Raw genomic sequence first — 58,374 nt, 5'->3', positions numbered from 1 at the left:
ACGTGTGTAATAGAGGGTAACAACATTTCAGCATCATCATTTTCTAGCGTGTGCAACAAATACCTATTGGGTGTGTGTGTGTGTGTGTGTGTTGTTACAGTTATTATTATAGGATATTACTGTAATCTAAGTAAATTAAAATTAAGTAGCTGAGTACCTAAGTAAACTACTATCACTGTGAACAGCTATAACTAAGTGTAAAAATATGCAATAAAAAATGCTGGGAAAACTAAGCTTTCACTATAATTTCTGGTTTCCAAGCTAACTGAAATAACAAATAAAATAAAATAAAATGCTGTTTGGTTGTATATCAAATTTAGACTATATGAACTTAAGACGTTAATCAGCCTAATTCCTAACATCCACTGATATATTCTGTAAATCCTGATCATTTTCTAACACAAACACTGTCGGCCAAGCAGGCACTGCTGAAGGAAAACTGTCAACATGCTATTTTTTTCAAAACAAACAAACAAACAACAAAAAATAGTGAATAATAGTGAAGTGAAATTGAATACAGCAGAAATCAAAATTTAAACAATCAAATGACAAAATTACTATAACTTGGCAATGGGGATGGGAAGGCATGCTTGTAAGTCTGTGTGCGTGTGTGTGTGTGTGTGTGTGTGTGTGTGTGTGTGTGTACAGCACCTGGAGCAACAATGGCTTTGAGCAGCTGTGTGTTTGTGAAGCAGAACGGAGCAGCAGCAGGACACCGGGGTGTGTTATTAAGGTCACAGTCAGCTCCAGCTAATTCCACAGGAATTACACCCGGCCACGTTACCGCTCCACTTTTAATGAGCAGTTGTGGCAAAAGATCAGTGGACATATAATTGCAAATGTCATGGATGTTCTAACAAGACAGAACCTCAAAATGCTATTTCAAGACGAGTGGCACAGAGAGTGACCCAGCCAACACTCGACGTGATCACTTTTCATTGTTGTCTTGTAAAAAAAAAAAAGTGCAACAAAGAGAAAATGTGTCGGGCAGCGAGACTCGAGACAAAGCCGCCTTGATGCTTTCAGAAAAAAAGAGAAACCCAGCACATGGATATAATTAAAGGGCCAATTATGCCAAAAGTGAATGACTTATTCACTCTGATGAAGTGCAACAACAGGACAAATTTCTGGTTACTCATGCCGTCGTATAAACCCGGCACGTGGATCGCATTCGTTTTAAAACAACACCTGCTTGACACCGAGCTGCAAAGGGCATCAGTCACCTCCTTTCTCTTGTGTAACATTCATATCTTGATAGATTTATGGATTTGAATGCACCGTTTTTCTGTGTATGATTCTCTCATAAAGAAGCAGTGTGCTGTGTGCTGTGGGACGGGCCTCGCTCGGTGGCAGGAGGTGTCAGCACTTTGTCTCAGTCCTGTAAAGAGCCTGAGGGCTCAGGAGGAAGCAGCTGCTGAGAAATGAACATTGGTAAGAAGGACAAGCCTGCTTGAGTCTGTCCTCCTTCTGGGATCCTCTCATTAACACCATGATAGATTTATGAGTCACTTGACATTCATACCCCTTTGTTTGGTCATTACAGGGAAAGTAAAACAGGTGGAAGTACTGGCAGTGCGAGAAACCAGTTTTAATGATCTTGTCTCCTCCAGCAGAAGTTGTGTTTGGTTTTGGTAATGATTCTGTTTTCTTGGAAGAAACAAAATGGACCTGCACTTTTTAACATCCCCATTACTCGCTCTGCCAAGATAACACAGTGCATATTGCACCGCAGCATCATTAAAGATCAAGGCTTGGCAGTGGATCTGTCTGAATGATTTTGAGAGGTGCGTTAAGGAGGTTCAATTACATTGATCATGTTTCACTTTGCTTTGTTGATCTGCCTTTGGAGAGCCCTTTCCTCACAAGCCCTCTGTACGTTGGCTCATGAGGGGAACATTCCTGCGCTCTCCAGAGGAGCCCGGGGGTAACATGACCACCCCTGGAACAAGATAGCACAGATCACTGTCACCTTGTTGCAGCCTCAGCCTCCACCACTCCACTGCCTAGCATGCAGCTTATGTAAGGCATTTGACGTTGATCTTCTTGAGCCACGGCTGTGTGTCAGTGGGTTCAGTGTTTGCATGTGCATGTGTACAGTATGTGTGTTTAATTTTCCATGTAGTCAGTGCCCTTACGTCTGGGACTTACCAACGGGTCTGGACCTGCTCTCTTCATTCCCAATGCAGCCTCGTGGGCTGCCAGTAATCCCATGAGTGCTGAAGAAGAGGGGTGGGGCTGGGTGGATGAGGGGTGGGGGGGGGTATTGAGATAGTAAAAACAAAAAGCAAGTGCATCCCAACAGGGAGAGGCAGTGCCAGGAACCGGGCCGCGCGTCCAGGAATTCTGGTGTTGGCTCGCCCGTCTGTGAGGGCCAGCTTGGCTTGTGGCCCTTCTGCAGTCGGTCCAGAGGTGTCCAGAGTAAACAGGTGTCCAGTGTTTGCCCGGCTCGAGACCACACACACCTGGGTCTCACCACACTTTCCACTGCGAAATTTCTCGCCTGATACTGGACAGCCATCACTAACTCCACAGCCAGAGTGCACAACACTTTGCAAAGCGAACGCAGTCTTTTGAAAACATCATGCTCCGTGCGTGAAAAGTAAGAGAAATTGATAGAAAGAAGTATTAGTTTGTGGAAAATAACTAAGAACATTACTACAGTTTTTAAATACAAGTTTGGGATGCTGGCAGTTTACTGGAGTATCTCCATTTGGGGAGACTTACTGAACTACATTTTCAAGGGAAATATTGTACTTTTAATTGTACTATGTGTATCTGGTGGCTGTAGTTAATAGTTACTTCACAGAATAAGTTTTTATTGCAAAACATCAAATGTGATGCATTGTTACATGCACTGTTGTTGTTCACAATGATCATTTTGATGCTTTAGTACATTTTACTGCTAACATTTCTGTTCTTTTTCTCAGTCATTTTTTCAGAGCAGGATTTTTACAGGAGTATTTCCACGTTATGGTGCTGCTACGTTCACTGAAATGCTTTTGCCAACACTGGTAGACAGTGACACAGCGTGGAGGTCATGGTGTTTCACTGTCGTGGATCTTCAGCTGCCTTTACCTCTGGTGGCCTGAACGAAACCTTACCCATGAAACGTTTTGTCTAACCTTTAAAATATATATATATACATATTTTCTAACCTGTTAACTAACATTTTTTTGTATGATCACATTCAAATGCCATATCCAATCTGTAATATCAGCACATAATTCTTTCCTGGTGGGTGAATTTAATCTCCATATTATTTGTGCCCACAACATGCAATGTGTTTCAGTTTGTGCTCGCTGCATAAAATGTAATGAGACTGTGCTGACTCAATCAAAACACACGAGCATGCACCAACAAGTGTACACACACACACACACACACACACACACACACACACACACACAGCTCTCCGACGAGTGGAAACACCCCGTTTGGTTGCACTGTACTCACAATAAGTCTTCCATAATTTAACATCAATGTTTATTTCAAGTTCTGAAAATATTTACAAAGAAATGAGATTTGAAAAAAAAAAAAAAAAATAAGTGCAATATAAAACACAGTAAACTTAAAAAATAAAACATTTGTGTTGTTTTATTGCTAAATTTACGCTCAGAGAAGCTGAAGTAACTCTTTCAAAAGAACTGGCTTGTGCAAAGAGCATCACACTACGGATGAGACTAAAACTCTGTCCTTAAACAAAAGGCACTAAATCATCCCTATTTCACTACGGCAATAAAACACAGCTAATGTGTGCATAGATTCTGAATGGTGGTCCCCTAAAACCAACACCACAACCACATCCCCTAACCCTGGACCTCTTAAGACAACAAGCTGGCTGTAAAAAGGGGGAGATAAACACCAGTGGGGTGACCACTCTTAAAACCGCTGATATTAGTCATGGCTTTGACAGCATATGGGAGGCTTCATAAGGACAAGCTGACATTCAAAAACAAACACATCAATAAAAGGACATTTAAAAAAATCACATGGAGTAAAAACAAACCAAAAAAAAGTAAGTAAGTAAAAGTGATGGACGGTTGCGGTGAAATATATAGCTATGGTAGCTCCGCTGGCAGCAACAGCCGCCTCTCAGACGGTGGGAGTTTCCCCAGGCTGGACTGTCCCCGTGGGCCGTCCTTTACGGCGGAGCTCCCTCCAGAAACACCTGGTCTACCCGGAAAACCCCACCTAACACCGTTTCCCAGACCTGGGAGTTCTCAAATACCTCTGAGGACAGCCTCTTCGCGGAAGGTGATGTGGCAAGCAGAAGTGTCTGTGAAAGAGCTATCCTTCAGTCAGAGTCTGTTTGGTCCTCTTGTCGTTTGGCATCTTTTTTTTTTTTTTTTTATCCACCTTTCTTTTGTCTTTCTGCAAGAAATAATTTTCATCCTTTCATACTTTATCCACGTCTAAGCCACACAAACGTTTACAGGTCTGCCCCTCTAACAAATAAATTAATTCATTTCAAGACAGATACTTCTGGCTATTACTAGAAAAAATAGTATATGTACACGTAGAAATTAACAGCTATATATCTGTAAAAAAAAAAAAAAAAAAAAAAAAAAAAAAAGGAGTCCATTTTTTTGCGGGCTTCAAACATGGGAAGCCAGATAATTGCAGGGGGTTGCAGAAGGACGGGATGTCAAGGCTGGAGCATGAAGATAATAATGTTTTTTTTTTTTTTTTTGCTTTTTTTTTTTTTTTTTTTTTTTTAATTTGTACTCCTTTCAACTCCTACATTCCTGTCTTTCTGTCTCTCTGCAGTCTCAAGCATGACTTCTTCCATGTCTGAGTATGTCCAGAATATGTATGTTTTTGGTCCAGGAGGAGGAGGGTGATCAATAGTGGGGAGTTGGGGTAGGTGGGGGGGGGTCATAGAGCCAGAGAGCTGAGAATACCGTGCTGTAGTTTTAGCTACACTTGCAGGACTTCACGATCATATTGGACAGCTGCTCCACCTGAAAGTGAAAGTCAACAACAAACATGATCCACTGCTCGTAAATCTTGTTTTCACATACAATGTTGTGCAAACACTTTGCCTCGGAGTGAACATTGCTTGGCCGCGCTGTAGCTACCTTGTGTTGCCTGCCCACATAGTAGAGGATTGGCAGCGGCTCCAGGGCCTGGGGAACACAGCAGGGCTGGGCCGAGGCTCCCGGGTTGTGGTGCTTGTACAGGGCCAAGATCTGTAAATGATTAGAACGGAGGGAGAGAGTGAGGGAGAGAGGCAAATACAGAGATCTCAGCTCAGGATTTCATCACCAGCTCGACTTCTGCCAACACAATTGTAGCAGGCGAGGGCTAAACCTCAGAGGACTAACATGTCTGTTGTCGATGGGAAAGAGGGAGAAAGGGGGAATCCAGGACTTCAGTCTTGTTGACTCACACTGTGCTGTAACAGTGCTACCTCGCTGATCCGATAAATCAATCTGCTGATACACAGGGATGATACTGGCCTTTAATAACATGTTAGAAATCACCCAGAGAGTGTTATAATGCTGTTTTTTTTAAAGGCAGCTATATTAAAGACAGCATTTCACCAAAAAAAAAAAAAAATACCAGAACTATATATTTTAATTATACACTCATGGTACAATCTATCCATCCAGACAGTTCTTGTGTGATCTGGCGGAGAGATATAGTTTGTTGGTGTTCTTTGGCAAGGAATAGTTCCCATTGAAATTCTTCAGGCCCGAGGGCTGTGGATCATGCCGGGTATGTGTGTCATCTTTTTTGGAAAGAGCCGTTGCTGTTGAGTTTTTCACATGTAAATTTTGGATAGTTTTGGCTCCACAAACAAATACCCATCCGTTCTCACCGCACTGGGGTGAAAGGAGACAGACAGGAAACCATGCTAAACCAGCATTTTTTTGTAAATTAATTCTTCATTCAGAGGCCAAGTGTATCACAGAATTTCGTCACTGAAGAGTTGCAGTGAAGTGCGTTGGTGTCACGTGGTCTAAATACTGACTGAGAGGCTGCTCCACTTTGTGAAAAATAAAAATATGAGGAAAAACATGGAATTGTTGCAAACTGTGGCAAGAAAATGATCCAATATGAACAGAATATTGGCCCAAATAATTTGCTACCTGCAACATCAGTCTAAAAATACTGGTATCATACCAGCTGACTGGCTGAACTTGACTATCTAGCTCTGACTCTCATGCAACAGAGAGGCTGCTCCTTGGTAACATGTGCAACAAACAAGTGCAGAGCGGGTTAAAATAGCCCTTTTGTAAATAGAGCAAGAGAAAAACAAATTCTGAAGCAGCTTCTCATCAAACTGCAGCCTAACCCGGCCAAGCCATCACATCTAATTCAACTATGTGACAAGATGTGGACTGTGAACCACAGAGGGGTTTTGCACTTTACCTGAGAATACTTGTTTTCAGCACTCCAGATGTAGGTGCAGGACCCCATGCAGTAGTTGGCATGGTAACCCTTCGGTCTGTGTATCCACTTCCAGCCCAGATCTTTTCTGAAGTCAATGTACAACTTTCGCACACAGCAGCTCTCTGTGCTACTGTACAGGGAGAAAAGGGAGAAAGGTCTTTTAAGTTAAAGTTTTCTGTTTGGTGAAGTGCAGTTGAAACCTTTGAGAACAGAAACTAGTGAACACGATGAAAAAAAAAAAGCCATTGCATTATATTTGATCTCTGAGATGGTTCTACATGCTTGAATCTGGGTTTTAAAGCTGCACTATACAAGATTTTTATGTAAAAAATTACATCTTATCAGTCAAATTCACCAAGAGCAGCTGCAGCCGAGAGGAGCTTCTCAACCCCTCCAGCTGAGACGCTGTAGATTCACCATATTGGTCCAAATGAAATTTTGATGTTGAGTGGCTACACTTCTCCACCCACAAAAAGTGACAAATTAAAACTTAACATCGAAGTACAAAGCATGGCTTGAGCAGCAGTGAGTAGCACACCATCCAGCTATACTCACCATGATTAGATCTTTTATTTCTCATGCTGTTTTATGTTGTATATTTTGGCATAAAGCAAGTGGAAAGTATTCTAGTGCAACTTTAAAAACTGTCAACCAGAAGAACAAATACCAAATACTGTGAGATATCCGTGAGTCCTTACTCTGTGCAGACTTCCTCTGTTCCTGTGGAGCGTTTCTTGCGCGAGGTGAGCTGGTTGCTGTTGTTCTGAGGGATAGACATGGTCAGGATGTATGGTACCTGCATCACCGCCGACAGGGCCTGTTTGTCTCCTCTCACTAAATCAATCCCAGAGATGGTGAAGCTGAAGCTGCTGTCGTCTGTCGACTGGCCGCATTCACAGAACAGCTTGAGCTGAAAGCCCTGCTCGTCCTCTGCTCAAAACAGACACACACATTCACAACAGTGAGCAATTTAAAACTGGTGACTTATCATTGGTTGGCACTGAAACTGATATGACTGACCTGTCTGCCTTTGTAATTGTGACTAAATTGTTTCAAAATAAAAGTTTTTATTTGTGTGTTTTCATTATTTTGTTCACCCATTAAAATAATTAAGTATATAATTGAACTATCCTATAATGTACTACAGAACACTATGTTATACAATGCAATGGTACACTGTGTCATTCTATACTTTTCTACACCATACTATAGACAGATAGCTGGATAGCTAGATGATTCCCACTCTATGTCAAATGTAAGATTCCCTGACTTTTCATGAGAAAAAATGTTGGATTTCCATGATCCATAAATATAAAACCAAACAGAACCAACTTTTCAATACACTCAGATTCAAAAGTCTTATTAAAGCTTATCATTCTGTTTTATTCTACAGGGGAGGTGAATTGAACACACTGGAAAATAAATGTTAGGTTTGGTGAACAGCTAGTTATTGATTGTTGGTTTTTTGATTTTTTTTTTTTTTTTTTTTTTTTTTTAAATGAGGCTGGCATGATATTTCACGGCTAGTCCCAAGAATGTATGAATTCCCTGGCTTTCCCTGTCTGGAACTAACTTTTCAAAATTCCATGACTTTCTAGAAATTCCATGACTCCTGGAAACCATAAGGACAGCTATAATACTGTAAAATAATAATACTACAGAGGCTGTATCCATCCAGATCCTGTCTTATGTAAGATGACCCCAGCAGTCACAGGTATTGCTGGTAAAAGGATGGGTGTAACTCACCCGTCTGTTGGAGCCACTTCTGCAGGGTTTCAGTCACGTCGAAGGAGAGCCACTTGTCATTCCACTTGTTGGTGATGAAGCGGGAGGCGAGGTAGCGGGCCTCGGGCCCCAAGCCCTCATACAGCTCCACCCGCTGCTCTGACATCATTGTGGGTTTTTTGATCCGCATGCGCAGTTCAGCGCTGGTAAGCAGGTGGTAGCTCCCCACACTCTGCCGGATATTGGCGATGTCGAATGCCATTCGGTGCATCTGTTTGGTGCTGTCATTTCCTGCGTGATGCACATATGAGCAATTATTTTTGTGAAATCTTTTAGTTTTTCAAGTATTTCGGACAACTGTATTTTTGACTTCATTGTCAACTTTGCTTTTCAGGTCAGTGTCAGGTTTCAGAATAATCAAATTCTTCATCTTCATCATTTTGCTCATTCCTATGGAATAGCAAAGTGCTAAAGTGTTTCATAAACATTTTAACATTTATATTTTCCTCTCTTCTCCCCCCTCACTGCCACTCATCTCCTACCAGAATTAAAAGGGAAAGAGATGTTAATGGTACCTTTTATACATCTTAAATTACACGCAAATCTTAAACATTCTCATTCCTAGAAATGCATTTTTAAAGCTAGAATCTGAAAATGACCATCCCTGCATGTTGCAAGGTCAGCTGTCTATCTGTATGCCTCCAAGACAAAGCCCGTTGGTAACTAACTAATACATTTATTCTGATTGTGAAACAAAAGTGGAAGTCAGGGAGAGGAAAGTAGGAGCAACAATCCAATTTTAGGGGCACTCCTTTAAAACGGTTTCAGACAAATCAGTTCTGTTGTAATGGAGGGGTGGGAGAGGTAGTGCAAGAAAGGAAATGTATTTTTTAATGGAAAGTGGGCTGTCCACTCACCTTTATTATTTTTGCACATGTGGACAGTTGAAAACCACTGGGGGAAACAAAACACCCAGAGCCATGCTGGCACTGGCCTCACGGCTAGCTCCAGACATGGCAACCTATCCACTTTACTACAGTTATCTCTGAGCCGAAAAATTATAAAATTATTAAACTTATATATATATTATTAAACTTATATAAACATGTGCTGGCCATCTAGAAAATAAAATTGAATTTATAATTTTTTTTTTTTTTTTTTTACTTTTTTCTTCTATTATTACCTTGTTATTGCATTGTCTGTTGTCCTTTATACAACATGTTCAGAATAAAATAAAAAAATTAAATAAAAAAAAATAAAAAACCCAATGGACACTGCTGATTCTGATTGTGTTAGTGACTATGTGTTTTTATTGCTGTAACTTTATTTAATAACCCAGCCTCAGCATAAAAACCCAATTTGAATAAAAGATAAAATACTTTTAAAAGCACAAAAGTTATCTCTGGACTAAAAAAAAGAGCTGGCAGTTATATAGTTTTCTATACATCTATACCATATTGTACAATGCTGAAATAGAATAGAGAAAAAAAAACCCTCCTTAGTCCTGAATAGCACTTAGGAGGTAAGGTTTGTACAGTAACAGGCATCACTGCACACTATCATCATTCCAGTGTATTAACCAGTGGAAAAGTACTGTTAGGTGCTAAAATAAAACACAACACAGGCACAATGTGCACAAAGATAGTATAGAAATTATTATTATTATTATTATTATTATTACCATTACTATGTAGTATTAATCCCTATTTAGCTTGAGCACTGTGACATACTCATGCTGTTACACTTTGTTTTGGGTCGCAGCCAAGTGGGTTTTCAAAAATATACATTGTGTTCTAGCCCTCTGGAATGCACATCATGTATTAGAGAAATGTTCGTTGCTACTTGCAGCACATTATTGTGCACTCACAATATATCTGTTGGTGCGCAGTGCTTATATAGGACTGAGTGCACAGGTCAACAGAATGGAAAAAGCCCTTTGTGAAGTGTTACTCAATTATCTTGACCGAAGCCAAACAGGCAGCCGTTCCAACCGTTGTAAAGTTGACCACAGAGAGTGTCTTGTTGTCGCGCAGTATTAGCGTCCATATTTGCGGCATTTATTCCTGACCCTAACCCATAATAAGACAGGAAGCACATTCTCCCTGCAGAGACGGACTGAAAACAGAGCCAAGCCATCGGCGGGTTTAACACTATACATCTACCAGCATTCCATTACGAGGGATTAAGTCTGACAGGGACATGTGGAGATATGTGCAGAGAGGCAGATTAGAGTAAAACAACTTATAGAAACAGAGAGTGAGAGACGGTATGAGAGCAGTTGCAACACTGCAAGAAGAATGGACATATATGAGTATAACACATATGAATAGTATTAAAAGTATGGGAGGGAGGTGGGGCGGAGGTGTGTGTGAGTGTGTGTTTTGGAGGAGGTGGAGGGGGGTTGGCAGAGAAACTGGAGATGTGTATGTGTATCAATGGAGCCTGGGGTCTGGCCTGGGCCCAAACCTCCTACTCTGCCCCAGCCTGCCAAATCCAGGATTCTCAGCTCTCAGCTCCAGTAATTACTCTCTGACAGCAGCTCTGACTGCAGGGCCAGAGACGGGCCTTGCATGCTTGTGCTGTTCACGTCCAGGCTGTACCAGGATCCTCCATATCGTGACTGCCTGAAAATCAGTTTATATTTAATACCGGCATCCTCGTCCTTGCCTAGGCTGTGTTTTTCTCCTTGCAATAACCAAAGTGAAACTGAAAAGAGCTGGCGTGGAGTGTAAGGGGAAATGAGATGACATTTTGCTGGACCCACCCACAGCATACTGAAATGTTTTGTTGCGAGTGCATGAATGGAAACACGGGGTGCCAAAGTACAGTAGTGTATGTGGACAGCACTGGCCTGGCAGCGGTGGGCCAAGCATCACCAAGCCTGGAAAGTCACCCGCCTCGAGTAGTTAGAGCAAACAGAGGTAAATGTGTTAGGGGTTAGAGAAGTGTTTACGAAACAGGAAATGAAGTCACTTCCCCGAGAGCCGTATTGGTTGCAGTGCCATAATTACGCTGCAGCTTTATCATCGCTTCTACTTTTGCAATTAACACAGCTTGCATTGTCTCTGGAGGCAGTGCTTGTTGCTTTAGTGGCGCCTGTCGCTGAGCAAAACCGACTTACAGCTCCTTTCTCCGTGTCAGGCTGGGGGGTGGTTGAAAACAGGGCCCCACTCTTCCAGACTGGGGGAAAGATAGCACCCTAGCGCTGTGTAGTAAAATGGGTGTGGGGGGATTTGTGTGTTGAATCAGGGCCTATCCCCAGGTAAGCCGGGGACAGCTGTTGTGACAGGTAGGGAGGCAGCTCTGTAATTACCAGTGGGAGGAACCAGATTCCAGCAACAGGCTAAATACCTGCCTCCTTCATACGCTCAGCTCCACCCTCCTGCTCATCCCTGCTGATCTCGCGTTTCCCCCACCTCCCCCCTGCATCTCCTGGTCCGTATCGCTGCTCTGCCACATTGTAGAAAGGCAGCAATCACAACTTAATCTTCAAAAAAAAAAAACATAAAATCATTACCAATCCAGCACCAAAGCTCTGACATTTCCTCAGTGGCTTGTACTGGCTAGTTTCGCGAAAAGAAAACATTCCCTCTGTGCAAAAGCTGAATTAATTTTGGACCAACACCACGCAAAAATGGGAGAGGTGAATTTGTCTTCCAGAGAGGGACGTGACTGCTAATTGGCTGGAGGAATCTGGCCGAATCCACCATGCAATTGCCATAATGGAGGCTAAAACTATTAAGCGATGAAATGCTGTGCATGCAAGTATTCATCCCTGCAGGCTGTTCAGGGTTTCAGGAAAGTGTGAGTCGTCCAATAAAAAAAACCCCGCAAATTGAAATGACGAATGGGAATGGTAATAAAAGTAAAAGCCTTGTTCTGCCATTAGATTCTGTTTTAATTACTTTGCTCAGACATGGCTCTTCAAGTCACCTGTATTCTGCTCACACAAGAATACAAGTCTGGTTGCCTCCCACACCCCCTTGTCTTCTTTTTTTTTTTTTTTTTTAATAATCACAGAACAGTTTTCTTTTCTGCCCTATCCATGTATAGGCCTACACACATACGCATTCGTACACAACTTCACCGTTTCCATGTGTGTGGAGGATGATTGTGTTTTAAAGAAGCAGGCATGCGGTTAGGACAGTGGATTGGGTGTCCTCTGGCTTTCCACAGAGGTAGGAAACGCAGGCTCCCCATGGGCACTGCCTGCACCGGACCTGAGTCACTCCCGATCTCAGTGGCTATCAGCCTGCCTTCCTTCCTGCCAAGCTGCCCTGTCACAAACACCCTGCAAACACGCTGATAATAACCTCAGGAAACTCCACAGAGAGAGACAGGGAGAGAGAGTGAGAGAGAGAGAGAGAGAGAGAAGCAGAAAGAGAGAGAGAAAAGTGTTGGACAAAGAGCCCCAGAGACAGAGAGAAACAGAAAGTGGTCAACAAAAAGGAGGAAGAGACAGAGTGGAGGGGAACAAGTGACAGGGTAAGGAAGGGAGAACCCAATGATCAAGTTACAGGAAACCCCCCCATCCCCAAGAGACAGGACAAAAAGAAAGAGAGGGAATGAGACAGGTTGGGGTGAAAGAGTGTGCTGTATGTCTTATCCCATATTCTCTGTTCTTTGGTTGTCATCGGAGCAGAACAACATCATGCCCTTCATTTTGAAGGTTCTTTTGTTCCCTCTCTGGTCTGTAGCTTTGAGCATGGCCCATCCACACAAGCCTCTCTTTTGAAGTGGCAGCTTAAACAGGGATAATGTGGATACCTGCTTGGAATAGTGAGTAGAACAGGCCTGCACAGAACAATGGAGCAAAGAAATAAAACCAAAAACCAAAAAACAAAAACATGCTCATGATAATTGTTAGGGAGTAGTTTCAACATTAGACCAAAGACCATTTGGTCAAGCAAACAACAAATGTGTACTGGCTAAACAAACAACAAAGCAGTAAAAATACCATGGATACCGCGGTATTTGCATCACACCAGATGCAACGCAGAGTACTGCTAACTTATTACACCTGTGATCTCTGAACCTGACAAGCTGCCTGAAGACGTGCACTGCAAAAACACAAAATCTTACCAAGATTATTTGTCTTATTTCAAGTCAAAAATGTCTTATTTCTAGTCAAAATATCTCATTACACTTAAAATAAGACATGATCACCTCAGAAGTAACTTGTTTTTAGACAACTGTCTCTTGTTTCAAGTGAAAATTTGCTTGAAACAACTGAAAATTTGCTTGTTTCATTGGCAAAATTTGCCAGTGGAAAAAGTGAAAATTCACTTGTAATAAGTGAAAATTAGCTAGAAATAAGAAACAAATTTTGCCAATGAAACAAGCAAATTTTCACATATTTTGACTAGTAATAAGACATTTTTGACTTGAAATAAGACAAATAATCTTGGTAAGATTTTGAGTTTTTGCAGTGTGGGGTGGAGATCAGAGGGGAGATATACATGTTCAGTAAAATTATGGATATGGATTTGAATTTGAGTTCCCACACGTTCACGGACTTCCAAACACCTTTAAAGGTCTTGTCTTGTGAAATTCAAGAACATAAAAATGACATGTTTGGCGTTAAGACATGAGAGTGGACATGGCAGAGGCCTCACTTTTTGACCCTGGTCGAGCCAATAAAACCTGACAAAATCTTTCATTTGAAAACTGCTGCCACATGTATCAATGCAACTCTCCACCACAGTGTTTTCCTCATAATGTGGGGGTCTGATCCAAGGACAGAGACAGCTTATTGATGACTTTTTGTGTTGTTCTTTAATTTAAAAAAAAAAAAAAAAAAACTTTCAAGGCTATCCATTTCATTTTATTTTTCCCAAATCCACAAACTCTCAATGAGTTTTATGGCCCGTGCAATTCCTTGTTCCCTGTAGAACTGACATTGGCTGAAGCTCTTAAGTTTATCTACATCTACAAGCTGCTTTAACAGATACCAACCCCTTTTAAACAGATCCAGATGAAAATGTCTTCCACCTGAAACAGTTTTTAACAATTCTGCCGCCATGATGAAGTAAAGGCTTTGAGCTGTTGTTTATCATGCCAGTGCTTTGAATGCTCTTTTGTTTTTAGTACATTCTTGTAATTTCCATTTCAAAAAGCACCTGTTGATTACTTCCTGCCACTGGCTGACTGACTAGTGCTCCTTTCTTTCTCCTGTTGCATGTCCTGTTCTATTTTAAAAACCTGGCAGGCTGGTGAAATAGCTGGCTGAAGAATGCTGTGGTTGTTTGTGGTTGTGGGGAAAAAGTTATTACCCTGTTTTGATTTATCAGCATATGCATAACCAGTTTTTATGGAAACTACCATTGCATGTCCAGGATTGTGTGTGTGTGTGTTTGTTTGGGTGTGTGTATGATTCCACATTTGTCATCCTTGAGCAGTGAGCCTTAGAGTACATTGGAAATGTGTTGCAATAAATCACAGGGTCACTGGGTTACTCCACATGCCCCGCTCTGTAGTTAAACCATCAGCAACTGCCTCCATTCCTGACCATGCGTGCCCTTGTGCACTCAAGTGAATACTCTATATAAGTGACACATTACAGTCTTGAGTCATTTGGTACTCACTTTTCTTCATGTCGAATTTGTGCAGCTCCTTGGCAAAGTACTCCTCCTCCTCTTGCTGTGTGGAGATGGGCTCTGGCTGGGCCTGCTGCTCCTTCAGCATCTCCTCGGTGCTGTTGTAGAGGGACTGCAGCCCGACGGGGATGTCCTCCTCCTCTCCAGCCTCCTCCGGCTCCGGCTCCTTGGCCATGCGCAGCTTACTTAGGATCTGGCCCCTGATGGCCTCGATGCGCTTCTTCTTCACCAGCTCCAGGTCCAGTGTCTTACATGTCGACATGCCGCTCACGCTGCCCACCAGGCACACGGCTACCAGCGCCAAGCACGCCACCCTCATGGTGCCAACCGGACTGCTGCAGCTCACCTCTGTGTTAGACTCCTTCCCTCACCTCTCCCCTTGCTGCCTGCCTCCAACCTCGAAGGGGAGGCGTCACTGACACAAGGTGTTGACCGGCAGCAGAACAACTAAAGTAGTGCGGAGAGTCCTGGGGGTTCAGTCGCTGTGAGAGGCTGCTGTCGCTGTGTAAAACCACCTACCACTTCTGCCTGCTTTGCCTTCTTTGCATAGAGGCAGGAGGGGAGAATCCCAGCAGGCAGACAGACATCGAGTGATGAGCCAGCCTCTGACTCAGCCACAAGGTAACACAGTGACGTGCTCGACACTGAAGCGAGCTCAGAACAGAGCTGTCAAACGCAAACACAGCTACACAGAGAGCACCCTCAACAACAATGGCAGCTAATGGTCCAAAACCATTTACCACAAACTGGCCTCCCCACAGAGCTGGCAGCACTCTGAGACCAATCTGCTTTCAATATGACTTCAACCCCCCTGTCTAGGAAGTATGAATTCAATCGTGTCTCACTCCAGGCGAATACATACAGATCCACGTGTCAGTTCACTGCTATGTAGCTCACCAAGCAGTTCCTCTTTACATGCCCTCAGAGTCTGGTGGAACAAGTGTGAGGGGAACTGTGATGTTGGCAGAGCCCGAGTAAGTCACTTATTACGTGACTCCCACACTTTTTAACTGACTTCCTCTCCGTCTTGACGCGCGGAGACTCTTTTCAGATCACTTAGGGATTACCACTGTCTCCAATTTGTATGCACATGTGCTGTCAAGTTTGTCCTCTGGAAAGGTTTTCAAGGGAGAGAAATGAACAAGGACGTGTCCAGTGTTCAAAGTGGAAAAAAAAAAAAACTGGCCTTCTTGTATCTTTGTGTCTGAAGTTTGTTAAGATGACCTCTGGCTTCCTTTACAGGCCAGATAAATCTCTCGGGGGACTTGAGTCAGCCCAGAGTGAATCAGATAGCTGAGGTGCAGAGGGAGAAAGTACAGTATTTGTGATGCTCGCTTGCCTTCGCTTATTTTGTAAGAGTCATACGCGCAAGCAAGAGCGGTCAAACCTGTGAGTGAGACGTCTAAGGCTGTTCACGACAAACACTGGAAAAAACATTTATGCTTCTCTGCAGTGACTACCTCTTTTTTTTTTTTTTTTTTTTTCTTTTAGCAACAACAGCATGTGATCGGCGAAAAGGAGCAGTTCACCAGAAACGGCTTTCAACACCCTGCACTAATGCCTACTTTTCACACAAAGCAGCTATCTGTATGGAACTATGTCTTCATTCTCACAGAGGATAATACAGCAACGCTCAACTCTGTGCCAGACAGAGCCGGAGGGGGAAAACAGTTCAAACAGGGATGCTATCAGAAACACACACACACACACACAGTAGAACCCTCCCTCGGTCACTGAAACACTCTCCTCCAGTTACAGAAGTGAAGAAGTTTAACGCACCATTTGGTAAATCGAGTGTACCGAGCAGAACCCGCAGCAGCAGACGACAGCAGCAGCAGCAACAACAGCAGGAGTCACAGTCTCTCTCGGCTCACATTGCCTCGGGGATTCGATTTCAGTCTCGTCTCTGTCCTCTCCTCCCTCTCCCCATCCACCGGTATCTCCTCCTTTATGCCCCTGTGTGGTTCCTTCACACCTTTCCTCCCGGTATCTCCTCTGACACGACTCCCTTTTCACACTCTCCCTCTATTTAACTCCCTCCCTCTCTCTCTCTCTCTCTCCCTCTCTCTCTCTCTCTCTCGCTTCCCTTTCTCTCTTTGAGCTTCCTCTCTCCTGGTGCTTGTCAGAGCCTGCTGGTGACAAAATGATTTGTGTGAGCTCTGTGCTCAGCTAACTTTTCCCTCTCTCTCTCTCTCTCTCCGTTTCTTGCACTCCCTCTTCTCTCTCTCTCTCTCTCTCTATCCCTCTTACTCGTCTTTTTTTCTGGTTCCTGTTACCCGTCTAATAGTGCGAGGAGCTCTCCGCCCAGGAAATGAGGGTAACGGCCGCAGTGTAAAACATCTGCTGTTTAACAGAGCTCTGCTGCCTGCTCTCTGTCCACATGAGGAGGCCAGGAGCAGAACAAGCTGAATGACTGACTTCAGCGCCGGCTCCCCTCGCGCTCTCTGGGCCTGTCTGCCGGTGTGACTGCGATGACTGGCATGTCAACAAGCCTTGCATGGCAGCAGTGTCTCCCCAACTGACCGCTGTGTTTACCCAGTGCCAGCAAAGGTGAACGGCTGCCAGGCCAAAAGAAAAAAGCTGAGCTCCTTGGCACTGGTTTGTCTAAAAAGCAAAACAGTGAATTTCACAGGATGGAGAGCCAGCAGGGCTGGACCATGCTCTGTCCCAGGTCTGGGCCCTTTTTTAGAAGCTGGGTTGTGTATTTTTCTAAAGGGAGGAAGCCAGACTCAAACAAACCAGTGATAGCTTCAATCATTTTATGTCTGTCTGAGGGATGACTCTATGAGAAAGAATATAGCGTGCTGAAGTTTCCTAGTTACACTTTTAGGCCCGTGATTGGTTTAGCGTATATGCCACAGAGTGTTTCGGATTTGTCTATTTGAAATCTGTGTTCCGTTCAGTAAGAAAATAAAGACGAGGAGTTAGCTTTTCATCAAACACTGGCATCAGATCTTTGTGGTTAAGAGGACAGAGACGGGCTTTTAACACAATGACAAGGACATTCAAGGCAAAATCCCCTAAAACACCAGGCCACTAGAACAATACAGACAGACAACAATGAGCGCTCGAAAAATGAAACTATAAACAATGGTGCCACAGTGTCAAGTGTAGTCTAGAATGATAGAAGGGTGAGGTGTAAGGGTGGCTATCAAATATCAACAACTGTTTACTTGAATGTCATGTGAGCCATGAAGACCTTTAATGGGTGAGCAGCGCCTTCTGGTGGTCAGAAATTGTACAGGCAGAGGATAACTCACAATGTATAGTTATCATCATCATCCTTGTCATCTCAGGCATCAGCAGGTGTCTGAGTGCACTTCAATGCCTTTTAAGACGTTTTTGAGACAAATGTTTAACTAAATGTAAGACTTTTTCAATCATCTTTCTCTTATTCAAATGAGCACTGCAGGTAAGTATAAATGTAGGCACTATCTGTTTGGTCCAGTGCAGGATTATTAGCAAATTAACTAAGTCTAACCAGCACTGTGGGGCAGGTAAGTAAAGGATTTTCTTGAATTTCTCTGTACAGGTAAGTATGACAGGTGCATCTAAAGTGAACTGGGTTCATTTATTTATTTATTTATTCTTTATTTCATTCATTTGTAAAAGAAAAAAACAAAAAACAATTTAATATAAATACAAATGTTCCCAGATCTTGTATGAAAGGAGCAGAAAGAAGAATAATCTTAATCTATAACAGGCACTTTCTGAGCAGGTAAGAGTAGCAGGGATGTACACAAAATAGTTTATCATGATGCATAAGTGGGCTTACTTGACTAATTTTGATCAAAAGAAATAGATGAATAAATAAAATTAGATAAAAAAAAAAAAAAAAGATTTTTGCTGAAATTAAGACGTTATACACGGTGTCCATCAAGTCTCTTTACAATTTAACAAATTTATTACAAAAGCAAATGAACAGACAAATCTGTGGAAATTATTACAAAATGAGGAGTTACTGACAGATACTGAAGTTGTTTTTTTGCCTCATTTAACACTCCTCTATATGGGCACCGTGAGCTGCATGAAGCACATCAAGACGGGACTCAATTTCTTGCCATGTTGGCTGCAGCAGAGCCTCATCAGTGGTGGCAATGGCATCAGTGATCTTTAGCTTCAGGTCATTGATGTCTAATGTGATTAAAAACTTTGAGAACCACTGAGCACATAGAACAAATCTGATTAACATATCTCATCAAGTGCTTTTGTAATAGATTTTTTAAATTGTAAAGAGACTTTGTGGACGCCCTGTACATTCAAAATGATCACTACTTAATGACTGTTAAGGCCTTTTTGTTTATATAGTTAGATTTAAGATATGTTAAGAACATAATTGGGTGCCGGATCAATATGTGTTGTGATTCTTAAGTACTGCAATTAGATATTATGATTTATTGCAATTTTTGTTTTTGTTTTTAAAATTATCCTCTAGTTTGCAGATGTAAAGTTTCATGCGGCTGTAATTATCCTAAACAATCCTTACAATGGCTCATTTTATACAGTGATGTCAAGTTCCAAAAAAAGGTCTCACAGTGAAATGGCTGCTATGGGGGCCAGCATCATCACACAGGAATCAAATGTGGCTCATTGAATCCACAAGAGTCTCGGCTTTCCAGTCAAATCCTATTTATGCAACTTCAAGACTGTTTAGGCCCCCATATGCAGAAACACACCATTATACAACAGGTAACAAGAACACATTTGTACTGCAGGGTTTTGTCCAGATTAGTCCAAACTGCATGACATGAGTATAAGGCAGGCATGTCTGCAAAGGGGAGACCTGTGGGTGGTGGTGAGAGGTCAAGGGACCCCTTTGAAAATGGCCATGCTTGACATGATATGCTTGGTACCAACGGATTCCTTGGGTCTTCTAGTTTCATATAATATCAGTATCTTTATTTTAAATCAGTTCAGTTATGGAAAAATATAAAAATTGTAAAATAAAAAAAATCGCAATACTGAATCGACCCACCCTACAAGGGGTACATTTCCTTTCACCACAAAGTCTCAAAGCACCAGCAAGGTCTCAAGGTCTCTATCTGTCTGAGGGGAACTGCTTTCCCATCATGCACTGTGAAGTCAGGTGTCTTCCAGTCAGTCTGCACACGGTGTCAGGCAGGATGGTGGGGAGCTGTGGCAAACCGCTGAGAAAAACACATTCACAGTCAACCGAGTGGGAACAGGCTATAAATCATGTTACCACTCCTATCTGTGTATATTTCATACTTGCACGCTGCAGCTTCTGTCAGTAGTCTGTCTGTCTAACACACTGTAATAACTGCAGGTTTAACTGGAATTTAGGATAAACTAAAATATAGGATAAGATTTATCCACTGGTTAAAGTTATTGGCCAATGGAGCGAAGCTAGCTCCTGGGGAAAGAGGTGTATGATAGTGTGCAACATGTCACGCCTGTTTTTTAAGGTATAGAATAAACTGAAGTGTTACTGGGCCACCAGCAATACTGTTTGAGTGTCCTAAGGTAGTTTTACATTACTGTAAGCATGCTCTACTGGAGTGGGAGAAGAAGAAGAAGGAAGAAAGAGGTGTGAATGAGAGGTAAAACTGCATATTTCATTGACTTGACTTTTTTTTCATGTCTGAAATCTCTACTTAGCTACCTTAAAGTAACACAGGCATTTTATTACTCATCCCTTGCAGCAGCATAATAAAGTTCTTCCCTGTGTAAGCTTTTGAGCAGCTCCTAGGCATCAACACATGCAAAAATTGGTGGTTGAAAAACAAAACAAAACAAACAAACAAACAAACAAACAAACAAAAAAACAAAAAAAAAAACTTGGAAGGAGCAGCAGATTGATAACATTATGATGGAACTGATTAAAGTATTGTAACTCCTGGCTGCACTACTACTATAATTTACGGCTCTTTGGGAAACCGGATCTGGTGGCTTTATTTAATTTTGTACCATTTTATCAGGTGATTATTTTCTTTTAGGCTATTCTTTTTTTTCTTTTTTTCTTTTTTCTTTTTTTTTTTTTTTGTAAAGTTTGTTCCTGTATTTTTCAGTTGTAACAGTCAGGATAATGGTAAGCCATATGGGCATAGGGGGTCTCCTGCAGAAATATAATCAGTCTTACAAGCACAGAGGTTGCAGTTATTGTCTTCTTTCCCCTCTTTAATGCTCTATTCTACTTAATTGCAAAGTAACATCACCGAGGAAGAGTCTCAAATCGCCACCAACTGTTATCAGAGACAGTATAATCTATGGTTATCATTCTAATTTTTATTATTACTATCATCTGTTTTGATGTCATACTGAATCCCGATAGAGTTCTGCTCAAAATCCTCCTGCCACTGATAAGAAGGTAATGAGGTCATCACTAGCCTGCGATAAAATAAAATAAAATAAAATAAAATAAAATAAAATAAAATAAATGAATGAACACAGTTTCCATCGGATCAGCTGAGTTTGGGCACATACATCACTTGGGTCAAAAAAAAGTGACCTGCTTAGTTTCTTCTGTTTCACAGTATGGGAGGCTTCATTTAATAAGAGCATGACTAGGTACCTGCATAAATAAAGTAAAGCTCAGTGGATTGCGTTGAACGTTTCCAAGCACAGCGATGGAATTTTATTTTAGATTCTGGATGGTCATTTTGGCTTATTTGTTAATAGGGTAGGTAAAGGCCGTATGGAATGAATGTAAGTCAGTTAGAATTTCCGTCGCTGTACTAGGAAACGCAAAAACAGGCAGGCGGCGTAACCAAGGTACCGGCGACGCACCGGACTGCGACATTAAGAGAGAGAGAGGGAGGTAAGCGAGGCAGAGCGACACATAGAGAAGGACAGTGAGGGACCTCTGAAATCTTGGCTGCAACAATAAACCACGAATGCGAAAGATGAATGTAGTCCCGGAGGAGCTGAGAGACCTGGCCGTGCAGAGAGACGCGGCTGCGCACACGGACTTGTAGCTTCCTTACTTTCTTTTAAATTTTATCATGGACTTCAGATCATTTGCACACAAGCTGCTGACTTGTCGATGAAGGTGTGGTAAGTTTGCGTTAGAGTTTGCGTTACATTGTAAAACAGTTTGGGTGTGCGTGGACTACAAACAAACACCGCATCTGTTTGACGGTGCAGGCTGAACACCTCTTTTAGGTCTCTCAGGTTTCATCCTTAAGGGGAAAAAAAGTGATTCTTCCGCACATTCTGGAAGGATACGAATATTACAGGAAATTAATAGGCATATAGTCATTTTGGTATAGGGGAGAGTGGGGTAAATAGTGCCAATTTTTACTTAAAGTGCCTTTAAAGCGAGGGGATTACAGTAATGCCTCCAACTAAAATATGCACATATAGTTTAGGATGTTGTGCATCCCTGGGAACAATCACTTTGGATCTTATATAAACTGTTTGAGAAATATAGCTTTCGAAAAAAAAGTGGTTTTGTGGCACAACTTGCCCCCGGTGTGGGGTAAATTGTGCCATTAGAGAGAATACACTGGGGTAAATTGTGCCATTGATAATTGAAGTAAAACAGATCATTTTAATCTCATAAATGATAATGCTATATAAAAGCAAAGCAAATTCAATACAAAATTATTTATTTAACATTTATTTATTATTTTAACAAGCTCACAGGCCACTTCTCTATAACGAGGCCTAGAGCCACATGAACACATACCCAGAACAAAATAAAACTTCCAAAATGAGCACCTGCAAATCATCTTCATCTGATTCTGAATAGTTTTAGTGATCAAAGGTAAGAAGACAATGTACAATAACAATAAAATACAATAAAGTAATTTATAGTATATAATCACAAGTTGTGCCACTGGCACAATTTACCCCAAGGCCCTTTGGCACAAATTACCCCAAGCCCACCATTTTGAAAAAAAATGCATCCCCCAGCTGTTTTGAGCTAACATCATGCTAACTGTATAGACTCATGGTGTAGCTTACTAAAGTACTAAAACCTGTGTGAACTGTTTTTAACATTTTCTATAATTGTTCAAACACAGCAATCAAAAAACCTTGATCATGGAAATTTTACTTTGGAGGGCAAAAAAATGTTTTTTGAACTTAAATGTGCTTTCCTCTCAAGCCATGTGTCTCCCTTCTTTGCAGGATGAGTGAAATGGATGCCTCTTCAAAAATATGTGGTCACATGACCAACTTCTTCTATGGTTTTCTAGATAACAGGGGTGGCACTACTTGCCCCTTGGCACAAATTACCCCACTCTCCCCTAGAGGTAAAGCTGTTACATCAACGTGAACTTGTCTAATGGTTGATGAAAGCATGTATCATCTGACAGGTGACAGGTCTTATCTGCCCCAATGGAGAAATATGAAAAGCTGGCTAAGATAGGAGAGGGTTCCTACGGCGTCGTGTTCAAATGCAGGCACAGAGACACCGGCCAGGTCGTCGCCATCAAGAAGTTTGTGGAGTCTGAAGATGATCCAGTCATTAAGAAGATAGCCCAGAGAGAAATACGGATGCTGAAGGTGAGAAGTGATAACCGTCACCTTAGTAAAGCTGTAGTCTGATAGCATCACGCAGACTCCCGTCCGACACCGCACACGGACACGTGCAGGCACACAGGGGCACACGCACTCACACAGACAAGCGCATGTGGAGACAAAACACACAGAGTGAAAAGACACATTATTATATTGTCTTTGTAAGAAAGTGCCATTCAGCCATGTTTTTTTTTTTTTTTTTTTTTTTTTTTTTTTTTTTTTTTTTGTAGTTTCAATATAGTGGTAGAATCAAAATCTGGAACACTTTATTGATCCCTGAGGGGAAATTGGGTCAGTTGCAGTCGCTCAAATTCTAAAGAGAAGAATTAAATGATTAAAATCAGCAAAAGGAAATAAGAAATATATGAAGAAATTTGTAATAAATAAATAGATGTATCTATCCATCTATCTATCTATATAGCTCTACATTATGTATAAAATATGTTCATTATGTATAAAGTTGTAAAAAATGTGCATTATGTCTAAATAAAAACTAGTAGCAATACCATTAGCAGTAGTACCACCAATACTTGTCGTGGTACTCGTAGCTGTAGTAGTAAGTAGTAAGTAACATAGTAACAGTTAAAGTAGTAGTAAAATATAGCAGTGTAGTAGTTATAGTCATAGTTGTAAGTTGTAGTGGCAAAAGTACCAAACAGTAAAATTACTGGCAGTGGTGGCAGTAATTCTCCTCTGCATCGAAAGGACTGAGCCCTAATTTCGCTGCATTATTATACGTATATGATTGTGCAATGACAATAAAATCTATCTAATACTAGTTCAAATAAAACAGTGTACACATGTGGACAGCTGAGCATTGACTCAGTGTCTGTGTCCTCTCTTGGTCCTGTAGCAGCTGAAACATGTCAACCTGGTCAACCTGCTGGAGGTCTTCAGGAGGAAAAGACGGCTCCACTTGGTGTTTGAGTTCTGTGAACAGACGGTCCTCAACGAGCTGGACAAACACCCTGGAGGGTAGGTCACAGCTCTGACACGGTGCTCTGTCACTGAAAAAGTTGCAGGCGTGATCCTCTCAGCGACCATGTGACCCGCTGAAGCGACCTGAACATGGCTCCTGACTCACTGTACAGGAACATCAGTTAGACAACTAAAATGCATATTTCATTGTCATGTCTGTGTTCATCTCTGTCTGCATTTTGGCTCAATGTATTCTCTGTAAGAGGGTCGGAGTGATCTGTCATGATTAATTGTGCTCTGGTTCCTCTTAACTTACACAGTTCAGGCTGTCCTATGCCAAGAAGCATTTTAGTAGCATCAAAAGTTATATGTTACCAGTGTAGACAGTTTTAGTGTACCACACTTCAGTAGTAGTCTGACACTGAAGGAGCACATGCTTCAGTCTGGATTTTGGTTTTAAGTGCTCTCTGTCCACTGTCAAAGTTTATAGAGTAACTATCTTGCTGGCCTTCAAATGAGTATCTCTTTTTAAAGGGGTCATCTGTTTTGAATACACATTATCTTGTAATCAAACTGTAATTTGTGTTCTGAATCTATTTGCCATAATACTGGTTATGGCTGAGGGACAGCAGAGGGCAACAGTGAATTACACAGAGGGAGGCCAGGCTGTTGCCAAGAGACTGAAGGGAATGTTGGAGGCCTGAGACTGAAGGAGGAGTAGCCATGTCTTGAAGAAAACATTGCAGACGTTTTAAAGGAATGATGACATTCTCTCTGCTCTAAGCTTTGCACACTTCCTGCACAATCTGTGGTCGCTAAACAAAAGGAGAGTTTGGTTTGTGTTGTGTGAAACTGGACAGCTAGCCAAGGCCATAATGGCTAGTTGCTGCCTGACCACGTTTCCCTTTGCCACAAGGCTGTGCAGCAGAAACTCTAGCTGCTCCTGAAAACAAAGGCGCCGGTTGCCGTTGGAGACAGGCATGCAGTTACCCGGGTGACAGCAGGGCTGTGCGAGGCACCACTCCTTTCAGAAATAATAAGAATAATAGATGTGAAAACTTAACTATTACATTGGTTTGGTGATGGTCTGCTCCTCACACAACAAACAGTCTTCATTTGTCTCTTGTTCCGTTCAGGGTCCCCGAGGGTCAGCTGAAGAGTATAGTGTGGCAAACCCTCCAGGCCGTCAACTTCTGTCACAAGCACAATGTCAGTATATCGTCAAAATACCTCTGACTGCATGAACAATCTTATTTCAGTAGATTACATATGCATATTGTAGCCATTCATAGTATTGTTTTAAATATGTCTTGATATGACACATTTCTTACTACCCAGTTTCTCCAAGCAAATCATTAATGTCTCATTGACTGCAATCTAATCTCTAATTTCCTCATTATTGTGTCTTGACTGCAGATGATTTCTTAACCCAGACAGTTCAGTATTGGCAATTTATTAATAAAAAGACATAAGAGCATCCTATATCTTCACTTAAGATGTAGGATTTACTGAAACCAGTGTATTGCCCTGTCCTCAGACATTATGAATAGTGACCAAGATATATATAGTTTTCCAGTGTATGCCCATCATGGTGATAAAGATTACACTTAAACTATTCATTGTACAGCATTGCCTACTCATACAATACCTGAATAGTTTCTAATATCAGGCCAGAAGTTGCTGATATTCAGTGTATGCCATAATGCTGCCAAGTAGATGTTGCTAAGGTTTGTTATGTCATAGCAATTCTATAGGGCTCAGTTATTAACAGCTATAAATACCCCTTGGTCACTGCCATTAGAAAGCATACGTCCTAAATGTCAGCTTGTTTATAGTCCCATTAAATCCTTCCTCTAACACCTCAGAGTCCTGTGTCTTTTTATCCATCTTTTTATCCTCTGTTATGGCCCTTCTGGGTTAAGGAATCGACTCCAAAGTGGATCAGCTATTCCTCTTCGTTGTTCTAGCTTAGCATTGGGCTCTTTGTTAAAATGTCCAGGTCTTGGTCCTTCTGCTTTTGTCCCCTCATTTCTATTCCTAATCATTCTATTCCTTAGACTTAATATGAGCCTGTCTGTGTTATTACGACACCTGAATCCTTGATCCCGCCTGTGAATGTGTTGCAGTGCATCCACCGTGACGTGAAGCCGGAGAACATCCTCCTCACTAAGTCCGGAGTCATCAAGCTGTGCGACTTTGGGTTTGCCCGTATTTTGAGTAGGTCATCCAGAGAGCCAATGTATTTATGTGCATTTAGAGTCACTGTGCAACTAATGACTTATTCACAAAGGAAGCCATATCAGCTGCTCTTTAAGGCCTCCTCACTTTCAGTGTTACATGAATGCATTGCACAGGAGGACCAGTCAGCCAGTTAGACCATCAGTGTCTCTGTTTACCTGAAGCCGACTTTGGTTTCAGTGTTTTGTTACCATACATTAACATTTTGTCACTCAGCATATCTTGTAATCCATTCCCTTTTAATGTATGTGTTATTCAATGTTCAGTATTCATTATGCGGCTATATGTGCTATATAAGATTATTTTTGGTGGCATTTTGCCTTTAAAAGCAAAAAAGCCTCCCCTTTGACTTGTCACCTGTGGACCCTCATGTGTGTCTCTTTCTGTCTTCGTGTCTGTCTGTATCCTCCTCAGCCGGTCCAGGGGATGACTACACAGACTATGTGGCAACCCGCTGGTATCGCGCCCCTGAGCTGCTCGTGGGGGATACTCAGTACGGCCCCCCTGTGGACGTGTGGGCGCTGGGCTGCGTGTTTGCCGAGCTGCTCCATGGGAATCCCCTCTGGCCTGGGAGGTCTGATGTGGACCAGCTTTACCTAATGCGGAAAACTCTAGGTACACTGAGAGGGGCTGGGTTAGATCATTATTATTATTATTCAAGAGGAAATTCCCTGTCAGACACTCCTACGCTGGGTTGTACTTAAGCTAGTGTTATCTTTACCTCGAATGTGATTGAGTTTTGTTGTGTATTATTGTTGAGCTGCAGTGCAAAAGCAGTGAGTCTCAAACAAAGCCCATGCTCTTTGGCTATGAGGGACTGATACCAAAATGATGAAAATCATCCACAGGGATGAAAAATATGCTGTACCCTGAGAGGCACGGGGCATTGTCAGCAATTAATGCTGTTATCTGAACGGGACAAATTTCAAGGACAAATTTATATTTCACTATATTTCACTATACAATTATATAACCTGTTGTATAATGACAAGTAAACTTCCTTGTATCCTTGTATCCTTGTATCCTTGTATATTTACGACTGAGGGAAGGGATTATTGCTCTCGTTCATCCACATATTCCTACCCTAGCATCTGAAACAGTGCTAAGCAGATCACAAACGTCCCACCCAAGGAATAGAGCCACTCGTAGTATTTTCACCGACACACACGCCGACTAAAATGTTTGCTCCCGGTGAAGATCCTGATCGTCTCGATTTTTTTCCTCAGGCGACCTCATCCCTCGTCACCAGCAGGTCTTCCGCTCCAATGTCTTCTTCAGTGGAGTCAACATCCCTGAACCCGACACGATGGTATGAATCCTGTTACCGTGGCATACAGTAAGCACTTACTGGAGAGATGATCAAGCGTGGTTAATGTGATATTATTCTGTTTATTATTTTGCTTATAGGAGCCCCTGGAGAAGCGCTTCCATGGAGTGTCATCACATGCTCTTCAGGTTATGAAGGTATCTGTTGTGCTGTACGTTTATGTTGTGCGTGTTTGCTTGTCACCAGCCACCAACAGTGTGAATGTATTGGTCAGAAGGTAGTTTGTGTTTATATTTTGAAAGTAAATTTTTACCGTAAAATCTTTCAAAACTATTCATACGATATTATTATTATTATTCACACTGAACCGGAATTTCAGTACACTTCACCAAACCCTGACATGTATGCTTTCATTTCAAATGAGGTAATGTATGAGTAATGGTTTCAAATGCCAACTGTGTGTGCCTGTGTGTGTGTGAGCAGTCATGCCTGGTGATGGACCCGTCACTCAGGCTGTCCTGTGAGGAGCTCCTGGAGCTGCCTTACTTCCAGGAGGATGGAGGAGCCAGCTGGGGCCGTGAGGGAGAGCGACCCGGGAGGCGACATGAAAGAGGATCTAGACGCCGTCAGACGGGGGTGTGTATGAAACATGGCGGCTGGGCCAGTTCAGCAGCCTACCTGTCCTGTCAAGGTGTCACTCGGCTGTAGGGCTGGGTATCGATTCAGATTTTCCACATCAATTCGATTCGATATTACAAGGTCCCAATTCGATTAGATTTCATTAGATTCGATATCGATTCAGGGATATTTCAGTTAAAATAGCAATTTTACTTGGATATTAAAAAAAAAAAAAAATCAGAGAAATAATGCTGTAAATTTAACAAGGAACCTTTTGACCTGGTACATTATTAAAAATTGTGTTTACATTAAGAAATGAGGTTTTGGAAACCATCGTTTTCAGCGGCGCTGTACGGTCGTATGTCCTTGCATATGAAAATATTAACACCCTTGGTTATCTTCTGTGCAGGCTGAGAGTTTGCTGGTAACTTACGCTCCAATACCTGCTCCAGGTTGGTTTGTCTGAGCCGTGCCGACTGTGTTTCTGGGTGCTGTCTCGTTAAATGGTTGCGGAGATTCGTCGTATTTCCACAGTATTTTACCTTCACGTTGCAGATCTTGCATATCGCTTGTTTTTTGTCCAGCTCGTCGTTTTCCTCGTGCTTGTTGTTAAATCCGAAATACATCCAAACATCAGCTTTTAAACTCGCTGGCGGTGCCTTCAGTGGTGCACTCGCTCCAGTCATGCTGTTTGTAACAACATCCAGTAACAACGTCTCACGAGATCTCGTGCCATGAAATGCAGCGCTAAATGCTGATCACACGAGACGGGCTGGGCTGATACCACAGGCTGCTTCTCTGCACCATACGCCCAAAGAAGAAAAAACTAGTTAAATTAAAAGATCGATTTTTGGGTATTATGAATCGATATCGAACCATTTAAAGGGAAATCCATTAAAATCGATTAAACTGATTTTTTTAACCCAGCCCTACTCAGTTGGTGTCTGTATCTCAGTTCAGTGTTTTGCTGTCTTAAATGAGACACTCAAGCATGACAGATGGTTGATAACAAGCAGGCTTATACATGCTGTACAGACACTTGGTAGTTTGACTTGGTGGTTTTGTGGTTGACTCTCTCTCATTCTCTTTCTAGCCTCAGTACCTGCCTCAGCTACCAAGCAGCAACATCTCACCTGCACCAGATATCAAGAAACAGGTGAAGCATAAATATGACCATCACCTGCCCAATATCTAACTCTATGTGAAGGTGGACGTGTTGTGCTTTCAACAACATTTGAATACATACCAATTTGGAAATACAAAAATTGTTGGTGTGAGAGTGAAAAAATGTAGTTTAACATACATCTGTCAACTTTCACTTGTCCACAGCTAGTATCACTTTAGATTTAACAATAACACAACCAACAAGATCCTCTGTTTAAAGAAAGTACTTACATTTGCCATGGCACATGTCAGGCTGTATCAAAATATTTCAAACAATGCAATCTATGGTATTAATGTTGAAGAGACAGTGCACTGAATACAACAGATACTGTATACAACTTATATTACAACTTACAGTTTAATGTATGTCTTGTGTAAATCACTGGTGTGCCATCATCACTTGGATAAAAAGCACATGGCTTTATTGTTTCCTGGTGTGACCACTAATAAAAACAAAGCTTCCTTGTTCATGTAAGTGGAGACTGTATCGTACATGCACCTAAAATGTTTCACAAGGCACTATCCAACAAGACACATTTTGTTGCTTGTAGATGAAATTTATTTATAGATATAGTTTTATAAAAAAAATAATAATAATACATCCAAGGAATTCATAGAGTATATTTATGTTAAACATTTTCTATTTTTTTTTTCTTTTGAATTAAATCCTAATTTGCTAGTACTGCAATCTATATCTGTATCTATACATCAACATATAGCTTCCTGGCAACTAAATATCAAAACATGAAAAAAAAAAATCTTACTAAGGTTTAATTAAAGCAGCAATGAAGGCTGATGCACTCACCGTGTAATTGGATGGGTCTCTTAGCATGTTGCAGCCTCAGTCTTTGACACTCGTCTTTGAAGTCATACATGAACATTTGCTCTGTTGCTGCGACACAAAGACACTGATACACTGGAACATGTACCAGTGCATCCAACATCCTGACAGATTGACTGATCACCGGGCCTTGACCCCTCATCAGATTACACTCCTTGTAATACGTTACTACACTGAGCCCGTCTCCTTGTTGGAGTCTAAGACAATCATGGTCTCAGTTGTAGGTTCAGGCCCCAAAGGATAGTCAGCTTTGGCTCCCGCAGTGTGAAATGTTCAGAAACTGAAAGTCTTGGAAGGAAAAATGTATTCAAAAAATAGTAATTAGGAAAAGTCATATATGGTGCATTTATTTAGCACATTTGGAGACACACACAAAACAGAAGTTTTGCATCCATTGAAGTTATTTTTGTGTCTTTTAGTGCTTTAGTTTTTTGTGGACTGAAGTTACGTGTTTTTTTTTTCAGAATTCATGTCTCTGTCATAGAGAGTTCAACAAAAAATTGATCCACTTTTTGGAGGTTGCTGACTAACAGAAACCTTTTCTTTGGCCAAGCCCATATCTTATGGCCCAGTAGTACCAAGTCTTCCCAGAAAAAGAAAACAAATCTACATTGTATAGCCATGATAAATACTCTGGATAGAGCTCCTGGTCTGCTCAGCAGGGAGTGGCGATTATCTTGTATGTGCGGGGAACATTGGCGAAGCCGCTGTGCTCAGGACTGAGGTCTACACTGTCAGGGCCTCCAGGGCAGGAGAAGGTGAAGCGCTGCAGCAGCGACACCAGGAAAAGGAATAATTCCATGCGAGCCAGAGACTCTCCAGCACAGGATCTCTTCCCTGAGCAGAGACACACAATCTCAAACAAAACACTGCAGATCAAAATATGTGCTTGAGATTAATGACAGGTGTTACAGTTATGGGTAAGGATTAGCCATCTTGCACACAACACAGCTAAAAACACAATATGACCCAGCAGGACTGAGATCTGTTTTACAAGGCAGCTGAATGTTCAGCTAAACTTTACCAGTGTTACCAGCTCAGGGGATGGCTGTGTCCTTAAAAAATATTTTACCTGCAGAGAATGGGAAGAATGCAGGGTTTTTCTTAAAGTTGCCATTCTGATCAAGGAAGTGCTGGGGATTGAAGGACCAAGGAGTTGCCCACTGCTTTTCCTCTCTCATCAGAGAATGCAGCAGTGGAATGATTATTGTGTCCTGATGAGACAGATATTACATCAAATATGTCATGACATCAAAGCGATATATAATACCAGTATATAAGATTCTCTGGGCTCATTGTGCCCTGTTTGACTATAAGATCAAAACTCTGATACTGATGAAACCAGAATACCTTGGGAATTGTATAGCCCCTAAAAGAAATGTCTTTTAATGCATAGTGAGGGAAGCTGAAGGGCACAACATCCAGGAAACGCTGCACCTCATGGATGACGGCATCTGTGAAGGGGAGCGACTTCCTGTCCTCCATACTAGGGCAACGCTCTTTTCCAATGACCGTGCAAATCTCCTGCTGCATTTTCTCTTTAGATGGAAGGAAAAGGAATTAAACATTTTGCATTTTAGGTATTGCTGACACTCTTGTCCACAGTGTATTAAAATGATTGCAATAGTAAAATTAATTAATTAGCATTAGCTATCAAAAGAAGTCAGACTACTTGACTCGGTTTTTGCCCATGGTGTTGTTAGCACAGGCGAGCATAGCTCTTCCCTGATGACGGCTTCTATGAGGAGACGTACCCTGTATGTTGAGGTATTTGATGAGTACGCTGAGTGCATATCTGAGAGTTGTGCTGGTGGTTTCTGTTCCTGCCAGGAACAGATTCAACACTGTAGACACCAAGTTGTCATAGTGAAACTCTGTTGTGAGATTGTCCTCTTCCTAAAATGACAAAATTTGAACAATTTAACAGTTTAGTTACAAAAATGAGATATCCCCGTACAGTTGAATTTTTATGGTAGAACTTTTTTTTTTTTTTTTTTTAAATATGGTATTAGGTTAATAACTATTTTAAGACTACAGGCTATAAAGTATTCATTTTTTTGGATGGAGTAATCTTTAGATCTGTTTATTGTTTTAATGAAAGACTTCAGCTACACTCTGTCAAACTGCTCAGCCACATTACGTCTGCTCTTCAGAAGAACAAATGATCTTCATGTGCTATCAAACCTGATTAAGTCGGGTGAGGAAACAGTCAATGTAGTCTCTTGGGGAACTTGGGTCCATCGTCTCCTTGTGCTCCTGGATCTTCATCATGATAAATTCTCTTATCCTATCAATCTTGCCAAACATGGCCTGGTGTTGACCTGGCAGGCGGTCCATGACCCAGGGAAAGACGTTGTACATCTGGGGAAGTAATCAGAGGGAACCACGTGGTAAACAGTCTCCTGCATTTTACAGTTTAACATACCGGTACATACATTTGGATGGCTTCATTCCTTTTTTGGGGTGTAATTTGGAAGACCTTCTAATATATACACTATTTAAAAAGATCATAATTAATCATAATTAATGATTGGACAGGTGTGAGTTTATGGGTGGCATAATTGACCTAATTTGTTGTCATTTACACTCTATCTATTCATCTTTCATAAATGTAAATATTTAAAATTATTAAATGAATAAATTATTTTGTTTTGATATGTTTTGGTTGTCTAATATGTTTTCATAAAGTAAATTCCTTTTTATCATCATTTTTAATATTTCACAGTACAAAACGCAAGTCGGCCCTCTGTGCATACTGGCTTATGTGTGGTCTAGGCCACTCTTAAATTTTGATCTTACCTCAAGAGCAATATTGATGCATGCCACAAAAGTTCTCGAATAGTTTGAACGCACAGTTTATGATCAAATCCACGTGTTTGCACGATTCATGCTTTAAGCCCATAGTTTTCACAATTACAGGCGTTAAATGGCATCCACAATGACTAAGACTTAACTACCGTCAGGTTTGATAAATCTCATCTTTAAGGTGACCATCCACTCTCAAGAATGCTATACAGTGCATGCATATATGCTAAGGCCAAAGTACATAACATCAGTCATCTCACCTATTTGCCCTATTATAAGCGCAAAAGGGCTGTTGCGACCTCTTAGTAAATCACAACCAGAACTAAAAGTGTTTGCAGAACTACAAAATGTTAGTAAGTGTGGCCCTAAGGCGTCTGTAAACCCCACAGTTCATCAGGTTGTTCACTCCTCCATTGCCAGCAACAAAGGTTGACCCCACCTACTCGTACAGCTGCATGATGTTCACTGTATCTGCTACCTGATGCTTGGCCGGCACTTTAACTTTGAGTACTTCCTTTGCATTCTCAACATAATTTCACAAATTCTGATATGCTGAAATAATACAGCCATACACCTGGCCAGGTGAGAAGAGGTGGCACTCAGGTAAGGAAAAGGAGATAAACTGGATAATTTGGTTTGTTGCTGGTTTTCCTTAACCAACACCTCCAGCTCTGCAGCAACAAATTGTGCTTTCTCTGCTGTTCTTTTGTTTGCAATGCCATTATGTTTCCAAAAAGCAGAGCATGTGTGCAAACCTACACTCAGATTATTAGAATTAAGACTGGGTTCATCTTCACCAGGGCTGTTAGTAAATATGATGCTAAATAGGCCACCCCCACAGGCACAAGTGATAAATTGACGACAATTAGCACCGCTTAATAAATCTGGCCGTGACTGTCTTACATTCTGGGATGAGCATTCATAATAATAGTATTTATAGTAGCATTTAGGTTCCTTATAAATTTATTAGAAAGTGAAGAAATGGCCAGATGTAGCACATAAATTTAAAATCTTGGAAACACCTGATCTTCAACTCTCCCCCCTTAAAATAATAATAATATTAATGATAATAAAAATGTGATACTTTACTCAGCACTCTACAGGCTGGTTACAGAACAGTGTCTTTGCAGCTGGTAGTTATTCATTTTCTTTTCAAAGGACATTTCAGCACCTCTAACCACTAACCCACCCTGCTCCCCCTAAACATTGCTATATGGTCAGCAGAGGGTGTTTTTAATCAACTCCTTGGTTATTAGCCCAGCTTGAACCTTCTCTTACCTGACCCCAGGTACTGCTACCAAACCTCACGGCCTCAGCAGTGATCTTCAAAAGACGGAGGAAGTTACTGTCATCGTAGTTGAAGCGTTGGCCAAATACCAGACAGCAGATCACATTGGACACAGTGCAGCTCAAGACGAAGGTGGGATCAAAAGCTGTGGCTGCAGGAGGGAAAAACAGAATAAAGTATCACTGGCACCCGTAGTTTTGTTTGATGGCAGGATACCAAATGTATTCTGAGAGTCCTGAAACAATTACAATCTATGAAATACACGACACAGAGCGCACATATACCATCAGTGCTTTCCATGTGGCCTACTAGGTGCCTGCTCTCCCCCTGGATCCACTCCTCCATCCCCTTGCGTCCCATTCCAAAGTCTCTTAGTGTTGTCATGGTGAAACGTCGCAGTTGGCGCCAACGCTCTCCATTGCTGATGCTGAAGATGAAAAAGTTGCAGGAAAAAATAAATAAATAAATAAAAAATAGCCTGCACAGAACTATAGGCTATCAGTATGCAATTAGTGAGATTTGTATCAGTGTAAAGACAAAACTTTCTGAATCTTTATTTTACAATTGTAAAGCCTGTTTGAGTGTGATGACAGGTGAATGAAATACTTCACATACTCACAGAGAAAGAGACAAGCTTTCAAGCAACATTATACAAGTTTTCTCGTGTTACCGCACAATTACTTTTGGGGTATTAGGGTTAGGGTTAGGGTTAGAGTCATTGAGTTCCTGAAATCCCCAGTGAAATTTCTCATCTTTTGACTCTCAATAAAAACCTTGTTAGTGTGGAAATATTTGAATCATATAAACATTAACGCCATATGTATTTCTCTCACCGTAGTCCTCCAAGTTCAGACTGGACAACAGTAACAGTCTGGAAAAGAATTAATGTTCACTTGTTCACTTTGCATGATGAAAATGCCAGTTTAGGGGGTATTTGCTAATTTTATTGCCCTGGTATACTAGTGTACTAGTGCATATGTATTTTGACACGTGAGCTTGTTCTTGGATTGGCAGTGCAGCATAAATGCTGTTAACACTTAAGCCAACACACTTCAAAACGTGCAGCTTTTACTTTGAAGGTGAGGATGTCTGAAGTTGGATAATGGAACAAGCTGACACTTCGGCGTGCTGAATTGCGTCGCATGTTCTCACTCCATGCAACGGTGACACGACTTAACGAGTTAACGGCGTTTAGGCGGCATTGGCTATTGAAGAACGAGCTCACGCATCAGCATACATTTGATTTCATACAAGTAGGACAATAATGAAATACCTCCTAGCATTTTTCATTATACAACAACTGCAGATTAATTATACTTTATTCACAGACCAGTAACACGTTTGCAGCCTCTGTAAATAACTTCTAATATCTGAACTGGTTTGTCAAGGATGAATTGATGATTTTTCATACGGATAGAAACAAACTATAAACACAAATATCAGTATCTCCAGCAAATTCTACACATCCCAAATGATCTCAAACATCTGTTCAATTTCAAGCATCACAGACAGATTAACACATACACACAGGATCACATACAGACCTATAGCTAATAAGGCATATAATCGTCTTTGTATGAATATTTGAGTCATTAGTTGCACATCTCTGTTAAGAACTCTGTTAAGCTGTATGAGTCTCTCAAGGTAACACAATTGACTGTACAGTAAATATACACTGTGACCATACTGTAATGAAGAACAATTCAAGATGTGACACCCACATTGCACATATTACTGTAATATTCTTGTTTTACCATAGCCCCTGGTCACTTTAACCAGAAAAGGAAAAGGTCCTCTGCCTGTGAAGTCATCTCCTTGGTCCACCAGGGCCTCCTTTATAGCGTCATACCCCACCAGGACCACAGTCCGCTGAGGGCCCAGGTACACTGTCAGCACAGGGCCGTAGCTTTCACTGAGCTGCAGGTTAAGCAGAGCAACACACACTCATTGGATTCATACACAAGAGTAGTGTGACGCACAGAAAACACAGAAGTCTAAACACACAGAAAGCACTGGCAACAAATTCAAACACTAAACTCTTAAACTTACCATCACTTGCACTGAGACAGCAAAAATTATATTAAAATTCTTATTTCGTGACTTGCCGAAGATGAAAAGTCTCCTGAGGAGGGCAGGAAAAATATTCCAGCAACAATAATAAAAAAAAAATACATACATATGATGACAGACAGTAATCATGTCTGTGTAAGAAGTACAGAGAGAGAGAGAGAGAGAGAGAGAGAGAGAGAGAGAGAGAGAGAGAGAGAGAGAGACATTTTATCCAGCAAGGAGCAATAAGTGGGAAAACAGCCAAGAAATGATTCAGAGGCAGATAGCAGACTGTGATTCAGACACAAGGCAAACTGCACAACAGCAGACACATGGCAGCTGCATGACAGCAGCAGGATCCTGAGCTGTCACTACAGCTCTAACAGATAAAATGAACAAGCACGGGGAAAGTGGTTTTGTTAATCCTGTAACTGGTTTATAAAGCAACATAAAGCTTCACAGTATGTCAATCCTATGACTGGGACATGCAGTGAAAGTGAAAGTAGATTTCACCAAATCTGACTGAAAGGCTAATGCTGACTCCAGGGTTGCTGAAATGTTTCTACCAGTTTAGCACAGAAAAGTACATAAGAGTAATTATTAATCTCAAGTGCTCACCTTTTGCAGTGTTTTGTATGGAGCTCTTCTGTCCAGCTGTGCTAAGTTTCCTATGAGAGGCAGACCAGTGGGTCCTGGAGGTAAACGATATTTAATTTTTTTAGTTATATGAAACAGCCACAACAAAACCAAGGAAAGGCCTGCCAAGATCAGTGTGCTGTTGAGCTCCATAATGCTGCCTGCAAGAAAATAATTTCCCTTTTTCCTCTTCTGGATTCCCTTTAGTTGACCTCGCCTTTTGCTCACATTTTGCTGTTGATACTTCCAGATGAGGAAGTTGGCTGGAATGTCATTGGGACACAATTGACCCACGTGACTCAGTAGGGTTGGATCTTAAATGTTTTTCAACCAACCTTGAAAGGCTTATTATTATTGAGTAACTGGCGGAAAAGGGTTATTCTTTCCAGCACAGCATGGTGCAATATGTTAACATATCACAGCACAGTCCATTGAACCACCATCTCCAGAGGTGGTTGAAGACATGTGACCACAGTGAACACAAGTGGAAATGGACATGCATCTCCAATCCATTTGGGTTGCAGTTGTAACACCCCCATTCAGGCTTTGGCCACCAGTGGAAAGAAGGCAAAAGGCAGACTGTTGTTAAAAGATCTCAGATTTATTGAATACTCAGTGGTGAGCAGCTTGGTTTCATGCCCAGGCCCTGGCGAAGCCGGGAGCGCCCAGGTTGCTGGCTCTGCTTTACTTGGCCGGTTGCTGTTGCCTCTTGTCTGGAGTCTCAAGGTTCAGCAACAGCTACTCCAATCTCCCATCTCCCAAGCACACACAGCTGTCCAAGTATCAACATTATGCATATTTGTTCAGCACTAAATCAAAACAAGAGGACCTGGTGAAGGACCCCCTGGACCACAGGCTGTGATAAATACTCTGGGTGGAGCTCCTGGTCTGCTCAGCAGGGGGTGGTGATGACTTGGGAACTGCGGGGAGACCTAGAAAAGCTACTTTAGCAACTGAGGTCTGTACTATCAGGGTGTTCAGGGCAGGAGAAGGTGAACCACTGCAGCAGTGATACCAGGAAGATGAACATCTCCATGTGAGCCAAAGTCCTTCCAGGGCAGGATCTCTTCCCTATATCTAAATTTAACAGTGAGGATTCAAATCTGTAATTCCGGAAACAAAACTGCAGAGTGCAGTCCAGATATAACGTGTCCCCATGCTTGAATGAAGATAAGGCCTCCATTCATAAAAGACAGGAGTTCACTTAGGCTGCTGCACAGTTTTGTGAGCACACCAGTGTGCACCATGAGTGTGCCAGCTCCATAGTCGAGTACACAGGTGGGTCCCCGAGCACCCTATGACTATATTTTTCGAACTTACATTTTTGTTATCCCCAAGGTGTCTAGAAAACAAATTTTTATGTTCACATTGTGAAATATTGTGCCATGGGTGTGTTTGCTGGCCATCTTTGCAGCCATGTAGTACTTTCAACGAAAACTGAAAATTGACATAACATTTGAACTAGACATCATACAGAGACAAATGACCCCATTTTTCTGTGTAATTCTGGCATGGGGACTTGATTGAGAGGTGTGCTGACACAATTTTACCAAGTTGTATTTATTATAACTTGTATAATATTTAATTTCTTACTCAAAATCTTGCAAAATATGTGTATATATACAGTATACCAAACTATAATATTCAGTATCCACACAAACTCAAATAAGTCCAAATATAAATGAAATGTTGTACTAGTTTAGTCTTGTATTACAGAACAAGCTACAGCAGTGGAATGTTTCTTGTTTTGTTTTTTCATTGTGATGCTGTATATTTAGTCATCATCATTAAGAAGCTCTTCACAGTCGATCTCTTGCTCCTCTTCTTCACACTCCTCCAGCTCCTCTTCCGTTTTCTCTACCAAGTCAGTGAGGGAAGGGGGGAGGATGGGGCCACCAGACCACACTGGTTCATTCTTCTCCCAGCCTGGTTCAGGATCATAGGGCTTGGGGCACCAGAAGATTGGTGTGTGAGCTCGCTTGTAGATGGCAAGGCGGTGGTTCACACGGTTGATGTGTGGGACAAGGTTGTCTCTGTATGGTGGGGGCCGGGAGAGATCCACCTTAGATTTGGTTGTCAGTTGTTCATCCTTGAGAGACTGATTCACATATCTTCCTAAGTTTGGCTTTGGAATAATGCAATCTGTGTAAGACTTTAAATTTAATTAATCTACATGTAAAACTGATAGAATAGCTCTTAATACTGGACAGGGCTTCCTCCCACAAGAGATAAGTGAATTTAATTAGACCCCTAATATCCTAATGTAAACATCCACTTTGACTGCAATACCACAAACTGAGGTGTTTGGGTCATTTCAATCCCCTGCTGACACATGTGCTTTTCTTATCATTTTTTCAATCAGCTGGAACCCAGCGTCTTCTCACAGAAAGCGTAATATCTTATAAACTTATTTTCCATCCCAAAAGAGCATCTTTGGCCAAGTGGCTGTTGTATGTTATTGCAGTCCAGTGCCAATAGAGGACCCTAGTGCTACATGCTTAGTTGGTTTACAAAGAGCTGTGTGCATCGTGTATATGGCCTGGCGAGAAGAGGCTGTACCGATAATAACTGCTAATAATTAATAATCGATATCTGAAGATGTACACAGTATCTTTGGCACATGCAAGGCACAAGCTCAAGACAGGGCTGCCAAATAACGGGTTCCCGTCGATGTTTCCATCAGAGCCTCCATGGAACTGATGCCGTATTCTTAACATACTGCAGACTCCCAGTATCTGTGGGCGTGCAGCAAATTGAGAAAAGTGTTAGTCCAGGCAGGCCACAAAGCTCAGCTCACATCAGCTGCAGTTTTGTTTTATGACCTAGAGTGACAGTAAAAACATTTTTAATATCAAATGAGCATGCTTTCGTGAACGCGTAGGTGCTGGTTTCTAAAGTAATGCAGCAGCGTTTTATTCTATTCCCTGTTCATGTGCAGCTGAGTGGCATAACACATTAATTTTGACATTGAAAGCACTTTAGTGTATTTTCCTCAGGATGCACTGTGGACATTTAAATCTCTTCTCAACAATTAGAAAGATAAATGGAAAAGAATTGACAGCAAGCATGACAAACGTAGTTACAAATAATGACCAGCAGGTGTCGCATTGAAAACAATAGGTTTGTGCACTGAATGTCTCAGAAAAGTAGAATTCATGAATAGAAAGTTAGATATGGTTGGAGACAGTGAGCGTCATATAAAGTGTCAGGTAGTGTGCAGTAAATCTGTTTGGGACATAAATGAAATTGCAAACAGACTTGATAACAGGCCAACACACTCAGTGTAATATACATTCACACTGTTTTTCAGACTGGAGGGGAAGTGGTGATCCCTTAAGAGGTCAAATCAAGTTGGTTAGCTCCTGAATCCCATTACCGGGCGTCGGGTTCTGCCACTTGGTTCTTGGTTTCATGGTTTCATGCTAACCCTCCTTATCTATACAATCTATACAATCATGTATATACTTCAGTTCCATCTGTATATTGTCATATTCATTCCATATGTATATTTTCACATCTCATATCTCTTTTCCTTAGGTTAGCCCTTATTGTATATTTTTAGTTTTTAGTCTTTATAGTCTTTATTGTATATATTTAGCCTTTATTCTTTTTTTTCTTTAGTTAACTTTATTGTATGTCTCTACTGTCGCTGCTGGAACACCAAAATTTCCCTTGTTGGGATCAATAAAGTATATCTATCTATCTATCTATCTATCTATATATCTATCTAATACTCCAGACTGGTAAGAAATTCAGACACACCTGCTGTCGGTCGCCCTCCTCAACACACAGCTGAATTCATCCTACCTGATATAGTCTAGTTCAAAGAACCTCCTAGTTTTCATGCCTGCTCAGGCAGACTGACTACATTTGCACTTATCCATATCCCTGAGACCTGTTATGTCTGTGGCTGCTTTCCATACATGGGTTCCATCCATACATCCATGGTTCAGCATGCCCGAAGCCTACCTGAAGAAGCGCCTTCTCACTGTATCGAAGGCCTTGGAGAGTTTGATAAAAAGCCATGAGGAGGTCCTGGTGTTGCTTACAACACTTCATCTGGAGTTGCAGTGCTAAAAATATCATGTGAACCATGCTCCTGGTCTTCCAATGCCTCTGTGATGCTGTACATCAGCGTGCGCAGCATCAGGACCAAACCAACAGCAGCCAGGAGAGATATGTGCCATAAATTGTGACTAATCTTGAGTCCAAGACCTAAACAGTGTACTGGTGGAGTACTGTGGTACAGACATAGACAAGACAAGACAGGAATCTTGTCTTGTCTGGTGTTCTTTTTCCATTCATTATTTATATTGTTAAAATATGTGTGTGAGGCTATTTGACTATGGTCAAGGAGTATATAAGTACACTTAAATTGACAGATTTTGTGATAATCCTATGATAAATCAGCTCTGGGTTTTTCTGATGTTATGAAAGTTATTAAATTCATTAAGTTCTTATTAAGTCCTTAGTTGGTCAGGGATCTATATTTCAGCAAGATGGGAGTGGGCTGATATCACCATTACTAAAGTGACAAGAAAACTTTGATATGTAGCCCTTTTCTCTAGAGTTAACGTAAGACTTAAGATAACACATAACAAATGGTCTAAAGCATTTTGCGATCTTTTTGATTATCTTAAAGGTCTTTGTAATCATTTGTAATCTGTGGAACATATGTGAGCAGTGGAGCAGATACAAGTTCCTTTGAGCGTGGAGAACATTTTATAAAATCCTGTTCGGCTCAGGCCACACTGGCCCACTCTGACCAGACTGCCCTACTTCTCCAGATCACATATTTTTTAGTACATGTGCAAAAACTGAGTTTGAACTGAGTTTGAATTTTTGCTCTATTCCACTCACATACTGTGTTATAAAGTAACTAGTGATGCTACTACCGTGATGTTAGTTCACATGTAATTTATTGCCATTTGTATAAAAGCATATATTTGTTGCATGTGAGGGCATTTTGTAATAATCAGGAATGGGTTGAAATAGATATAAAAAATTATATACAATATATAGCCACAAGCGGCAATTGACAGGGTCCAAGCAGCATGAGAACATTACACATTCACAACAATTTACCTCTTGTGGATAAAATTCTGGGAAAAAAAAAAAAAAAAAAAAATTACACAACATTCTGCTCATATGGCCCAAAAAAATTGGGTGAAGTTTGATCAAACATTTGACAAAATAATAATGTTGTGTATACACCAGTAATTACAGTAAGACAGTGTCACAGCTGACTCATTGTTTGACATAGCTGAGCACCATTTGAAACATGTAATATCTAGCAGCTATATAATGTCTGTGTGGATTTGGTAAAATTTTAATGATGATGTTTGAAACAGACTGACATATTGACATTTCTTGAACAACTTAAGATCAGCCAAGTCTATAGATGGTCCCAACTAAGTTTTGGCACGATTGGACCAGCAGTTTTTGACAAGTTGTTGAAAATAGGATTTTGAGAAAATCAAGAAGAAGTTGCAAAATTTGCAAAATTTGACAGCATATCGAAAACAAAAACAAAGGGGTTGTAGCAGCTTCACAGTTTGGACCCCTAACTCCAGAGCACTCTCAAAATCGTATTTGAAAAGCGTCCATTCCTTTACTGTAAAGTTTCTAATGTTCCTGCCTATCACATCCGAGAGTTAACAACAAGCAGCCACACAGTGTTTCCTGCTGAATCAAAAGCAGAGGCCCCGATGATAAACACTGGATGGAACTCCTGATTGGCTCATCTGGGGGTGGCGATGATTTGGTGTCTGCGGGGCAGATTGGCGAAGCTGCTGTACTCGGGACTGAGGTCTACACTGTCAGGGCCTCCAGGGCAGGAGAAGGTGAAGCGTTGCAGCAGAGCTACCAGGAAAAGGAATAATTCCATGCGAGCCAGAGACTCTCCAACACAGGCTCTCTTTCCTTGAGTAGAGAGACAGTAATTTATTTGCAGGAGGTTTTACTGTAGGGTTGTTGTTGATCATTAACATGAGCACTGATAACCTCACCAAGCACTGAGATTTCTGGCTCTCAAACTCTCTTTCCAGCTGATTCAGTGTTTTGGAACAAAATATCCTTGCCCACTCTATAAAGTGCCTCAATGTACATTCAACTGTTTTAAAAACCTACCTCAGTTAAAATATTAATTTTAATTTTAATTTAATTTTAAATTATGTTGCTTGAGGCTGCAGAGTTGTCCAATAGCTTCATGATGTGATGCACGGGGTTGTGCAATGTGTTGCTTGTACTTATCACTGGTTATGTAATATGTGCAATGTAATTTGTAGTTGTGCTGCAGTATGTGTTGCTTTGTTCATATCTTCATGGGGGAGGGGGGGTCGTTTTGTTTTTGTTTTTATTACTACTATGGAGGGAGCTATATGATAGGGGGGTATATCATGTGTCACATGTGCAGCATTTGAGTCCAAGATCAATTTCCTTACGGGGCCAATAAAGTATATCGTATCAGATCATATCAGATTGTATCTCATGGTATTGTAACTGAATCTGAAAGACGGCTTTATAGTTCTGTGTATTATATTGTTGGATATGAGCTTTATGGCTAATAACCAGTGACTGGCAATGTTGTGATGTTGTGTGCAATTTGGCCATAGCTCTGGGCCATAAAACATGCCCATAACTGACTCAGCCATACATTTTATATCCTTGATTTAATTGTTAGCCAGACTGCATGCAACATTACAACATCGCTGAAATCCACTCCACTACAATGTAGTGGGTAGTTTTCTCACAAATATGAATGCATTACATATATTTTGAAACTTTTAATGTGAGAGTTTCTGAGTTTTGTCTTTTACCTGCAGAAAATGGCAGAAATGCAGGATTTTTCTTAAAGTTGCCATTCTGGTCCAGGAAGTGCTGGGGATTGAAGGACCATGGGGTTGCCCACTGCTTGTCTTCTCTCAGTACAGAGTGCAGCATGGGAAGGATAACTGTGCCCTGTTGAAACAAGCTATGATGTTTACCTGATAGCAAGATTATGCAGTAGGTTGTACAGGCTTCATTTAATTCTCTGACAAATATTAATATATAGTTACAGCCTGCATCTATCTCTATACCTTGGGAATTATATAGCCTCTGAAACAGATGTCCTGGAGAGCGTAGTGAGGGACGCTGAAGGGGACAATGTCCAGGTAACGCTGCACCTCATGGATAACTGCATCTGTGAAAGGGAGGGATTTCCTATCCTCCATACTGGGACAACGCTCTTGTCCAATGACAGTGTCAATCTCCTGCTGCATTTTCTCTGAAAGGTCAAAACGCATTGACTGTAAACAACAGTGGACTAAGGCAGCATTACATGATTTAATGGTGTTCTAGTTGATTTGAGGTTAGGGCCCTGGAGCATCCAGCAAGTTCAATATAGGTTTCTTTGCCTTTAGCTGGCTTTGCAAAACCTGGTTTCAGCAGTCCTATATAACTGGTCTCACAAAGCTGGTTATCAGCTGTCTCTTCAGATGTACTGATTGGGATATAAGTGCATAAAAAATAAAGTACTGCCATATACATTACCAGTCAAAAGATTGGACACACCTTCTCATTCAATGTTTTTTCTTTATTTTTACTACTTTATATATTGTAGATACATACTGAAGACATCATATATATGAAGCAAGATATATGGAATTACGTAGCAAAGGAAAAATTGTTAAATAACTCTAAATATGTTTTATATTTTACATTCCTCAAAGTAGCCACCCTTTGCTTTATAATAGATTTTATTTGTAAAGCATTTTTCATTCGAGAGTCTCAAGGTGCTACAGGTAAAACAAGTAAGAAAAATAGAAAACACAGTAAATATCAGCAAAATGAAAAACTCAGAGACGGAGTAGCGGCGAACAAACAGACGCCAGCGTCCTCTCCTCTCTCCTACCCCTAACAATTAAAAGCCTTCCTAAATAAGAAAGTTTTCAAGCCTGTTTTAAAAGACTCCAGATTCTGTGGAGCCCTCAGCTGGGTGGGGAGACTGTTCCACAGGCGTGGTGTGGCTGAGCTAAAGGCTCGGTCTCCCATGGTGGAGAGTCTGGTTTTTGGGACCCGAAGGAGCAGGCTGCCTGTGGATCTGAGGGAGCGGGTGGAGGTTTGTGGAGTGATAAGTTCTTGTAGGTATGTAGGTGCATGTCCAGTGATGCATTTGTGAGTGAGCAGCAGGATTTTGTAGTTGATCCGGGCTGAGACAGGAAGCCAGTGTAGTGTGTGTAGAATGGGGGTTATGTGTTCATGTTTTCGGACTCTCATCAGGACCCTGGCAGCACTGTTCTGGATGTACTGCAGCCTCTGTATGTTCTTGCCAGGAATCCCGAAAAAGAGTCCATTACAATAGTCCAGCCTTGAGGAGATAAAGGCATGGACCAGCTTCTCTGCATCTGGTAGGGTTAAAGTGGGGCGAAGTTTGGAGATATTCCGGAGGTGATAGAACGAGGTCTTGCACAGTTGTTGTATGTGGTTGTTGAAGGTGAGGTGGGGGTCAAACTGGACCCCCAGATTTGTGACTGAGTGGGATAGAGGGATGACCAGGCTGTCAAAGGTGAGTTGGGATATGGATGAAGACTGGACCTGATGCAGTGTTCCAAGAAGAAGAGCCTCGGTTTTATTGCTGTTCAGTTGAAGGAAGTTGCTGTTCATCCATGCCTTTATCTCCGCAAGACAGGTGGTGAGAGAAGACAGGGCTGCAGAGGGAGTAGGAGCAGTTCTGATGTAGAGTTGTGTGTGATCAGCATAACAATGGAAGGATATCCCATGTCTGTTGATGACATGACCGAGGGGGAGCATGTAGATGATAAAAAGGACCGCAGGTGACAGGGAGCAGTCTGGACTTACTACCTCCCAGTGACACGTATTCAGTCCTGTCTGAGAGGTAGGACTGAAACAACTGCAGAGCACTGCCTGAAAGTCCAACAGTGTTTTGGAGGCGCTCCAGGAGGATGGTGTGGTCCACCGTGTCGAATGCTGCTGTCAAGTCGAGGAGGATAAGCAGTGATGGTGATGCTGTGTCAGCTGTCATCACAATGTCGTTCATCACCCTGAGCAAGGCTGTCTCGGTGCTGCGGCCTGAACGAAAGCCTGACTGGAATTTTTCAAACAGGTTACTGTCGTTCAGATGTTCCTGAAGCTGAGAGGCAACGACTTTCTCAAGTACCTTGGACAGAAAGGTGAGGTTTGAAATGGGCCTGTAGTTAGCAAGGACCTCCGGGTCCAGGGTTGGCTTCTTGAGGAGGGGACGAATGACAGCAGCTTTGTTGACAGCGCTGCAAACTCTTGGCCTTCTCTCAGTGAGCTTCATGATGTAGTCACCTGAAATGGTTTTCACTTCACAGGTGTGCCTTGTCAGGGTTCATTTGTGGAATTTCTTGCCTTCTTAATGGGGTTGGGACCATCAGTTGTATTGTGCAGAAGTCAGGTTGGTACACGGCTGACAGCCCTATTGGACAACTGTTAGAATTCATATTATGGCAAGAACCAATCAGCTAAGTAAAGAGAAACGACAGTCCATCATTACTTTAAGAAATGAAGGTCAGTCAGGCTGAAAAATGGCAAAAACTTTGAATGTGTCCCCAAGTCCAGTCGCAAAAACCATCAAGTGCTGTGACGAAACTGGCTCACATGAGAACCGCCCCGGGAAAGGAAGACCAAGAGTCATCTCTGCTGCTGAGGATAAGTTCATCAGAGTCACCAGCCTCAGAAATCACAAGTTAACAGCACCTCAGATTAGAGCCCAGATAAATGCCACACAGAGTTCTAGTGGCAGACACATCTCTACCTCAACTGTGCAGAGGAGACTGCGCCAATCAGGCCTTTATGGTCAAATAGCTGCTAAGAAACCACTACTAAGGAAAAGCAACAAGCAGAAGAGATTTGTTTGGGCCAAGAAACACAAGGAATGGACATTCTTTGTGTTTCTTGGCCCAAACAAAGTGGAAATCTGTGATTTGGTCTGATGAGTCCAAATTTTAGATCTTTTGTTCCACCTGTCTTTGTGCGATGCAGAAAAGGTGAATGGATGGTCTCTACATGCATGGTTCCCACTGTGAAACATGGAGGAGGAGGTGTGATGGTGTGGGGGTGTTTTGCTGGTGACACTGTTGGGGATTTATTCAAAATTCAAGGCACACTGAACCAGCATGGCTACCACAGCATCCTGCAGCGACATGCCATCCCATCCGGTTTGCGTTTAGTTGGACCATCATTTATTTTTCAACAGGACAATGACCCCAAACACACCTCCAGGCTGTGTAAGGGCTATTTGACCAAGAAGTAGAGTGATGGAGTGCTGCGGCAGATGACCTGGCCTCCACAGTCACCTGACCTAAACCCAATCCAGGTGGTTTGAGATGAGATGGAGCGCAGAGTGAAGGCAAAAGGGCCAACAAGTGCTCAGCATCTCTGGGAACTCCTTCAAGACTGTTTCCATTCCAAACCATTTCAGGTGACTACCTCATGAAACTCATCGAGAGAATGCCAAGAGTGTGCAAAGCAGTAATCAAAGCAAAGTGTGGCTATTTTGAAGAATCTAAAATATAAAACATGTTTTGAGTTATTTCACTTTTTTTTTGTTTATTACATGATTCCATATGTGTTCATTCATAGTTCTGATGCCTTCAGTGAGAATCTACAATGTAAATAGTCATGAAAATAAAGAGAAAGCATTAAATGAGAAGGTGTGTCCAAACTTTTGACTGGTAGTGTATATGCTATACAGCAGTATTTTATTTTATATTTATATTTATATTTATTTTTATTATGTATGTGTGTGTATGTGTGTGTGTGTATATATATATATATATATATATATATATATATATATATATACAGTACAGGCCAAAAGTTTGGACACACCTTCTCATTCAATGTGTTTTCTTTATTTTCATGACTATTTACATTGTAGATTCTAACTGAAGGAATCAAAACTATGAATGAACACATGTGGAGTTATGTACTTAACAAAAAAAGGTGAAATAACTGAAAACATGTTTTATATTCTAGTTTCTTCAAAATAGCCACCCTTTGCTCTGATTACTGCTTTGCACACTCTTGGCATTCTCTCCATGAGCTTCAAGAGGTAGTCACCTGAAATGGTTTTCACTTCACAGGTGTGCCTTATCAGGGTTAATTAGTGGAATTTCTTGCTTGCAGCCGACAGCCCTATTGGACAACTGTTAAAATTCATATTATGGCAAGAACCAATCAGCTAACTAAAGAAAAACGAGTGGCCATCATTACTTTAAGAAATGAAGGTCAGTCAGTCCGGAAAATTGCAAAAACTTGAAATGTGTCCCCAAGTGGAGTCGCGAAAACCATCAAGCGCTACAACGAAACTGGCACACATGAGGACCGACCCAGGAAAGGAAGACCAAGAGTCACCTCTGCTTCTGAGGACAAGTTCATCCGAGTCACCAGCCTTAGAAATCGCAAGTTAACAGTAGTTCAGATCAGAGACCAGATAAATGCCACACAGAGTTCTAGCAGCAGACCCATCTCTAGAACAACTGTTAAGAGGAGACTGCGCCAATCAGGCCTTCATGGTCAAATAGCTACTAGGAAACCACTGCTAAGGAGAGGCAATAAGCAGAAGAGATTTGTTTGGGCCAAGAAACACAAGGAATGGACATTAGACCAGTGGAAATCTGTGCTTTGGTCTGATGAGTCCAAATTTGAGATCTTTGGTTCCAACCGCCGTGTCTTTGTGAGACGCAGAAAAGGTGAACGGATGGATTCCACATGCCTGGTTCCCACTGTGAAGCATGGAGGAGGAGGTGTGATGGCGTGGGGGTGTTTTGCTGGTGACACTGTTGGGGATTTATTCAAAATTCAAGGCACACTGAACCAGCATGGCTACCACAGCATCCTGCAGCGACATGCCATCCCATCCGGTTTGCGTTTAGTTGGACCATCATTTATTTTTCAACAGGACAATGACCCCAAACACACCTCCAGGCTGTGTAAGGGCTATTTGACCAAGAAGGAGAGTGATGGAGTGCTGCGGCAGATGACCTGGCCTCCATAGTCCCTGAACCCCTGAACCCAATCGAGATGGTTTGGGGTGAGCTGGACCGCAGAGTGAAGGCAAAGGGGCCAACAAGTGCTAAACACCTCTGGGAACTCCTTCAAGACTGTTGGAAAACCATTTCAGGTGACTACCTCTTGAAGCTCATGGAGAGAATGCCAAGAGTGTGCAAAGCAGTAATCAGAGCAAAGGGTGGCTATTTTGAAGAAACTAGAACATAAAACATGTTTTCAGTTATTTCACCTTTTTTTGTTAAGTACATAACTCCACATGTGTTCATTCATAGTTTTGATGCCTTCAGTGAGAATCTACAATGTAAATAGTCATGAAAATAAAGAAAAGCATTGAATGAGAAGGTGTGTCCAAACTTTTGACCTGTACTGTGTATATATATATATATATATATATACACACACACATAACATTTTATAATTATAATTAAATATAATTATATAAGTATATATAATTATGTAATAATTATATAATATAATTTTTTATATTATATATAATTTGTCTTCGACATACTAATTTTTATGGACGTACCCTGTATGTTGGGGTATTTGATGAGTACGCTGAGTGCATATCTGATAGTTGTGCTGGTGGTCTCTGTTCCTGCCAGGAACAGATTCAACACTGTAGACACCAAGTTGTCATAGTGAAACTCTGATGTGGGTGTGTCCTTTTCCTAGATTGACAAAATTGCAACAATTTAATTAATGAAATACACATTTGATACAAAATTATATTGACATACATTTAATAAAAAACATTTCATGTTAAATGCTTCCCTGGAATATACTTAAGAAACAGAAATATATTTTGGCATGCATTTGTAAAATGTATTCTGAAGACCCGGTGCATTGGAAATTGATTTGAAATGCACCATGGCTCAATAAATAAATGAATGCATAAATAATATTTTTTTTATATCAAAGGTAAAGATACTATTTGCATTGACATAGGCTATATAAGCAGTCCCCTTTAACTAATGAAAAGCTGCAAATCGCAAAATTTGTACAAAACACATAAGTTATTGAAATACTAGAGTTGGGACATGATCCTTTATCAGCAGGGAGAATGGGCAGTTACTCAGTCAAGCATGCCATTTTGATGCACAAACAAGAAGCACCACAGGAGAAAGAAGGAAATCCTGCAGCACCATTATGAGCAAAGTCTGTCTTGATGGTACGTTTCCTCCTATTTCTGGTTCAATCTGCAATGTTGACAGGCCCAACACAACGGCAAAGACAGTGAAAGAATTACAAAGCAGACAGTCACATTTCTTGCAGACTTAGTTTGCCCTGTGCACAGTGGCAGCAAATATCTGTAGAGCACGAGATTTCAACCAATGGTCTGCACGCCAGGTCCATGAAGGTATTGCAGGTGCTTCCAGACCACATGTTAAACAATGATTTTGCATGCTGGAAGTGATTTTATTGATTGATTGATTGCTTGATTAATTGATTGATTGATTGATTCATTCATTCATTGTATTGACTCATTTCCAATTATTACCTCTTGAATAATCAAATTCGCCACCCTTGAAAATAGTAGCTATAGTCTAACTAGCATCTAAAACTAGTTAACTGATTATGCAAATGAAATACAATTTGTAAGTTTCCATTAAATTTCAAAGTGAGTTATAATAAGCTGACAATAAACTTTTCTTAAATTATACTGTTTAGATATTACAAGATAACATTGCAAGTAATGATCATCAAAGACCAACCTGACTGAGTCGTGTGAGGAAGCAGTCAATGTAATCTCTTGGAACACTGGGGTTTATTGTTTCCATGTGCTCCTGGATCTTCGTCATGATAAACTTTTTCACCTCCTCAGCCTGGGAGAAAACGGTGTGCTGGTGTCCTGGCAAACGTTCCATGAGCCAGGGAAAGACATTGTACATCTGTGGGAAGTAATCAGAGGGAGCCAGGATGTAGTTTTGGGGATTTTTTTTTTTTTTTTTTTTTTTGTCAGGATTTATGATAGGTACAAAAAGTGCTTTGAAGAATTTTAAAAAAGTTATGTTCAGTGATCAATATTTCAACAGTCCTGCTAGTTGTTTGTATGTGAGATCAAAGTGGTTGTATGGGATGTCTAAGTGACGGACAAACAGGGTCCAGCACCTGTACAACCTTCTACAGGTGCTGGATCAAAAATCAAACTAAAGGCAGGAATGAGACAAAATACCAACACACTGTACGAAGCTTCCAGCAGTTTTATTTGAGCAATGTTTTGATCACAATCAGTGTTGTACGTATTTGTATTTGAGGCTTTGTGTTGGTGGTTTGACAATGCCTGACTAAGATCACTGTTAGATCAAAACAACGAAATAAATTTGCAGGGAGCTATTGGTGCAGTTCTTTTGTCTCATTCCTGTCTTTAGTTTGATTTTTGATCCCACAATATTCGTTTAATGTTTTTTCTTCTACACATTAATTTTCAAAACAATAACTGCATGTGCCTGCAATTATCAGGTATCGTCCAATGCTGTCAGTACTGAGGATCGATCTGTTTTATAATTGGTAATTTTACTGTCGGTTGTTGATTAGGCCATCACTTTCATGAGCTATTTGCAAAATAAACTTCTGTTTTAAACCTATCCCCTCCCTGAATGTCATTTGCTCTTACCCCACCGAGAGGACTGCTGCCAAATTTAAGAATTTCAGAAATTATTTTGAGAAGACTGAGAAAGCGTTCGTCATCATAGCTGAAGCGTTGGCCAAACACCAGGCAGCAGATTACATTGGACACTGTGCAGCTCAAGAGGAACCTGGGATCAAAGGGCGCAGCTGGGGAAGAGAGAAAGACACAAGCAAAGCCTCAGTGGGACTTACGGTCCTGTGTTACAGCAGATTATGTAACATTCTATGTTTAGATTGCACATGCTACCACTCAAACAGAGACAAGGATTACAGGGGCAACTGCAGAGAGAGATACCCTGCAAGTTTCCAAAGTCTCTGAGTTTTTTCATGTGGTTGTTTTGGTGTTTAGTTCTATTTTGATAGCCATGTGTAGTTGTCGCTACTTAGAGGCTCCAGTAGGTTAATTATGAAAAAAAAAAAAAAAAAAAAAAAGCATTATCCCAATAAGTGACATTAAAGTTTCTAGGCCTTCCCCTCAGCCTCTCAGTGAACCTCTTCTTCTCAAGCATCTGTATCTAATTCTGTCTGTCACAACTTCTCTTAGGTGATGTCGACAGCAGCACCATTCAGCAGGTCCTTGGCTGCAACATAGCAGCACTTGAGTGTTGTTTTCAGCTGGTCGTTATGACACTTCTTCTGGGCTCCTTTTGACCACTGGCCATGATGTACTGTAGGTCGCCATACAGGATCTTGGTAGTCAAGGTAGTTGGTCATGAGGTATTGACACAAAAATGTCAACCATGCTCCTGGTCATGCCCCTTTCTGAAGCCACACCATGACTCTGGCAGCAGTGCCTGTGTGATGTTGTGTATCGGCTTGTGCAGCATAACCCTAGCCAGGATTTTAAAGCTTCTTATAAATGCTGAACAAACTTGACTAAACTTCTGTATGGAATGGCAATAAGCTCCTCCTCTGCCCTCCTGCTATCAACGTCATGCAAAGCTTCTCTGCATTCTGCAGATAAATGTATCCAAATTTCAGATGAATCGTGAGTGCTGCTGGCGCTGCAATCAGCACTGCGACAACAAATTGCAGCTTACCTTCACCGCATTTTCAAATCGGGGGACAGAAACAAAATAAGACAAGTAATCCAACAAGAGCCTTGTGAGTGTGAAATGCATCTCTCATTTGTTCTCCCCTTTTCATTTGGGTTTGTACAAGTTTGTCTACCATGTACCTGCAACCAGGACTGAGTTTGAACTCTCAACACCCTCAAAAGGTCAGAAATCACTTACTTCATTTTTATCACATTACAATACTCCAATAAAACACATGTTTAAATATGTGGAGTTGGATCTAAGAGCTGAAAAGTGTACATACCTTTCAATGTACCTATGTGAGTCACTAGATGCTGGCTCTCTTCTTGGATCCACTCTTCCATCCCTTTGCGTCCCATCCCAAAGTCTCGAAGTGTTGTGAGGGTGAAACGTCGCAATTGGCGCCAACGATCTCCATTACTAATTGCCAAACCTGAGAGGATGTAATACTGAAGCATAAATTAGGCTTTCTGACCAGCCACTGGTAGTATAGCATTACAGGAGTGCAGATGTTTCAATGGGAGCCACAAAAAAACAAACCATTTATTTCATGACATTGAAAACAGATGCAAAGCATCCTGTGTTACCATAGCCCTTGGTAACTTTGAGGAGGAGTGCCACCGGCCCCCTGCCTACGAAGTCATCTGCCTGGTCCACCAGTGCCTCCTTCACAGTGTCATATCCTACCAGAACCACAACCCGCTGCCAGCCTAAGTGCAAAGTCATCACAGGTCCATATTTTTCACTGAGCTGGAACAAGACATATAGTTTATTACTGCAAGAAACCTTTTCAATTTAATTGGTCAAAGAAAGTGCATCTTGATTTAAGGGGAAAATATGTCTTAAAAAAAAAAGAAAATAAAAGGCAGTCTGCCCTTAGTCTTTTTAGCATGTAAAACAGATTCAATCTCTCACCTTCAGCATGCTTTTGAAAGGCACATGTTTGTCCACCTGCAATAGGTTTCCTATGAGAGGGAGTCCAGTGGGCCCTGGAGGTAAAGGGTACTTTCTACGATTCTTCATACTCCACAGCCACAGTAGGGCTAAGATTAGCCCTGCCAAGATCAATGTACCAGAGAACTCCATAATTCTGTCTATAAGAAAATATCCCATTTTGTCTTCTAGTTGTCTCCAAGCTGGTTAAAAGATCTTTGTGTTTTTGGCTGTTGTCCTGTTGGCTTTTCAGAAGTTCAGTCTCTAGATATGATATCTAAGTTTAGACTTGTGGGGAGAGCTCTCAGGAATGTTGCAGCACTAGTTTGTTGCAACAATAGGACTCCAACTGTCAAGCTTTGGTTAGTTGAACCTTCACCCTCTTCCTTTCCTGAGGGCTAGAAGCCAGTGCCGAGGAAGACAGCTGCTGAAACACACAGTCATGGTGATATCAGGATTTATTCAGAGGTCACCTTTGGACTGCATGTCAGAATGGTATAGGCGGGGGGTGGTGGCTGATTTCAGAGAACAGGTCCAAAGGAAATAGAGCAAAACAGTGGAATGGAGAACAAAAAGATGACAAGAAAATTCAGCAAAATTATCACAGGGGCCAAAAAAAAAGTATACAACAAATACAGTGAAAAAATGATAACAAACACTATTGCTGTCACTCTGAAGCTGCATGTGTCCCAAAAGCACACTACATACTAACACTAAACAGTACCTAAAGTATACTCATTTCTACTGTACTCTTTTGGCAATTAGTATGACAAAAAGTCAACATACTGCACTAACCAGAAATGATGCAACAAATCAGCTGACTTTGGTGTCATATGATCCACATCTGGACGTCCTCTGCTGCCCTCCAACTTCAAATTTCAGACACATGCATCTTATTAACTTCTCATTCACTGTTGCTCCTTGAGTGATTACATACTACTGCAAAATACTGATCCAACTGAATATGTATGTTGACTATACTGCATTTTTATACTTTAACATTGTGTACACATTACATACTCAAAACATGGTTAGAATCAGTATGTAGTATGCTTTTTGGACAGGGGGTTAAGAGTTCTTCATAAATGGCCTTATAAATGGCATTTGTGTAGTTTGGAATCATGTAACTGTTCACCCAATTAACCTCAAGCCGTTCTGTGGCGTGGAAAGAGTGATACAACACAGACACATTGTTCAGAGCAAATCATGATCATGAATCATTTACCTGAGGGGCATGGGCTCAAACCCAGGAAGATCACCTTCATTAATTTATAGATTAGAAGAACAGATTTCCAAACAAATAATTAATAATTAACAATGCCCTTATATGAAGAGATATTAACACAAGGATTCTGGTGATAGCAAAAGGTCTTCAGAAGAGTTTTTTTTGTTTGTTTGTTTGTTTGTTTGTTTGTTTGTTTTGTTTTGTTTTGTTTTGTTTTTGTTTCCCTTAATTAAAACACAGTCAGTCCTCAGGAAGAGACAGGAATGATCTGATTTTGGAGATTTCTTTGAGATAAAAGAAGCATGACTGGACAACATTTTTCACTTGAGTGTCAAAATAGAGATCTGAATTTGGGCAAGTTGACCAACAGTACAATCTCCCATAAACAATGTTAATGTTTGTACATGGTGAGCTATTACACCTGTAAAGTTACAGCAGAAAAATCTAACCAGAATAACCTCTTGTCCTTTGGCTCATCAAAGGAATGTTCCTTTGTTTTTTTTTTGGTTTTTTGGTTGTTTTTTTTTTTGATAAATAAGATTTGATTGAGTGATTTTTCTCTTGCTGTATAGGGTCTAAAGCTGGTGATATCGGGCAGGCTAGGCTGTGTACGTACAGTTAGGTCCATAAGTATTTGGACAGTGACACAAAATTCATTACAGCATCACAACAGTGGATCTGAAATGTAGTAGTCAAGATGTGATTTAAGTGTCAGTTTTCAGCTTTAATTTAAGGGGTTGAACAAAAATATGGCATTAACCTTTTAGGAATTACAGCCAGTTTTCTATGTTGTCAACCCCTTTTCAGAGGACTCAAAAGTAATTGGACAAACTACAGTGGTATGAAAAAGTTTGGGCACCCCTCTGAAATTTCATGATAATTTGCTCTACCTTTATAAGAGAAGATCACAGCAACAAGATTTGTTTTCCTAAAGAGATGTAGACATTTGAGTGTTTTCCAGACCAAAATTCTTAGAGCAGCATTACATAGTTTTATTATAATAAAATAAAGTGTAAAAAATGTGATGTACAAAAGTTTGGGCACCCTTTTAATCACATTCATTTCAAGACCTGTAGGGATTCATAGCTGACAGGTTGCAGCATAAAATTGCTTTGATTAGCTCGTTAGACCTTCAAATACAAAGACAGGTGGAACCAATCATGAAAAAGGCTGTTTAACATAGGTAATTTCTGGCTGTGCTTGTCCTAGGTTCTTTCTTAGAGAGTGGCAACATGGGGGCCTCTAAACAACTCTCGACTGACCTAAAAACTAAGATAATTCATTATTATGAATTAGGAGAAGGGTACAAGAAATTATCTGAAAGGTTTGGACTGTCTGTCTCCACAGTCAGAAATGTAGTGCAAAAATGGAAGGTCCTTGTGAAGGAAAAAATACAGGAAAGGCACAGGCGAAGGATGGTTAGAATGGTCACTGACAAGCCACAGACCACCTCCAGAGAACTACAAGAACATCTGGCTGCTGATGGTGTAGTTGTTCATCGTTCCACAATCCAGCATACTTTGCACCAGGAAAAGCTCATTGGAAGGGTGATGCACAAAAAGCCTTTCCTGAGTGTTCGTCACAAGAAGAGTTGCATGAGGTATGCAAAAGCACATCTGGACAAGCCAGACGCATTTTGGAAAAAAATACTGTGGTCAGATGAGACTAAGATAGAGTTATTTGGTCAGAACAAGAGGAGGTACGCATGGCGAAAAAACACACTGAATTCCATAAGAAGAACTTATTGCCTACTGTGAAATTTGGTGGAGGGTCAATCATGTTATGGGGCTGTGTGGCTAGCACAGGTACTGGAAACCTTGTTAAAGCTGAGGGCCACATGAATTCCTCTCAGTATCAGCAGATTCTTGACAAGAATGTTCAAGAGTCAGTCACAAAGTTGAAGCTATACTGGGATTGGATTTTTCAGCAGGACAATGATCCTAAGCACTGTTCAAAATCCACCAAGGATTTCATGCAGAAGCACAAGTACAATGTTCTGGAATGGCCATCCCAGTCCCCAGACCTTAACATCATTGAAAATGTATGGATTGATTTGAAGCAGGATGTCTACACACAGAAGCCAAGAAACCTGACTGAACTGGAGGCGTTTTGTAGGAGGAATGGCCCAAAATACCACCTGCCAGACTTCAGGGACTTGTCTGTGGCTATAGGAGGCATCTACAGGCTGTTATTGCAGCAAAAGGAGGCTCTACTAAATATTAATGGAATTATTTCTTTGGGATGCTCAAATTTATGCACATGCCTATTTTCGTTTAAATGCACATAAAAATGTTTCTGTTGGACCAATAAAAATGATTTCACTACTGAGATGTTTCTGTTTCCATCAGGTATAACATATGTTAAAATGAAGTTGCTGCTTCAAAAGCTCAGCAAGTGACACACTGATGCAGTGATTTTCCTAAGGGGTGCCCAAACTTTTTCATACCACTGTATATATATTATACATAACTATAATTATAAGCCTTCAGTTGCTGCTTGTTTGTGGGTCATTTGGCCTTCAATTTGGTCTTCAGCAAGTGAAAAGCAGCTCAACTGGGTTGAGGTCTGAGGACTGACTTGGCCACTGTTTGTAGCACAAGCATCGTTGCTTGCAGGGCATTTCTGCGTTGCTCACCTCCGCCGGTGCCATCAAGGCCAGCTGCAGGGTCATCAGCTGGGAGCCACCCATCTCAGATGTTTCGCCCCTTTAAACCCAGAATCCCTCTTGGTGGTGGGGCAGCGATAGGGATGTCCCCTACCGCCCCCTGCAGCTGGCCTCACGATTCTCTTTCCCATCATGTGTCTTTCCTTCAGAGCCAAATCCAAAAGCTCCCTTGCTCTGCTTCCTCAGCCAGTTCCTTGAGAGCCCTCCTCTGCCTGGACCCGATGATTCTGAGAGTCTTCAGGAATTGCTGTAGAGCCGTTCCAGTGAAGCCTCTGCAGCTGACTTCAACAGGGTAGGTGTACGCCTTCCACCCAGCCTCTGTGCATGCTGCAGCCATCTCGCTGTACTTCTCCTTCTTCCTCTCGTAGGCTGCTTCCGTGCCTTCTTCCCATGGCACGGTGAGTTCGGCCATGATCACCATTCTTGCAGCGGTTGACCACAGGACAATGTCTGGCCTGAGCGATGTTGCCGTAATCTCGTGGGGGAACTGGAGCTGCTGATCCAAGTCAGCCCTCATACTCCACTCACCTCCAGGTGTCAGGATAGACCACTTCCCCCTGACTGTTGTTCTGCTCCCCTGTTCCCTGCCTGATGAAGTGGATCCGTGGTTGGGAGCTTGATGGACTGCCCTTATGTGCCTCGATTCTGCGCACTTCCAAGATCTCAGCCAGTTTTCGCAACACCCGGTCATGGTGCCATCAGTACCAGGTTAGAGCTTCTTTACAGCCTGTTAGAATGTGCTGCAAGCTGGGGTTCTGGGCGTCACAGAGATGGCAGTTTGTTTCAGAGCCATACCACAGGTGGAGGTTTCTGGGACTT

The 58,374-nt window shown here is 41.4% G+C and overlaps 4 protein-coding genes across 4 annotated transcripts; 1 reads left to right on the top strand and 3 right to left on the bottom strand.

Moving 5' to 3' along the window:
- Positions 1 to 3,987: 3,987 nt before the first annotated feature.
- On the bottom strand, positions 3,988 to 16,953 carry tgfb1a (transforming growth factor, beta 1a). The gene is made up of 6 exons (XM_030067494.1): positions 14,706 to 16,953; positions 8,143 to 8,412; positions 7,095 to 7,326; positions 6,376 to 6,526; positions 5,079 to 5,189; positions 3,988 to 4,961 (listed from the first exon to the last, which is right to left on the bottom strand). The coding sequence occupies exons 1-6, from the start codon at positions 15,034 to 15,036 to the stop codon at positions 4,914 to 4,916; spliced, it is 1,143 nt and encodes a 380-aa protein (XP_029923354.1). The 5' UTR covers positions 15,037 to 16,953; the 3' UTR covers positions 3,988 to 4,913.
- Positions 16,954 to 21,613: 4,660 nt separating this feature from the next.
- On the top strand, positions 21,614 to 29,454 carry LOC115369609 (cyclin-dependent kinase-like 1). Its single transcript, XM_030066237.1, has 10 exons — positions 21,614 to 21,731; positions 22,997 to 23,186; positions 24,055 to 24,176; positions 25,256 to 25,328; positions 26,246 to 26,336; positions 26,772 to 26,972; positions 27,584 to 27,666; positions 27,765 to 27,821; positions 28,108 to 28,260; positions 29,336 to 29,454. The coding sequence occupies exons 2-10, from the start codon at positions 23,019 to 23,021 to the stop codon at positions 29,435 to 29,437; spliced, it is 1,050 nt and encodes a 349-aa protein (XP_029922097.1). The 5' UTR covers positions 21,614 to 21,731; positions 22,997 to 23,018; the 3' UTR covers positions 29,438 to 29,454.
- A 1,370-nt stretch (positions 29,455 to 30,824) lies between these two features.
- Positions 30,825 to 37,178, bottom strand: LOC115369612 (cytochrome P450 2F3-like). Its single transcript, XM_030066239.1, has 9 exons — positions 37,008 to 37,178; positions 36,076 to 36,257; positions 34,625 to 34,767; positions 34,331 to 34,491; positions 32,432 to 32,608; positions 32,002 to 32,143; positions 31,598 to 31,785; positions 31,320 to 31,461; positions 30,825 to 31,084 (listed from the first exon to the last, which is right to left on the bottom strand). The coding sequence occupies exons 1-9, from the start codon at positions 37,176 to 37,178 to the stop codon at positions 30,903 to 30,905; spliced, it is 1,488 nt and encodes a 495-aa protein (XP_029922099.1). The 3' UTR covers positions 30,825 to 30,902.
- A 5,587-nt stretch (positions 37,179 to 42,765) lies between these two features.
- On the bottom strand, positions 42,766 to 53,834 carry LOC115369607 (cytochrome P450 2F5-like). The gene is made up of 9 exons (XM_030066235.1): positions 53,648 to 53,834; positions 53,320 to 53,482; positions 53,016 to 53,165; positions 51,682 to 51,842; positions 50,780 to 50,956; positions 49,594 to 49,735; positions 44,105 to 44,292; positions 43,844 to 43,985; positions 42,766 to 42,947 (listed from the first exon to the last, which is right to left on the bottom strand). The coding sequence occupies exons 1-9, from the start codon at positions 53,816 to 53,818 to the stop codon at positions 42,766 to 42,768; spliced, it is 1,476 nt and encodes a 491-aa protein (XP_029922095.1). The 5' UTR covers positions 53,819 to 53,834.
- Between the last annotated feature and the right edge of the window lie 4,540 nt (positions 53,835 to 58,374).

This window comes from Myripristis murdjan, chromosome 13 (assembly GCF_902150065.1).
Source record: "Myripristis murdjan chromosome 13, fMyrMur1.1, whole genome shotgun sequence".
In the NCBI taxonomy this organism is placed as follows: domain Eukaryota; kingdom Metazoa; phylum Chordata; class Actinopteri; order Holocentriformes; family Holocentridae; genus Myripristis; species Myripristis murdjan.
The sequence above is the reverse complement of the archived record's forward strand: the minus strand, read 5'-3'. Positions and strand labels throughout refer to the sequence as shown.

Excerpts from the sequence above, each read along its gene's own strand:
- LOC115369607 (XM_030066235.1), bottom strand. The coding sequence starts at position 53,818 with ATGGAGTTCTCTGGTACATTGATCTTGGCAGGGCTAATCTTAGCCCTA. Across the intron at positions 51,843-53,015 it reads TCACATAGGTACATTGAAAG|CTGCGCCCTTTGATCCCAGG; the intron begins GTATGTACACTT and ends TCTCTTCCCCAG. Across the intron at positions 43,986-44,104 it reads GAGGCTATATAATTCCCAAG|GGCACAGTTATCCTTCCCAT; the intron begins GTATAGAGATAG and ends TTGTTTCAACAG.
- LOC115369609 (XM_030066237.1), top strand. The coding sequence starts at position 23,019 with ATGGAGAAATATGAAAAGCTGGCTAAGATAGGAGAGGGTTCCTACGGC. Across the intron at positions 26,973-27,583 it reads CCTAATGCGGAAAACTCTAG|GCGACCTCATCCCTCGTCAC; the intron begins GTACACTGAGAG and ends TTTTTTCCTCAG. Across the intron at positions 27,667-27,764 it reads TCCCTGAACCCGACACGATG|GAGCCCCTGGAGAAGCGCTT; the intron begins GTATGAATCCTG and ends TTTTGCTTATAG.
- tgfb1a (XM_030067494.1), bottom strand. The coding sequence starts at position 15,036 with ATGAGGGTGGCGTGCTTGGCGCTGGTAGCCGTGTGCCTGGTGGGCAGC. Across the intron at positions 6,527-7,094 it reads ACAGAGGAAGTCTGCACAGA|TAGCACAGAGAGCTGCTGTG; the intron begins GTAAGGACTCAC and ends CTCCCTGTACAG. Across the intron at positions 4,962-5,078 it reads ATGTGGGCAGGCAACACAAG|GTGGAGCAGCTGTCCAATAT; the intron begins GTAGCTACAGCG and ends TTTCACTTTCAG.
- LOC115369612 (XM_030066239.1), bottom strand. The coding sequence starts at position 37,178 with ATGGAGCTCAACAGCACACTGATCTTGGCAGGCCTTTCCTTGGTTTTG. Across the intron at positions 36,258-37,007 it reads CATACAAAACACTGCAAAAG|CTCAGTGAAAGCTACGGCCC; the intron begins GTGAGCACTTGA and ends CTTAACCTGCAG. Across the intron at positions 32,609-34,330 it reads GTAGCAGTACCTGGGGTCAG|ATGTACAACGTCTTTCCCTG; the intron begins GTAAGAGAAGGT and ends TTACTTCCCCAG.